General features: G+C 44.3%; 1 protein-coding gene across 3 annotated transcripts; it reads left to right on the top strand.

Moving 5' to 3' along the window:
- The first annotated feature begins 8,204 nt into the window (after positions 1 to 8,204).
- ANKEF1 (ankyrin repeat and EF-hand domain containing 1) lies at positions 8,205 to 30,932 on the top strand. Of its 3 annotated transcripts, none has more exons than XM_082215517.1 (10): positions 8,205 to 8,408; positions 12,688 to 13,073; positions 15,209 to 15,408; positions 16,539 to 16,688; positions 19,305 to 19,428; positions 20,193 to 21,018; positions 25,064 to 25,290; positions 26,898 to 27,151; positions 28,504 to 28,647; positions 30,365 to 30,932. In XM_082215517.1, the coding sequence occupies exons 2-10, from the start codon at positions 12,731 to 12,733 to the stop codon at positions 30,524 to 30,526; spliced, it is 2,430 nt and encodes an 809-aa protein (XP_082071643.1). In that variant the 5' UTR covers positions 8,205 to 8,408; positions 12,688 to 12,730; the 3' UTR covers positions 30,527 to 30,932. The 3 variants fall into 3 exon arrangements, with proteins under 3 accessions (XP_082071643.1, XP_082071644.1, XP_082071645.1); XM_082215518.1 differs by lacking the exon at positions 8,205 to 8,408 and adding an exon at positions 11,322 to 11,507; XM_082215519.1 differs by lacking the exons at positions 8,205 to 8,408; positions 15,209 to 15,408 and having other exon boundaries at positions 12,927 to 13,073.
- Positions 30,933 to 60,948: the final 30,016 nt, after the last annotated feature.

The following is a 60,948-nucleotide window of genomic DNA, read 5'->3' as shown; positions in this document are numbered from 1 at the left end:
TTCTGGTGCAACAAAACACCATGACGGAAACCAGAACGCACAGACACCCCATTTACCTTCCTGCTGCAGCAGTACCTATTGATCTACTTGCATTGGCGTGCTTTTGAACTGCTACGTTGTCAGGATTTGGGACACAGCAACAGGAGCTCACTCCGTCATGGGGATTCGAACCACCGACCTTCCGATCAGCAAGCCTAAGAGGCTCAGTGGTTTAGACCACAGTGCCACCAGCGCATCACCAGTATTAATGTACAAGGCACTAATATTAGCCTTTTCTTTCAAGGTAGGAAAGACATCTATTCTTCCTGCCTACACCATGAAGAGAAAAGTATACCCAGTATATCAGGGAAGTCAATACACTTTATGCAGCTTGTTTGCCAGTTGGCCTAATTTCCTAAGCCACTAATGACACCTTACCCAATTTCAAATATTGTAACAATTGGCTTAACATTCATATAACACCAGAGAAGGGTAATTTAGTCATTTGGAGTTATTCTAGATTAAGGGCCTGCTGTTAGGATTTGGTATAGAAGGGGGAACCTTTTTTTTATAATAAGATTTCCCACCACTCCAGCTCACAAAGGATTTGATTGACAAAGCAAAGGGTTCTGAGGATTCTCAAAATAGCTACAATGCTTTCATTGTGCATAAAATGTTCAATGTCTTCATTCAGTGGGAACACTTAATTTCAGTAGGTGTTAAGGGTAACAAAAAACATTGCAACTATATGAATGATATGACTGCTGGTGTGGATATGAACTAATAGGGATACATGTATGTATGCATGTACCAGGGACTGCCACCCCTGCTTGACTTGCTTGCCAAGCCTGCCCACCTACCAGTCCCTTTGCCAAACCACTCTCTGAAGCTCCCTCTCCTTAAAACACTGCCCCAGTGAAGTTTAATGGAGGAGGGGAGTGCTTCAGAGAGGTCTTTGGAGCACCTTCCATCCACTCTCCTTGAAACAGCTCACCTACTGCTTGCTTGCCTGCCTGCCTGCTGGACTGTTCTCATGGCCCTCTGCTGGCAGCTGCATGAATTGCAGTGTGATGACGGTCTTATAATTTTATTATATAGGTAAGATATGTGTATGTGTGTACACATACTCCTTTGAATCACTTCCCGTTTCACTATAAACCAGAGCTTGCCATGTGAGAGCAAAGCTGCCTCTCCTCCAGTCCTGTTTCTAAGTCACACTCTCAGTGGAATCTTTGAAAACAATGGGCACGGCTAGCTTCAGTTTCGTTGATTTTAATAAGTCTGCTCTGAATAGGATGTAGTTGAATACAAGCCACAACAACCTGGCCTTGAGACTGGATGTCACAGTCTTGAGATCACTAACCCAATCTGTGACACAGTGGCAGCAACCTTAACAAACAGTTAACTATACAGGTGGTTTTTGTTACGGAAAAGGAGCAATGCAGCAGCAAGCTGCAGCTGGCTGGAAAGCAAAACAGGATGTGAATGTTTGGGACTGTACCGTGGGAACAAAGGGGCAGTCTATTCACTGTGCTGAGCACCGGATGTTAGCTCAGAGTGTCATTTGACCTGTACTGGAAGTACAGGAGGTGGAGTTTGTCTCTCTGCTATTGGAGTTTGAACAGTGCAGACGTGTTTCTCTGTACTGCTGCAAAGACAGAAATACAGCCATGTAAATACATTTCTGTCTATCTCTTTCCCCTCCCTGGGGGAGTAGGGAAGAGTGGTGTGTTCTTCTCACGCTTGAGGAGGATCGCCGATCGTGACCTCGCCTGTATCCTGCCGGGAATGCAGACAGGGAGGTCAACCAGGAGATCAAGCCGGGTGCCTGGAGCATGGCCAGTTCCTCTGATAAGGCTTGATATCCGAAAGTTTTCACTAGGCAATAGGACAGGGTTGGGACAATGCCATTACACTTTTCTGGGGGCTGAAAGGAGAAGGCCATTGATCAGGAATTTCAGTCTATCCTGGGATACTCAGTAAATAACAAATTTTGGTTCCTGAAAATCCACTGCCAGTCAAGGTAGGCACTATTGAGCTAGATAGACCATTAGTCTTCGCTGGATAAAATATGATGGCTTGATGACTATGCCAGGCATTAGTTTTGCATGGTATTTTAATCAACACACACGTTTGCATAGATCAAATGCCACAATCTTAATGGAGACTTGATTCATGATCCTTTTGCTTCGGCAGCCGGATGAAGGAAGCCCTCTCCCAAGCCCATCAAAAAACAAATGGTCCGCAAATGACTAAACCGGTAATAGCAGGAAAATAAGAGGCAATCGCTGCAGGTTGCCTGAATCGAAAGAGTTGCTTCAGCTACCGACAAGCTCCCAAAGGCGCCAAAACAAAGCAGGGCACGTGATCCAAAATCTATGCAGGAAACAAAAATGCAAGGTTGTCATAGCAACTGCAACACATCACCTGAAATTTAAAGATAGGAGTTTAAAGAAAAACCCAAAACAAGCCCTGTGAGCAGAATATTTCAGTGCTGCAAAAGAAGCAACTTCCTCTCCCCTCCAGTGTTACTATGGCATCTAGCCATGACACAAAATTTGGGTGTGGGTGGCATTTTCCTCTATTTACCCCCCCCTTTTTTTTGCTAATGCAGCTGTTCTTACCCTAGCCCCCAGAATAGATGGAGTCTTGAAATTAACTAGATGAGTCAAGAAATAGTTTTCAATCTAGTAAATGCTATGTGTGTGCTTGAGTGGCAGGGAGAGGAAGACTGGGCTTATATACACTGTTTTAAATTAACTATGTACTGATGTTGCAGGTGTTATGTACTGAAGTTCTCACCCTGGTCCAGCAGGGGGGGATACTGTAGATAGTTTTCACTCAGGTCCACATATGCAAATAAGGAATTGAAAGTGACATTCAGTGATTGGATAGTTACAGAAAGTTATTACTGTTGCCTTCTAGTTGAGATCTATATAAGCAGGTTGACTGAACCCTTCAGCCCAGTTCTGTTCTGGCCTGTGAATAAACAAGAGCTGTTTGAAGAGTCACTGTATCGTCTGATATGTTCACCCACAACTTAACAGCAGGTGTAAAAGTAAGCCCTTGTTTTCACATCCAACTTATGCCGGAAATGTGGAAAAGTGGAAGGAACACTGTTCCATACCTGGTGGAGCTGCCAAAAATCCAAGGCCTACTGGGGTATGATTCACAAAGAACTCAAAAAAATGTTTAAAACATCTATACAAAAGAAACCAGAGGCATATTTATTAGGCTTATTGGGGAAAGATATACCACAGAAAAAGAAAGGAATTTTCTTATATGCCACAGCAGCTGCCAGGATACCTTTTGCCAGCAAATGGAAGAGTGGGGCAATACCTTTAAAAGACAATTGGCTGTGTAAACTAAGCAAGTCCATAGAAATCACAAACCTGACTGCCTATATCAGAATGCAGACAAGCCAAAAACGTAGACTAGAATGGCAATGCTTTGAAGAATATATGGACAAATATTGTTCCAAAGTGGGACACGGGTGGTGCTGTGGGTTAAACCACAGAGGCTAGGACTTGCCAATCAGAAGGTTGGCGGTTCGAATCCCCACGACGGGGTGGGCTCCCATTGCTCAGTCCTTGCTCCTGCCAAGCTAGCAGTTCGAAAGCACGTCAAAGCGCAAGTAGATAAATAGATACCACTCCAGCAGGAAGGTGAATGGCGTTTCCGTGCGCTGCTCTGGTTCGCCAGAAGTGGCTTAGTCATGCTGGCCATATGACCCGGAAGCTGTACGCCGGCTCCCTCAGTCAGTAAAGCGAGATGAGCGCTGCAACCCCAGAGTTGTCAGTGACTGGACCTAATGGTCAGGGGTCCCTTTATTTTTACCTTTATTGTTCCAAAAGAATACGTATGTTGATATGTTTAGATTAAAAGAGTAAAGCGGAAAGAACAACATTATCTAGGAATGTTATAAAGAGATAAAAATTCAAAATCTAAAGAGTGCAAGGGTCATATAGAATTTTAAAAATAAGGAAGTCGTGGTGCGGTGGAGGGAAGTCGAGGGGTGTGGTGGTGGGAGGGAAATGGGGGGAAGGATTTACATTTGTGTAAATAATAGTGTATTTTTATGTGCTTTTGTTTTGGTAGAATGTACTTTTTCCTTTTCTCTTTTTGTATTAATAAAACTCAATAAAAAAATAAGAAAAAAGGGAAAAAAAAGAAGGATACTGGACAATTCCAGCAGAAACAAGCGTGGAAAATTCTGATGTTTGCTTATTCGTCCCATGTCTGGACTGAAAATCAATGCAGCGAAAGCAATAAGTATACACTGCTGTTGTTGCTTTCAGTCCACAAGTAAATCATAATTGATTATTTTACACACACCCCACCACACACAACTGCTACCATTTTGTATGGTGTTTCTTTTCCACTGAAATGAATGGGGTAGAAAGACGTAAGGCAAAAGGTATAGGGCCCTTGTACAAAGCCACTTTCTATAAACAAACATTTCCTGAGCGTTTTCCACCCAAAGATTCCAGGGTGTTGCATGAGATTAAGAACATAATTTGGCACTCCTGCCAGGGTGTTTGCACTGCACCATCCTCCCTGCTGCCTCACCCCTTCCGCTAAGCAACAGTTGTAATGCAATCAGGAACAAAAGTGATATAGAAATGGTTACGCAGGTGGAATCAGTTCCGCGTGACACTTGCGGGGAAAGGAAGCCAAGAAGTGCTTACTGGTTTCCGTTTTGTATATAGCTTGGCAGCAGCACACCACTAAATAAAGTTGGTTCCTTGCGGATCATTTGCAAACACTACAACAGTGACTTAGGTCAGGGGCTCTGACATACTCAGCAAGTTGCTTTTGCTTTTAGCCCTTTTAAAAAAAAAACCTTTCATACGCACACATGAAGAAAAACCAAATTTGAGCAGGGATTCCCGTCTCCAACAGCAAATTTTTGTTTTCCCCATGCCCTTTTCTATGGACTCAGGTACCACAGGCAAACCAGGGGTCCTCTGGTCTGTGACACTGAAGCTCAGGACAGATAAAATCCAAATATTAACCTGGCGACAGAGGTGGGGGGGGGAGAGAACTAAAATACAGTAATACCAAACTATCCCTATCTCGCTTAACTAAAGCTCTTTAACAAGCCATTAACTTTATTGTTTTCTTAAATCATTCATGAATAATATGATCAGATTAGAGGCTAGGGTTGAGTTCTTGCTGCCAATTCTCTCTTTCCAGGTACTGCTATTGATATGAAAGGTCTGCTAGGCACCTGTGAGCAATTTAATTAAGCTTTCATGAGCAAGACAAAGCACTAAAAACTATCCTTTAATGCTTAACTGCTGCAAGTACATTGAGAGAGGTCCTTCAGTAGCTGGCCAGTAATTAAGAATCATAGTGATGCCTATTTTTTTCCCCTTTCCTTTTCCCATGGCTGATGCTGTATGTATTTTCAGGGAAATGCCCTCTGGAGATTCTCTGGGACTTGCAGTTCCAATCACTAGTGAGAAAACATGCTTCCCTCGGCCCTTGGATGCTTTCGCAGCCTTCCTCTGCTCTCCATACAAGGCGCATTTTTGGACCTTGAGGCAGGGAAATGAACACATAGTTTCAGGCTCAGAAGGCACTGAGCATGACTAAACTGCTTCTGGTGCAACAAAACACCATGATGGAAACCAGAACACACGGAAACACCATTTACCTTCCCGCCGGAGCGGTACCTATTTATCTACTTGCACTGGTGTGCTTTCGAACTGCTAGGTTGGCAGGAGCTGGGACACAGCAACGGAAGCTCACCCTGCCGTGCGGATTCAAACTGCCGACTTTCTGATCGGCAAGCCCAAGAGGCTCAGTGGTTTAGATCACAGTGCCAACAGCATCCCCAACAAGACTTGTAGCAGACATGCCGTTTCTCCTATTTCTTTGCATGTTTCTTTGCATTTCCTGATCTATTCCTTGATAGTTTCACAAGATGCACAACAAGAACTCAAGAATGGCAGGAATACAGTTGTGCCAGACTCAATTTTCATTCCCAGTTGTCTTCCTATTTAGTACAGTGGTATCTCGCGTTACATACGCTTCAGGTTACATACGCTTCAGGTTACATATGCTTCAGGTTACAGACTCCACTAACCCAGAAATAGTACCTTGGGTTAAGAACTTTGCTTCAGGATGAGAACAGAAATTGTGCTCCGTCAGCGCAGCAGCAGCAGGAGACCCCATTAGCTAAAGCGGTGCTTCAGGTTAAGAACAGTTTCAGGTTAAGAACGGACCTCCGGAACGAATTAAGTACTTAACCAGAGGTACCACTGTACACATCATTTTTAACCAGCGAGGTGGAGGGCAGAGAGCACTCCTTTTGGTTTGCTGCTTATGCACGATGGTGTATGGATGAATAATTCACTAGCCTTGAACATAAGAAAGACGAGCTGGACTACTCACATGAGAGGCTATTGTTTCGCATCTGTCCTAAAAGCTTAAGTAAGGGCCTGCAATGCATTATTGGCACACGAGGAAGACAAACATGTCACAGCAGCAAGTGAGTTGTACTGAAGTCTGGTGCCTTTCCACCACTGTTGAACTGGTCAGCCAATACAGAATTGATACCAACGGTCCACATTAACTAACATTGCTCTGTTTTCGTCATTCTTAAAATATTGAACCTGAACATTCCCAACACACATCTTGGGGGGCGAGGGAGAAGAAATACCATGGTAGGGTTGCCATATTTTGAAGAGCAAAAAAAGAGGACCCCTCTGACAACCATTCAAAGCAAATAAATGCAGTTTGTCTCACATTTTACCCCTGAAAAAGAGGATGTTGTCCTGGAGAAACAGGACACATGACAACTCTAATATGGGCCATCAGGTAATATTGATGACAGTGTGCAATAGTCTGTTGATATCACAAGATGCCTACATTGGTTTATTTAATTTATTTAGGTAATTTGCATGTGCTGCCAGTCAGTTTTCAACTAGATCAAAGAGGTAAATTAACACAATCTGTAAAGAACACACACATCAACAAATCACTACACTGAGATGATTAATAGGAGGAGGAGCAGAAGCGAAGGTCTCCCTCCAAACACTTGGAGTTACATACACTTCAGGTAACAGACTCCGCTAACCCAGAAATATTACCTCAGGTTAAGAACTTTGCTTCACGATGAGAACAGAAATCGTGCAGTAGCGGCGCAGCAGCAGCAGGAGGAGGCCCCATTAGCTAAAGTGGTGCTTCAGGTTAAGAACAGTTTCAGGTTAAGAACGGACCTCCAGAACGAATTAAGTTCTTAACCCGAGGTACCACTGTACAAGAAAGTAGATTCTGACTCAACATGGGGTGGGGAGATCTGATGGTAAGAGCTGTTTGACAGTGGAACCGACTCCCTTGGAAGGTAGTGGGCTTGCCTGTCTTGGAGGTTTTTAAGCAGATGGCCATCTGTCAGGGTTGTTCTAGCTGAGATTGCTAAGGGACACCGGTGGCACTGTGGTCCAAACCACTGAGCCTCTTGGGCTTGCCGATCGGAAGGTTGGCAGTTCAAATCCCCATGACAGGGTGAGCTCCAGCTGCTCTGTCCCAGCTCCTGCCAACCTAGCAGTTCAAAAGCATGCCAGTGCAAGTAGATAAATAGGTACCGCGGGAAGGTAAACGGCGTTTCCGTGTTCCGTTGTTCCATTGCGCCAGAAGCGGCTTAGTCATGCTGGCCACATGACCCAAAAAGCTTTGTGGAGAAACGCCTGCTCCCTTGGCCTGAAAGTGAGATGAGCACCATAACCTCATAGTTAACGTTAACTGTCCAGAGGTCTTTTACCTTTTTATTTTTTTATTTTTAGTTGAGATTCCTGCATTGCAGGCGGTCGGACTTGACGGCTCGCGGGGTCCCTTGCAAGCAGTGGCATAGCGTGGGGGGTGCAGGGGGGCCCGGCCGCACCGGGTGCAACATCTGGGGGGGGGCGCGGAAGAGACTCGAGTGCTAAAATCCACGGGTTAGGGGGCGCAAATTACTTGCCTTGCCCCCGGTGCTGACAACCCACGCTACGCCACTGCTTGCAAGGCTCTGATTCTAGACGTGTTTGCAAACTGGTGGCCTTGGCTCTGCTCTTCGGGCTCCTCTCCGTTGCATCTCCCCTTCCACGTGATTTGGGGAGTGGGATGTGCTTGGCTCCTGCGCTCCGCTTTGCGCAGCGAGGCTGGGAGCCGGCTTGCCATTGTTACGCGCGCGCCGGCGCGCTTCCTCTCCCTGGTTCCGTTGCTATAGGAGCTACCGTCTAACAATCCCCTCCTCCCGCTGGGTGCTCCGGGGACACGCTCGTTCTCGCGGAGGCTGCCACCCGCCCAAGGAACCATTCCTGGTCTCTTGCCATCAGCCCGCGGAGGAAGCGGGGAAGAGTCATGCCCATCTACCAGGCGTCTGGGCGGCTGCTTTCGTCTGGTCTCCTCCAGCTCTCCTGGAGCGTCAGCAAAGCTTGCAGGTAAGCTGCTGGAGTCGCGGCAGGTTAAAAGGAGGAGAGGGCGAAATCCAGGCAGATCTGGCCAGTAGTGGTCATTGTTTCTGGGGAGTGATGTAATCCCTTAGTGCTTCTGTCTAGAAAAAGGAATCTCGGAGAGCCCTGCGTTGGGAATGGTGTTGCAGCCCAAAGAGCCCAGCGCCTTTAAAAGGACCGAACAGATTGATTGACAAGCAAAGGCTATTGCGGACTTCATCACATGCGCGTAGAACTCTGCATGCGCTCGGTGGAAGGCTGTTCTCTTTCAGGCTCTGTTGTTTGTCTTTCAAGGGACCACTGAGTTGACTCGGAGTTGCTTTGCTGCTGAACTGCAACTGCTTATAAGTCATACGTGCAGATAGAACTGCAGCTGGTGAACTTTATTGCCAGCTATCCTCAAGACATAAAGGAGCTCTTGGGGAAAATTTATAATTTACCTTAAAAACCATTGTAAACAGTTAAAGTCGTCGGTAGGATCTGAATAACACTTGTAGTTTAATGGTGAATTTTGGATATAATGGAGATGTACAAGATTTGGATTAGTATAAAAGATGCAGGAGGAAATGGTTAATAATAGGACCCACAAAGGGGAGGAGGGGAGCCCAGGAGATTCTTTGGAATCTTGTTTTTAAGTTGTATGTTTGTGATTGTAAAATTTTAATTTGAAAAACCAAATAAATAGTTTTATATAAAAATAAATAAATAAAGGAGCTCTTGGGGAAATAATAATAATAATTCCAACTTTATAATTCTATGACTATTATTGATGAGGGCAGATTAATATATTCTTGTATACAGATCTGAGTCTTGTGACTTGACTATATGTTGGTGAGCATGAAAATGAATGCTGAGCTAGAAACATATTGGGTTTTAAAAAATAAACAAAAAAACCGTTCTCCATCAATTAATAAGAAAAGGAACTATGAAAATTGGCAAAGGGGAGAGAAAATGCAGCTGAAATTATCATGAAGCAGCACTGGATTTGGTGTGGTGAAGTTTGTTCCCCTGCACAGGGCACCAAGCCAAGGGAGCACAAAATATTATTATTATTATTATTATTATTATTATTATTATTGAGAAGATCCATGCAAAAGCAACAGTATCAAAAGGAATTATTGTGAAAATAAGAAATTTTGAGGGCATGGGGCACCAAATTATGACCTAGCTCAGGGCTTCATATCACCAAAGCCTGGCCCAGGTGCGTGGGAGAAGTTTGGTCACTCCCACCTTACATTCAGAGTGGCTGAGGGTGTTTGTAAGTGTCCGTTCTTCAAACCATCTGCTGGCAGCCTTCCCAGGTGCTCTGCCCTTCCTGAAAACTCAACGACGTCTCTGACCAGGCTTTCCTGTAAATCACAAAAAGCTGGGTTGTGTTTGTGTGTAAAGGAACTAATATGTACCTGACAGCTGTTTGTTGCTATTATATATATTTTTTGAAACTGAGGCCTTTTACTTTTAAATACATGTAAAGGCAAACATATAGACTTCCTTTAAAAGCAAAAGTGGGCACACCAGTTTCAGATGCTTGGTAGGCAGTCCCTCCAGATGCACTTCACTTAAAGTTATGGGGGGAATTCCATGAGGTTGTTCCTTTCCCATGGGGCTTATTTGGAGGGATTAGGAAATGTGGGCAGCTAGATAAGCTGCAGAATGCTGGGGAAATGTTTAATGGAAATTGGGGACAATAGGCACATAATAATCACTGCACCATGATAGGTAATCTCAACTCCACACCCACCCAAATTTAGGGGAATTCTGAAGCACCTTGTGATTGAGACAGCAAAATGGAAGGGGAAGGAAACTTTTGAGAAATTGAAGGCATGTTTCCAGCACAGAGCCCCCAGGTCTGAACAGAAGGTAATACAGTGGTACCTTGGGTTACATATGCTTCAGGTTACAGGCGCTTCAGATTACAGACTCCGCTAATCTAGAAATAGGACCTCGGGTTAAGAACTTTGCTTCAGGATGAGAACAGAAATCATGCTCCGGTGGCACAGCAGCAGCTGGAGGTCCCATTAGCTAAAGTGGTGCTTCAGGTTAAGAACAGTTTCAGGTTAAGAAGGGATCTCCGGAAAAAAATAAGTACTTAACGCGAGGTACCACTGTACCTGGTGTGTCACAAAAGCTCTGCCTGTAGGTTTGGCATCCAGGCATTCAACCCTTAGTGCTTCCATGCCATCCTAGATAACATAAGAAGAGCCTACTGAATCAGACGAAAGACCCATCTAGTCCTGCATCCTGTTGTAACAGTGGCCAATCAGATGCCTCTGAGATGCCTACAAGAAGGACCCAACTTTAGTCTGCCATTAACCAGCCCCCATCCACCCACCTTCTTACTTACAGGGGTTATTCATGGCTGTTGGCTTCCTCCGCCTTAGGCTCAGCTTTGTCCTTGTAGAAGTCAGCAGAGAGGAGGATGGGGCCAAACCTAGCATTTGTTGACCTGGTCTGCTGTTGGCTCTGGTTCTCCTTATAACTTGCCTCCTTTCCTACCACCCTCAATGGGCAACAGCCATCAATAGCCTTGTCCTCCATGCCTAATCCTCTTTTAAATCCATCCAGGTTGGATGTCCCATGCATGTGTGAACTTGCTTTGTTTGTCGTTCTTTGGGTTTGTTGTCGTGCACCTCTGACCCTCAGGTTTCACAAGGAGGCTTCTGGCAATGTGTGCAAACATCACAGCACCCGTATTTGCCAAGAGGTTGAGGGTTTATTCTTGAGGCTCAGTTGACGCACTCCTAGAAACTAGAATTTTAAAACAGATTCAAGTGAAGGCTAATGTGCCATTCCATCTTTGACTTATGGCATTGTTGCTATGATGCACTGTTGCATCATCAGGAATATTAATGAGTTGCAAACAGCAATGGCAAACAGCAGTAGCAAAGGACAACTCACTGCAAACTTAAGTGTGGTGGCCAGTGGTGACTGGTGCCCTTTGGGTTGAGTGGAAGGCAGGGACATCAACAGTCCACAGAGCCACAGCCAATGACAGACAGAGCCAACTAATTCTACTTTTGTCTCCATCCTCCTGCCTGTTTGGAGTTCTACAAGGGCAACATTAAGACTAAGGAGAAGGTTATTTATGTAAGCCACTCCTGCGGCCTGTCTTTTGTTAGCCCAAAGATGGAAAACGAGCAAGGTCCCAACCAAAGAAGAATGGCAACTTAAGCTGACAGAATATGCACGGCTTGCAGACTTAACATATAGAATAAGAGAACAAGAAGGACATACGTTTAGAGAAGTCTGGAAAACATTTATTGAACACATGGGATATTGAGTGCACTTGAAAATGTTGGCAGCATTAAGATGGAATCAGTAGTGTAAACAAGATTCGATGGATGTAATAATGGAATACTGAATGGCAGTGGCAGAGCTTCAAGCTCCAGCACTGGGGGAGCGGAGAGCAGGTGGGGGCATGGGCTGGTGCACGTCCCGGGGGCTTGGTGTGCATCCCAGGGGTGTGGCATGCTGCCCACAGGGGCGTAGTGTGCATCCCAGGGGCGTGGCACCCAGCGCAGGCGGGGGGCAGCCCTGATGGCACCCCACCAGGATCGCGCTGCCGGGGGTGGTGCACTCCCCCCGCCCCCCTCTTCCTCCACCAGTGCTGAATGGTATAGTTTTTGTAAACTATGCAGGGATTTATGATATGCAAAATGAACCATGGAAAGAGAAGAAGGGAAGCCATTGATATTTTAAGGATGTTTAAATGAGTTTTTTAAATTGTAAAACAGAAAAATTGTGTGTGTGTGTGTAGACTAAGGAGGAGGAAGCTGACAAGCTATGCCACCAGCTGTAAGAAGATAGGCTGGTGGGAATCGGCTGAAGGGAAACTGAAGTTGGTGGGGCAATATCCCATTCATTTTAATGGACCAGCTTCCACTGGCTACAGTAGTGTGGCATGCTTTTCTGTGTCATGCGCCACAGGCAAAGGGCCTTCTTGGTGGTTATTATTATTATTATTATTATTATTATTATTATTATTATGCACAGTCACATTTGTGGAATTTGCTGCCAAGGAGTGTGGTGGAGTCTCCTTCTTTGGAGGTCTTTAAGCAGAGGCTTGACAACCATATGTCAGGAGTGCTCTGATGGTGTTTCCTGCTTGGCAGGGGGTTAGACTCGATGGCCCTTGTGGTCTCTTCCAACTCTATGATTCTATGATTCTACATCCTTTAACAGATATTCTTAACCACCACAGCACAAATGGGGTACATTTCCATTACAAAGGAGACTCATTTTTCTCCCATTTCTTCCTCCTGTCCAGAGAACCACCTCTATGAGAATATCCTTCCTTTGGTTGACTGAGAATGTTGGCTGACAAAAGGCTCGAAAACCTACAGATCTACAAAGTTCTCCAGTGTGTTCGCCAGAAGGACAAGAAACAGATTGAGAAGCTCACCAAACTCGGCTACCCGGAACTCATCAATTTCACCGAGCCAGTCGATGGGGAGGCTGCTCTTCACTTGGCCTGTGTTGCCAACGACATTGACATGTGCAACTTTCTCTTGGAGCTCGGAGCTCATCCGGATGTCCAGGATCGGATGGGCCGCACCCCCGTGATGAAAGCCGCTGAGCTGGGACATGACTTGGCCTTGGATGTATTAGTCCAGGCCGAGGCAGACATGACCATCGTTGATGTTGAAGGAAAAGGTAATGAGAAACAGGTGTTGGCAAGGGAGGTGGGGATTTCTCTTGTAGCTCAAGAAGTTCAATCCACATTGGGGCACATTTCAAAGTGCTGGCTTTCACCTTTAAAGCTCTAAACCATGATTATTTAGTTAAATTTGTTAAGTTAAACTAACTGAAAATAGCTTGCAGATACTTAATGGGCTTAGGATTTTATTTATGTTAAGTGATGAATTAATATGTTCACCATACGGTGAAGATCTAAGGATGTTAATGTTTAAGTTAAATTTCATAAAAATTGGGATTTGGAAAACCGTTAAAAGGAAATGCAATGAAATTCAATCAAGGGGAAGCGAGGAAGTCACTTAACAAAGTTAATAACTGTAATTTTTAATAAGGCTATGGTTTATGTTTGTTTGTCTTGTGTGTGTGTTTGTTTGTTTGTTTGTTTGTTTATAATATTGTGAAAACTAATAAAATTTTTGGAAAAATAAATAAATTAAAGCTCTAATCCATGGGTAGGCAAACTAAGGCCCGGGGGCCGGATCTGGCCCAATCACCTTCTAAATCCAGCCTGCAGATGGTCTGGGAAACTGTGTGTTTTTCCATGAGTAGAATGTGTCCTTTTATTTAAAATGCATCTCTGGGTTATTTGTGGGACATAGGAATTCGTTCATTATTATTTTTCCAAAATATAGTCCGGCCCCCCACAAAGTCTGAGGGACAGTGGACCGGCACCTGCTGAAAAATTTTGCTGACCCCTGTTCTGCACAGCTTGGGGCCAGGTTACTTGAAGGATGATCTCTTCCCATGCATACTTGCCCAGGCCCTGAAATCTTCATCTGAGTTCCTTTCCCAGGTTCCCTTAGCTAATGAAGTGAGTCAGGTGTCTGCTAGGAAAAGAAACTTGCATTACTTTCTAAAAAGAACCAGAGTCCTTTCTGCTGGGGATAATTCAGACTGAAATCCCCAGGTGTCAGAAAAAGTTATTTATGTATGCAACAACTGCGGCTTGTGTTTTGTTAGCCCCAAAATGGAAAATGAGTAAGGTCCCAACCAAAGAAGATTGACAACATAGGTTGACAGAATATGCACAACTTGCAGACTTAACATATAGAATAAGAGAAGAAGAAGCACATACGTTTAGAGAAGATTGGAAAATGTTTATTGAATATATGGGAAATAACTGTATAGCTAAAAATGCTGGCAGCATTAAGATAAATTCAAAAGTGTCAGTAACTTTTGATGGATGTAATAATGGAAAACTGATTGGTATAGTTTTTTCTAAAACATGCAAGGATATAAAATATGTAAAATGAACCATGGATAGAAAGGAAGGGGAGTCATTGATAGCTGAAGGATGTAATGTGTTTATTTGAAACTGTAAAACAGAAAATTTAATAAAAATATTTAAAAAAAAAAAAGGAAAAGAGCCTTATCAGTAATGACACCCATCCACCACCGGTTGATAGAATTAGGTTGTGAACCATCCTGATATCTACAGACAAAGGGCAGTCTATAAATTCAATCAATAAATAATAAAATAACTAGAATGTCATTCCCAAAGATGTTCACCTGACACCCACTTTATGGTCTTTAGATACCTGCTGAAGATCGTTTTGATTTCCCTAGCCTTCATAGTAATTACCATGGGTACAAATATCCAGTGTTTGTTTTTCTTAAAAAAAATGTTTAGGGATACTCTCATTTTCCTACTCATATTGAAATACTGCCCCTCAATGAGGCCAAACTTAGGTTCACAAAATGTTTCGGGGTATGCGTACCTCTGCGTCCCGTCCCGTCCCCCCAGAAACAAAGCACCGCAAATATCTGGTGCGTTAGTTCTTTGCTCAACCCCCCCCCCTTTGCTAGTTTCGTATTGGTTTCCTCATTGTTTCAACTGATGTGATTATGCTGGTTTTAGGAATGTATATTTTGGTGGTGTGATTTTAACTAATCGGTTTGAGTGTGTGTTTTGGTTTGGATTGGATTGCTATATTTTAATGCCTCTGCAACCCTCCCCCAGCACTTAGTTATATGGGCATTATGCAAAGGCAATAAACAGATTATTTTACTACTTGGCAATTAGTGGTTGGTCTCTCTTTTCAGGATCACGGCTGTTTCCCTGTTAAGCCACTCTGCAACTATTCTTCACACAGGTGTTCTGTTTTACTGCATTCTGCCCACCAAACGCCACTTCCGCTGTGTTCAGATGGTCCTGGAATATGGGGCGGATGTTAACAACTGCACTTTTGAGGGGAAGCCAGTTTTCGTACAAGCCTGTGAGCAGGCGCATGAGATCAGAGATATGTGCATGACATTTTTGGAGAGAGGAGCAGATCCTAACGCAACAAACCCAGTAAGAATGTTCTTAGCCATTCTAAGAGTGGGGAGTGGAATGCCGACAGGCATAAGCATATTAATAATTAGGGCTGCAGTGGCTAGTTGGTTAAATTAATCAACCATAAAAATGTTTTAAGAATATTTATTATCCTGAGCAACCAAGCAGGAGATCACACACACACACACACACACACACACACACACAGTGGTACCTCGGTTCTCGAATGTCTCTGTTGTCGAACATTTCAGAACCCGGACACGGAAAATCTGGAAATAAATGCTTCCATTTTCAAACGTACCTTGGAAGTCGTTCGACTTTTTCAATTTTTTGATTGAAAAATTGTCGTTCGATTTTTTTCCAATATTCTCAATTGCATTTGCAGCCAGCCCTTTGTGCCTCGGTTTCCGAACGTTTCGGAACTCGGGACAGTCTTCTGGAATGGATTACGTTCAAGAACCGAGGTACCGCTGTAATTTGAAAAACTGCAGATGGCTTTATTTATTTATTTATTTATACATACCCCGCCCATCTGGCTGAGTTTCCCCAGCTTGGGGAAAGTTTCCCCGGCCTGGGTGGCTTCCAATCGAGTGTTAAAAACAATATAGCATGGTAAGGAAGCACATAAAAATAAATTCACACTAAAATACTGGTGAATTTCCAGGAAGCCTTTCTATGTATGGATATTAAGAAATTGCAAACTGATGTGGACATTTGGAGATGATTAGGGAAATGAGAAAAGTGGAGAAATGTCAGATTCATCTATTGCTCCTCCTGGCGTTATCAAGACACACTAATACACGTGTAAATTCAAGATTGGGAGCAGGCCACAGAAATATCTCTTTTCTTCTGCTAGGATCGTGATCTTTTTCAGAGAGGCCTGCTTTGTACCTGAAGAACAATGGCTCTCACTGTACGCACAGTCCCCTTTTTTCTCAGGTAGAGGAGAGGGCAGCAAGGAACTACTTAGCAGCCCTAACCCCTGTTCATGGCTTCCATTCTTTATAGAATAAGACATTTCCTCTGTGTCCCCCCCCCCCCACTTTTTGCAATACAGTAAATGAGCAAATATGTGTTAATTTTTTTTCCTCTCTCTCTCTCTCTCTCTCTCCCCTGTCCCTCTCTTCCTCCCTTTGTCTGATCTGCAGGCGACCGGCCGCACAGCCCTGATGGAAGCAGCCAGAGAAGGGGTTTTGGATGTGGTCCGCGGTATTCTTGAGAGAGGTGGAAATGTTAATGTTTTTGACAATGAAAGACACCATGCCGCACATTTTGCTGCCAAAGGAGGGTTTTTTGAGGTATTCTTTGTTGGTGGTGTCAGAAACAAAGGTACCCAGCCCAAGGAACTCTCTCAGTTAATTACTAATAATCAGATTTGGCTAACAGAGGGGATCCCAGAAAATCCAATTTCGCTTTTTCTCAAAGCACACTTTTCAGAATGTTTAGCTTGACCTGAATAGAAAGAAACATGGAGTTACTATAGTCGTGTGCTATGGCGAGAGGGATGCGGGTGGCGCTGTGGTCTAAACCGCTGAGCCTCTTGGGCTTGCTGGTCAGAAGGTCGGCGGTTCGAATCCCCATGGTGGGGTGAGCTCCAGTTGCTCTGTCCCAAATCCTGCCAACCTAGCAGTTCGAAAGCACGCCAGTGCAAGTAGATAAATAGGTACCGCTGCGGCGGGAAGGTAAAAGGTGTTTCCGTGCACTCTGGTTTCTGTCATGGTGTTCCGTTGTGCCAGAAGCGGTTTAGACATGACCCAGAAAGCTATCTGCGGACAAACGCCAGCTTCCTCGGCCTGAAAGTGATATGAGCGCCACAATCCCAGAGTCACCTTTGACTGGACTTAACCGTCCAGGGGTCCTTTACCTTTATGTTTTTTTGTATGCTGTGATAACTTGGGGTTTTCCCTACTCCCCTGCACAGTCTGAGGGTCATGGTCCTGAAGGCAGAGCCAGTGCTGTCCAGCACCACTCAGCCTCTGCCTCCTTCAGGGAGGGAGAAACTTGAAGATCTGGAGAGCAGTGAGGAGGCATGAGGATGGTTTTAAAAGTGGCAGATAGCTAGTTAAAGAGTCAGAACGATGATCCCTTTGGGTAATAAAGGTAAAGGGACCCATGACCATTAGGTCCAGTCGTGACCGACTCTGGGGTTGCGGTGCTCATCTCGCTTTATTGGCCAAGGGAGCCAGCATACAGCTTCCGGGTCATGTGGCCAGCACGACTAAGCCACTTTCTGGCAAACCAGAGCAGCGCACGGAAACGCCATTTACCTTCCCACCAGAGTGGTACCTATTTATCTACTTGCACTTTGACGTGCTTTCGAACTGCTACTTTGGCAGGAGCAGGGACCAAGCAACGGGAGCTCACCCCATCGCAGGGATTTGAACCGCCAACCTTCTGATCGGCAAGTCCTAGACTCTGTGGTTTAACCCACAGCGCCACCCGCGTCCCTTTGGGTAATACTACATTTTATATTCAATATGTCTTTGTGTGGTTTTTAAAAAATGGCAGCTGCAAAGAGCCCAATCTAGATTGGGAGTGGGTTTGTGCCATACCATAAAAAAATGGAGCCCACCCTCAAATTTACTATTTGCCCAAGAGGTGAAGCTGCACAATAGCAACTTCTGTCTCAAGGCAATTGCCAATTTCATCTGGGAGAAGGGATTTATGTTGGAAGTCACTGCAGCAATGATGGGAGGAGGATTAAACTCCCCTCTGCCTGTGCCTCAATTCTGTTGTGGATCACGGCTCCCCATGCAGGGCTCGTATGGGATAGCGGTGGGCTTTGGCCATCTTTGGTAGCACAGTGCTCTGAGCGAGGCCAGAATTTAGCACCCCCAAAGGAATCTTCTCAGTGATGGATCTTCTCAATTTGGAACCCCCTTGGCTTGGCGCCCTGTGCGGGGAAGCCAACTTCACTGCTCTAAACTGGGCACTGTTTTGAAACACCCACACAAATGCAAATTTCACATGATTTGGCCCTTGTCATAAGAAGAAAAAACAGGCCACAGAAATATCTCATTTCTTCTGCTAGGATCGTGATCTTTTTCAGAGAGGCCTGCTTTGTACCTGAAGAACAATGGCTCCCACTGTACACACAGTCCCCTTTTTTCTCAGGTAGAGGAGAAGGCAGCAAGGAACTACTTAGCAGTCCTAACCCCTGTTCATGGCTTCCATTCTTTATAGAATAAGACATTTCCTCTGTGTCCCCCCCCCCCAGGTGGGCGACCTTCAGCTCTCCAGGCCATAGTCGTCAACTTTTCCCTTTTCTTGCGAGGAATCCTATTTGGAATAAGGGAATTTCCCTTTTAAAAAAGGGAAACATTGACAGCTATGCTCCAGATGTTGCTGGGCTCCAACTCCCATCAGCCCCAGTGAGCATGGTGAAGTAGTCAGGAAATATGGGTTTTGTAGTCTCACAAATTTTGAAAGGCTGCAGGTCTTCCAGCCCTTGCCTTATTTCTGTGCAGGAATTTTGCCCTCTCGCCATTACAAATATTAATTAGGCCATGGGTAGGCAATCTAAGGCCCGGGGGCCAGATCCGGCCCAATCTCCTTTAAATCCGGCCCATGGATGGTCCGGGAATCAGTGTGTTTTTACATGAGTAGAATGTGTGCTTCTATTTAAAATGCATCTCTGGGTTATTTGTGGGGCATAGGAATTCGTTCATTTCCCCCAAAAAAATATTGTCCGGCCCCCCACAAGGTCTGAGGGACAGTGGACCGGCCCCCTGCTGAAAACGTTTGCTGACCCCTGAATTAGGCCTTTCTCTGGTGCCCCAGCTTATATAGTTACAGCTTTTCAGACTCTTTAAGTGGCATCCATTTGCTGCAATTTTGCTGAGAAGAAAACAGGTACAGTACATTTGGTTAAAGTACATCTGTCTTGGTTTAATGGTGTTGACTTTGCTTCCCAGATCCTGAAGCTTATTTCCGCCTACAATGGAGATGTGGGTTTGATAGCCATGAATGGAAACACGCCATTACATTATGCTGCTGCTGGGGGTTATGCAGAGTGCTGCAGATTTATAGGTCAAAGAGGTAAAGGAATGTCTGAGAATGAAGTGCTCCCCCCAACCCCAGGATAAACTCAGGGGTTCAGTCACCTGATTCAGTGAATGAGAATCCACTGCACTCAAGCAGGAACGAAGCAATCTCGTTTCGGTGCCTGTAATATACTGCATCAGGGTGGTCCAACCCACAGCTGTGGCCCTCAATGCCTTGTTTGGCGGCCTTCAGCAACATTCAGGAAAATGACATCTTAAAGCCTTAAGAAATCTTTGTGTGAAATCTTGTTGTTAGAAAAAGCGCCCACATCTGTTTGCGTGTGAAATTGGTTTACTGGTTGCATGTATTAAATCTGTTAAATACACAATATATTTAATCAAAAATATTAACTGTATATTAAATAATATCAAATATATTGTGAATGCTTTGTTGTATGGACATTTAATTTGTGGGGTTGTCTGTGGATTGTTCACACATCTGCAGAGGTGAGCAGGTTGTGTGCTGGTGTGTGGTGCTTGTGTCCAAGCAAGGGAGTGTGTGAAAGAATGTGGGGTGGCCACACCCACCTTTGGCCATACCCTCCAACTGCATGTGGCCCCCCCAAGGGTTGATCAAGGATGGATGTGGCCCTCAGGCCAGAAAGGGTTAGCCACCTCTATTCTGTAAGAATCTTGAGAGCCATGAAATGAATGAGTCAGCCACGGTTTTGATGATCCCCAGGTGTTGAGACTTTCTTTTGACTCATTTTCTAAGATTTTGGAGCTGTCTTCATTGGAACTTACACTTTTGCCTTTTAGGCACTGACCCTACATGGAGGAACCTAGAGAAAAAGACACCGAGGCAGGTGGCTAAAGACGGTGGATTCAAAGCAGCAAGTAAGGAGATTCGTAAGATTGAGCGGCGCTATGCCAAATATTCCAAGCCCAAACCTGGGGTGAAGAACCCCAACCCGCCCTGGGCTGTTAGGCTACATGACTGGACTGTAGAACACCAGGCAAGTCTTCGCGAAGCATTTGAGATCGCAGATCGAGGGGACGGGGCCGTGAACAAGGAAGATTTTGTGTCCATCATTGAAGAGAGGTGTCCGTTTGTGGAGGCTGAACAATTAATGACAATTGCTCAGGCTCATGAGAAAACACGAGCAGGAGGAATTAAGTTCGAGGAGTTTCTTAAGGGCAACCGGTTCTTGCAGAAAGCCTTCCTCCTTACATCTTATGGTCCCAAGAAAAAGAAGCCCAAGAAAGCGAGAGGCAGGAAAGCCAAGTTTGTCGCCCCTATGCCAATCTGCGTCATTCCGGAGAGTGCGTACCCGCGGCGGGAAAATGGCGGGCCGCCTGAGTACATGATCGAAACTTATAAGAACGTGACGGACTGCAACCGGTTCAATCGGGACCACCCTCCTGAGCACCCCATCCAAGATGATTCCTGGTGGTACATTGACGACCCGTTGAAGACTTTCGCCCACATCAACTACCTCGCTAAAGACGGAGACCTTTCGTCCATGAAGAAAGCCTTTGAGGCAGGGGTATCAGTGGACATACGAGACCATTTCTACAAAACTCCTTTGATGGCTGCTTGCGCAAGTGGGAACATCGAAGTGGTGAAGTTTCTCCTAGAAAGGGGGTGGGTTTACTTCCTCTGGTGGCTTACTGGGCTGGTGGGCATAGGAGGCAACCCTGTAGACACAAGTAATGTGGGATTTATGTGGGAATGTTGAGGAAGGTAGGAGAGGATGTATTGATGAAACATTATCCTTCCTCACTCACACCAGTGAGCAAGAAGGAGAGCACATTCCCTTGCAGATAGTTGGAAGCAAGTTGATGGATTTGTTAGAATCATTTAACTTAAGCAATCCAGTCTGGATTGTTCCTAGTAAGTTCCCCCTTTTCCCCCCTCTTAAAATAATAATAACACAAGACAGTCTTCTTTAAAAGTAAGAGTAAAGTTTTACTTACATTCAGTTCACAACAGTAATCTGAAGGCAGGCTTGATCTTGGGGTAACAGTTACATTTGGACAGAAAAGAAGTCTGAGCTACACCTCAGACTTTCTGCCTTGTGGCTTCCATCCTCTTGTAAGGATGACCCATGTGTTGGCTAAGAGCCAGAAGAGGAGGTCCAAGAGAGAAGTCTGAAAAGAGAAAAAGGAAATATGGGTGTGTGGCTAGCCCTTTTACAGGGTCTGCTAGGCTCATGCACATCTACCTGGTCATACACAAGGGCAGGAGGCTCCAGAGCAGGTATGACAGGAAGTCCTCCCTGTCTGGAGCCACATTCCCCTGGGTGTCCACTCTAGGTAACAGGAAAATGTTGTACTTGACTGCTTCAGTGATGATGCATCCCCCAATTTATGAGGGGTGTATCCATGCTCTGTGCAGGGCATTCAGAATTTTGAGGTTGACAGAGTGCAGATGGGAACACAAAGATCAGTGGGCATCAGGAACTGGGCAGATGAGGATTGGTGGAGACCGCCTCCGCATCCTGACCCCTCCAGAGAGGAGGAAGAGGAAGACAGTACAGATTTACAACAGGGGTTAGAGGTCACAGCTCAGAGGCAGATGAGGGGGAAAGTTGGGAAATAATGGGAGAGGAGGAGGCAGGAGCGAAACGGCAGCTGGCCGACATGGTGTCATTAGAAAGCATTCCAGACCATCTCCCAGAATCTGACGGGCCTTAAAAGTAGGAGAGTGAAGAGCTCAAAGACAGAGGGCACGTAGCAGCACCCGTAGAAGTGACAAATGAGGAAGTGGGAGAAACGGAGGGTGGAGATTCACTTGGGACAATGCCTTTATCCAACAGGCTGGGCGCTATAGCCTCTCTTTGTAATATTGAAATGAAAAGGGAGGGTATGAAACTTTTCCTTGTCTTGATACTTTCCTGGGCAACCAGCCAGGAGCCGCTGACAGCATCCTGACAGTGGGTAGCTTTGGACAGGCCACCAAGTCTTGCCCTATGCGACTTCACAAGATGGTTGTGAAGGAAACAACAGCCCAAAGGGACGGGCTAGATCAGTAGTCAACTTTTTCATATCCTTCTTTTAACCCAAAGATCCACTTGGAGACCCATTTCTTTGTGTGTTCTTTGTGGTAGAGGTGCTGTTGTCTCCCACCTTAGTTCAGGCTGCAGGCCAGTAGTAGTATGTCCTCACCCCCTAGTTGAAGACAAATGGCTATGTGACAGTCATCATTGTGATGTGACAGCCTAGGCAAGTTGTCGTGGAAGATTGCATGTTTGATTGGAGGAGCTAATTTTCCAACCATGGTGGGAGCAATGGACCAGGACTGAGGAGATCCACAGCCAGATCCTTCTTCAGCCATGGAACTCATCTGGTGACCTTAGGTCAGTCACCATCTCTAAGCCTAACTGACCTAATTCTCAGATTTGTTGCAAGAGTGAAATGGGGTGGGGGAGAATGCAATGCTTGATAGCCTTAGCCCCTTGGAGGAAAGGCAGTATATGACTGTGTACATATACCTTGAGGGACGCGGGTACAGAGCCTAGGGGTTGCTGATCAGAAGGTCGGTGGTTAGAATCCCCGCGACGGGGTGAGCTCCCGTTGCTCAGTCCCTGCTCCTGCCAGCCTAGCAGTTTGAAAGCACATCAAAGGGCAAGTAGATAAATAGGTACCGCTCCAGCGGGAAGGTAAACGGTGCTTCCATGTGCTGCTCTGGTTCGCCAGAAGCGGCTTAGTCATGCTGGCCACATGACCCGGAAGCTGTACGCCAGCTCCCTCGGCCAATAGAGCGAGATGAGCGCCGCAACCCCAGAGTCGGCCACTACTGGACCTAATGGTCAGGGGCCCCTTTACCTTTACATATACTTTGAAGCACATTTAAAGCACGTGACTTCTCCAAAGAATCCTGGGAAAGGTAGTTTGTTATGGGGTGCTTGGAATTGTAGCTCTGGGGGGAGTAAATTACAATTTCCAAGGTTCTTCCAGGGAACTCATGTACTTTAAATGTACCGTCTGTATGTGGATGCTTTGACATTGTTGGCAAACCGCTTAGAGATTGGCTTAAAGAAAGGTGTTGCATCAACTGTTGTCAGGCAGCAGAGGAACCAACCCCCATGGCTGGTTGCCAGGAATGGACAAGACAAGGGAAAATCCTTATCATCTGCTTTTATTCAATATTCACAGAGAGAGGCTTAGAAATGTGGCCTCTCGGAATAATGGTGTTGCTCCGAGTAAATCTCCGCTTCTCTCCCACTTCCTCAATCATCATCCCTTCTACGGTTGGCGCTGAGGGCCCTTTGCTCTCCTATTTTTAAGACTCGCTGGGTTCTGGGAGATGGTGGGTCTGGAATGCTTTCTAGTGATAATGTATCAGCCAACTGTCAGCTGTGACCTCCCTCAAACCCCTGTTGTAATTCTGAATGGTCTTCTTCTTTGAAGGGTCAGGCTGGGGAGGTGGGCTTCACCATTCCTCCTCTACCCAGTCCCAGACAATTGTGTACCATCATTGTGGTGATGAATAATGGCAGTTGGTCAGGGCCCCATTTAGGTTTGATGAGCCCCTAAGCTACTGAAGGTAATGGGGCCCTTTATATGTCCTGCTGTTCTTTGACAGGAACAAACTGTCTCTGTTTTTTTGTGTTGAATATACCATATTCTTCGCTCTATAAGACACACTAGACCACAAGACGCACCTAGTTTTTGGAGGAGGAAAACAAGAAGAAAAAAAATCTGAATCTCAGAAGCCAGAACAGCAAGAGGGATCGCTGCGCAGTGAAAGCAGCAATCCCTCTTGCTGTTCTGGCTTCTGGGATAGCTGTGCAGCCTGCATTCACTCCATAAGATGCACACACATTTCCCCTTACTTTTTAGGAGGGAAAAAGTGAGTCTTATAGAGCAAAAAAACTGGTATGCTATATGGTAATTTATGTACTCATTACTTACATCATAGGAGCCTACAGACCACAAAACACTTTTGCTGTATATAGGTTTTGTTTTATTTGGTTTTTATCCTATATTTTGGAAATGTACATCCAGGTATGGTTTTTTTCCTTTAATTTTTTTTTGGGGGGGCCAAGAGAGTGGGGCCCTAAGCTATAGCTTGTTAGCTTACATGTCAATCAGGCACTGCAGTAGTTGTAACAGAAACTGGCATTGGTGTGTGCAAATTATTGGAGATCCATTCTCCTTGTCTGCCATCATGGGATTGTTGTCTATCACATGGCGGTGTATGTTTTCATTCCACAGAATGGAAAGTGACGGAGACAGGATGTTTGTGTTACTGTGTTCCGTGAAGTGGGACGATTGTCCTTTGTTCTGTTTCTCTTTGCGGTCTGATGCTAGAGAGAGGGAGCCATGTTGCAGTGCTCTGTGTGTGTTTATATATAAATAAAGTAGATTAGCCAGAATGCTGAGTTGCTGAGGTCTGTTACGCAACTGCGCAAACTCTGTGGATCCCTAAGTGTGCTGATGTCTGTTGGCATCGGTCTCTATGATGTTCGGGAAGAAGAAAGCTTTTGAAGCTCCCGAACGATCGACCAGGAGGGAGAGAACATGTCAGTCGGGCATGTGTCTCTGCCAGGGTCCTACACGAGAGTAGGATGGATACAAATCAGGTCCCTTCTCATTGGAATTCACTGAAATGAAATTCCTCAAATGTCCCTATGTGACAAAACAGCATATTTCTAATATAGAGAACAATTGTTCTTTGCCTGCAGGGCTAATGTGAACGCAACAGACAATTTCATGTGGACTGCTCTCCACCATGCATGCCATGCAGGCCAGCAGGATATTGCTGAACTGCTCATCAATTCTGGAGCAACAGTAGATGCTATTTCAATCAACTATGGAACCCCATTGATGAGAGGCCTTGAGAGCTGCCGACTGGACACGGTTCATCATTTGGTCAACGCCGGTGCTAAGCCTCAGCTGACAAACAGAAAAGGTAAAACCTTTGTGTTACTGCTAATTGACAGCCAATGCAACCTTTAAATTAGCTATGGTGTTTCATCAGTAACTTCTGACCTAGACAGGAATTTGAATCACTGCCCCTTTACATTTTCTTTTTCTTTTTTAAAAAAATAACTCTTTCCAGCTTATGTTGTTGTTTTTGTTTAGTCATTTAGTCGTGTCCAACTCTTCATGACCCCATGGACCAGAACACGCCAGGCACTCCTGTCTTCCACTGCCTCTCGCAGTTTGGTCAAACTCATGTTCGTAGCTTCGAGAACACTGTCTAACCATCTCATCCTCTGTCGTCCCCTTCTCCTTGTGCCCTCCATCTTTCCCAACATCAGGGTCTTTTCCAGGGAGTCTTCTCTTCTCATGAGGTGGCCAAAGTATTGGAGCCTCAGCTTCAAGTTCTGTCCTTCCAGTGAGAATTCATGGCTGTTTTCCTTCATAATGGATAGGTTTGATCTTCTTGCAGTCCATGGGGCTCCCTGTCTGTGGAATGTTCTCCCTAGGGAAGTTCGTCTGGCACCCTCATTATGCACCTTTAGACACCAGGCAAAAACATTTCTTTTTAACCTGGCCTTTGGTTGATCTGATTATATCCTACGCCCTTGTGTGGGGGGTTTTTTGGGAGGAGGGGGCTATTGGGTTGTTGTTTTTATTTCTATTATGTATTTTGTGGTTTTATGTCTTGATTTTATTCTGTAAACTCAGGCCTCCTCGACCTCAGCCCTCCAGATGTTTTTGGCCTACAACTCCCATGATCCCTAGTTAGCAGGACCCGTGGTCAGGGATGATGGGAATTGTAGTCTCAAAACATCTGAAGGGCCGAGGTTGAGGAAGCCTGTGTAAACTGCTCTGAGACCCCTGGGTATAGAGTGGTATATAATGTCAATAAATAAATAAATAAGAAAGAGGTAGGCGCCAATGGATTCAAAATCCATTCATTTTACAGTGCTTCACCACTGAACTTTATGCACCCAGGTTAGTTGTACAGTGGTGCCCCGCAAGACGAATGCCTCGCAAGATGGAAAACCCGCTAGACGAAAGGGTTTTCTGTTTTGGAGGTGCTTTGCAAAGTGAATTTCCTATGCGCTTGCTTCGCAAGATGAAAATGTCTTGTGAGTTCCTGCAGGGTTTTTTTTCCCCTCTCCCCCCCCCTTTTCCCCAAGCTGCTAAGCCGCTTATCAGCTGATCCTAAGCCGCTTAACAGCTGATCCGCTAAGCCGCTTATCAGCTGATCCGCTAAGCTGCTTAACAGCTGATCCGCTAAGCCGCTAAGCCGCTTATCAGCTGATCCGCTAAACCGCTTATCAGCTGATCCGCTAAGCCCGCTAAGCTGCTAATAGCGCTAAGCCGCTAAGCCGCTAATGGGCTTGCTTCACAAGATGAAAAAACCGCAAGACGAAGAGACTCGCGGAACGGATTCTTTTCGTCTTGCGAGGCACCACTGTATCTCAATAGCATCTTTACCACCCAAATACTCTGGGCTCCCATCCCACTCTGTCCCTGTATTCTTGGTGACATGGAATCACTCTGGCATCAGGCAGAAGAACGCCACTGCCCTCACATACTGAGCCACCTTCTTTTTTCAAACAGGACAAAACGCTCTGGAAGTTGCAAAGGCTTATGCTGACACCCGGCTGGTCCACTACATTCAAGACACGCTGGACCGCATGCCGAAGCCACCGGACGGCAAAGGGGACAAGCAGAAAGGGAAAAAGGGGGCCAAGCCAAAGGCACCAGCCAAAGCAGCCTCAGCAGCCTCAGGAGCCCCAACCACTCCAGCAACGCCTGCCACTCCCAAGGCAAAGATGCCAGAACCTGCGTCGAAAGAGTCTGTGAAAGAGGAGGTAAGGCGAAGCCATGGTTCTGCACAGGAGATTTCTTCAATGGTGGGATCCCCAGATGTTGCTGGACTCAACTCTTGTCATCCCCAGGCAGCTTGGCCAGGGGGTAATGGGAGCAGAAGACCTCAACAGCTTGCACGGTAGCCAGAAGCATCATAGCCAGACACTGGAGAGACTTGTCTGGAGTAAGCATGGATGGACCAATGGTATCAAATAGTGTGGGAAACAGCCTTATTAGAAAAACTAACCCATAAACTGAAGCTGACACAGGGACAAATAGAAGAAGATGCCTTCGGCCTGGTATAGCTCCCCTTTATCACATACACAGCCCAACAAGACAACGACACGAATCCGCCAACAACATACAAATCAATCTGGCTAACCTGATCAAAAAATGCACACACACACACACCCCACTCACACACAAAAACAAATCTCACTACAGCCAATCAAAGACAACCACCCACACCCTAGTCCACCCCCAAGCTTTCTCACCACCAAGGAAACACAACTAGCGAATAGTAAGAGAACCCACACAAGTGACGCTGACACAAAACCCCACACGTACACTAAGTAGAAGAATAGAAACATTGCCACCTGACCCCACCCCACGCCTCCCCCTCATCCCCCCTTTTCTTCCTAACCTAACATTGTATGTAACACTAATGTCTCACAACAAATGAAACTGATCTGTAGAAAGCACAACTTGAAAAAAGAGACAATGCACATAGTTTTGTAAACTAAGAAATCTTTACTACAGGGGTAGGCAACTTAAGGCCCAGGGGCCGGATCCGGCCCAATTGCCTTCTCAATCCAGCCCACAGACGGTCTGGGAATCAGCGTGTTTTTACATGAGTAGAATGTGTGCTTTTATTTAAAATGCATCTCTGGGTTATTTGCGGGGCCTGCCTGGTGTTTTTACATGTCAAAGAGATGTCAAAGAGAACAACAACAACCAGATTTTTAGAAGACATCTGAAGGCAACCCTGTTTAGGGAAGCTTTTAATGTTTAATGTATTACGGTATTTTAATATTCTTTTGGAAGCCGCCCAGAGTGGCTTGGGAAGCCCAGCCAGATGGGTGGAGTATAAATAAATTATTATTATTATTATTATTATTATTATTATTATTATTATTAGTATTAGTATTAGTATTAGTATTAGTATTATCAGTGCTCACATTGCAATGGGGGAGCAGCCTCCATGACCCCCATACCTACTGCGACAGCCCCCTGCTTTTGGATTTTGACACATAACGAGAAACTTGGGTTGCAAAAAGGCCTCTTCCGGCTAATTGCGTGAGACATTTACGACACACACAAACACTTGTGCAGCTGATGATGTTCTGTGTTTAAGGTTCTAAAGTCGTCGGAAACTGTCGCTGAGAAATCTCTCTTCGAGGAGAAGAAGGAATCCCTCAAGGATAATGTCGTCCATCTGAATTCACTGATAACCAGAGGAGCCACAAGGAAAGTTAATATCACTTTCACACCACAGAGGGTAAGTACCGTACTTTTCGTCACATAGGACGCTCCGTCCCATAGGACGCACCTAGTGTTTTTTTGGGGGGGGAAATAAAGGGGAAAAAATTCCTTTATTTCCCCCCAAAAGCAGGTCGGGGAAACCGAACCAGGTCGAGGAACAGCGGGATGGCGGCGCTGCGCCTCCCTGCTGTCCCCCGAGCTTGTGGGGCTGGCCCATATCTGCCCAGCGCGAGGGGCGCTCTGCATTGGGTGCCCCGCCAGCCAGGCGGCAGGCTGCTATCCGCAGCGTGGGGAGCCCTGCGGGGAACTCCTGCAGGGCTCCAACACGCTGCGGATGTCTGCCCGGCGCGGGGGGCGCTCTGCTTCAGGGCACCCCTCGCGCTGGGCAGCAGGCTGCTATCCGCAGTGTGGGGAGCCTTGTGGGGAACTCCTGCAAGGCTCCCCACGCTGCGGATGTCTGCCGGGTGCGGGGGGCGCTCTGCTTCAGGACGCCCCTCATGCTGGGCAGCAGGCTGCTATCCGCAGCGTGGGGAGCCTTGCGGGGAACTCCTGCAAGGCTCCCCACGCTGCGGATGTCTGCCGGGCGTGGGGGGACGCTCTGCTTCAGGGCACCCGTCGCGCTGGGCGGCAGGCTGCTATCCGCAGCCTAGACATCCCTGCGGGACCTCCCGCAGGGCTGCCTAAGCTGCGGATGTGTTCCCGAAGCGCCGGGCACTCTGCTTTCAGGACGCCCGACGCTCCAGGAAGCAGGCTGCTATCCGCAGCCTAGACAGCCCTGCGGGACCTCCCACAGGGCTGCCTAGGCTGCGGATGTCTTCCTGAAGCCTGGAGAGCGAGAGGGGTCGGTGCGCACCGACCCCTCTCGCTCTCCAAGCTTCAGCAAAAGCCTGCATTCGCCCCATAGGACGCACCCAGATTTCCCCTTCATTTTTGGAGGGGAAAAAGTGCGTCCTATAGGGCGAAAAATACGGTATGTCTGCAAAATAAGACCAGCTCCCTCTGCTGATCTTAACACCCGAGTGGGTCTCTGGGGAAGAATGTGGTAGAATGGCTTATTTCTTAGTGTTCCACTCATCTGAGGGGAAGGAAATGATCACAAAGAGATTCTGTTCTTGAATATTTCCCCTATTGGGAGTTGTAGGGGACAGGATTGTATGTGATGCTTCAGCTATGCTGGAGTACTTCCGCTCCATAATTCTGAATCCTTTACAATTAGATGTTGCTAACTTTATTCCAGAGCCCAGCATTACTGGGGAGGGGCTCAGTTTGCGAAACAAAATATCCAATGCTTTTTTTCTGGGGGGACGCAGGGATACGCATACCCCTAAACATTTTGTGAATCTAAGTTTGGCCTCATTGAGCGGCAGTATTTCAATATGAGTAGGAAAATGAGAGTACCCATAAACATTTTATGGGGGGGGGGGACCACTGAAAATATCCTTCTGGAGAAGAAAGCTGCCTGGAAAATATAAAATTTGGGAATAAGCGAGATAGTAACTGGAGGTTGCCAAACTTTCTGGGTACCATAAACACACTATGATCAAGAACACACCAGAAACCTATTCCATAGGCTACAAAAGAAGACTTCTTTCAATCCTAAATTCAGCATGGCGGGGGCATGGGAGGGGTGATTATAAAATATATCAACCATGCTTTTTTCCTTCCGTTAAGAAATGTACATAAGGATAGCCCATTTGCTGAATCTTAATTATGAGATCCTTTTCTCTTTCAAGACTTGGAGTCCAGAAGCGACGACCCAAGACCTTCTAAGGAAGAGAGAAATGCGTCGGCAGCGTTTTAGTTATGAGGTGGACTTTGATGACTTCATGATGCCCTTTAAGAGGAACTTTATGGAGAAAGCCCGTTTGTTACAACAGGGTGCTATCTTGCATTAACCACTGTGCAATTCCTGCAAGGATGTCTAGGACGGAAAGAATCCAGTACCGAAAAGGGCAAGAATCATGTTATCCTGAACTGCAATGGAAATTTTGCTTTGTTCTTTGCTTATGTAATTTAGGTACAGGGCATGCTTGAAGTATTCAACCAGGAGGACCACTCTGTCTTGCATTTGGGAATGGATTTGTTTTCATATATTTATTTTTTAGCAACAAGTTCGAAGATTAATGTACATTTCAGGAAAGTGGGAGTCCAGCTACCCTACTGCATTGCAGTTGACTTTTTATTACCCTCTCCCAGTCATCCAGATCTGAAACCATCTCCTTCCTTAAAAAATAGACTCTATCCTGCTACAGAAACTTGAAACCAATTATTTCCAGGTGCTATAAATATCCATTGTACTGAGCAGTGTTGGTGATACTTCTTAAATCTAGGGCAGCTGTAGAATTTGTGCAAATCCGCAGAATTTTCCCATGAGAAGAATGTCCTGGTGCTAACAGGGGCGTGTAGGTTTTCCCTTATTTTTTTGTGGGCATGTCGTGGGTGGGACAACATAAAAGCAATACAGATATAATTCAGAAAAGTGATCTGGGCGATGCCTAGGTGGAATCTACAGACATAGAAAAACCGTTCTGAAAATGCTTTTTTTAAAAAAAGGTTTAAAAAATACATGGAATTTTCCATAAAGCTCACCATCACCACCTAGTGTCACATTGTATATTGCACTTAAAACACACACAAAACGTTTTATTTGCAGCTGTATAGCTGAGTCCCTAGTTTTGATCCATGTCCACTCAACTCTAAAAAATGAAGGTGGGAAAAGTTCCCGTTTATCAAGGAAAGGAAAGAACAAATAGTTAGGAAAAAACAAACCATGATTTACCCCAGTATGTATGTATGTATGTATGTATGTATATGCACCCAATGTTCTATGGAAGAGCCTTAATATGTTTGTATTATTTAGCTAGTTGTCCAATAGTCTGCAGTGAATAACCACTATTTTTTGTTGCTAGTCCCTCTTCCAAAACCAGGAATGCAAAGACAGCAGCCACAGCGCTCCGATGTTTCTTCAGCCAGGACAATCAATACAGGGACAACAACAAACTGGGGTTGTTTCACTGGCCAGTGTGGTATAGTGGTTAAGAGTGATGGACTCGTAATCTGGTGAACCGGGTTCGCGTCTCCGCTCCTCCACATGCAGCTGCTGGGTGACCTTGGGCCAGTCACACTTCTTTGAAGTCTCTCAGCCCCACTCACCTCACGGAGAGTTTGTTGTGGGGGAGGAAGGGAAAGGAGAATGTTAGCCGCTTTGAGACTCCTTCAGGTAGTGATAAAGCGGGATATCAAATCCAAACTACTACTACTACTACTACTATTCTTCTTCTTCTTCTTCTTCTTCTTCTTCTTCTTCTTCTTCTGCTTCTGCTTCTGCTTCTTCTGCTTCTGCTTCTCTTTCTTTCTTTCTTTCTTTCTTTCTTTCTTTTCTTTTCTTTTCTTTCTGGTGGCCTGTTCTACACAGTGTTGGAATTAGCCCTTTGGTGTTGTGGCACATGCCTTTTGGAATACACTCTCCTCGAATATTGAACAGGCTCCATCTGTCGTTTTTTTCTGATGCCTGCTGAAGACTTTCCTCCTTCACCAAGCTTTCTAAGCTGAACGCTTTCTCAGTCTGCATCTGTACTGGAATTGTTTTAAATCTATTCTTATTGTTTTATCACTTGTTTGCCACCCTCAGCTCCTTTGAGAGGAAGGGCTTGATAGGAATTTAATGCGCAAATAAAGCCATGAGGGAAATAACACAACGAAAGCTATGTGCTTTCCAGGGAATTCACATTCCAAAATAATATCGTTCATCTGGGGAAACAAAAAACGAATCCATGAGAATCATTGAAGAAACAAAAATGGTGACGGATTACAGTGCTTATTATGCAGCTTCAAGAATGCTGTGGGAAAATCTATTTCATTTGTGATAAATTATAAGAAATGTTGCCTGTGCAGTGGAAGAAGCAAGATCACATTTTGATTGATTAGCCAAAAAAGATTTTCTAATTGGGAAAGAAGCTGGATGATGGAACAGGTTGTCCAGGAAAATGATTTTCTCTACTACACTGCTTCTGTGAGGAATGGGATTAATCCAGGCATCCCCAAGCTGCGACCCTCCAGATGTTTTGGGTTACAACTCCCATGATCCCTAGCTAACAGGACCAGTGGTCAGGGATGGTGGGAATTGTAGTCCAAAATATCTGGAGGGCCGAAGGTTGGGGATATCTGGATTAATCTAAGAATTCCCAGCATTCTCGGAGACTAAGTTGAATTGGACAATCCTTGAAACCCCTGCCAAATATTTGAGTGCAAAGTGTTAACAAAGTCTTTTAAATAATGCCATCTGAGTCCAGAGAAAAGAATCCTAATATAAATTAACTGAAGCAACTGAACATAAACAGTATAATTTGAGGTGGAAGGAAGAGCGAGGTTTCTGTCTTTCTTATTTCAGTCTTTGTACAACAAACAAGGGAAACATCCAACCAAACATGCAGAGGAAAAACTCACTCCGAGCTCCTCAACCAATCAGAGCATGTTCTACCATCCACTCCAACTGGTTGCTAAGCAGCAGCACCACACATACACCCTTGGGTAGTTGACTAAGACTGGGGACAAAGTTAACCCTTTGGTTACAAACTGAATCATCTCTGCTGTAGCACTTGCAATACAGATGAAGAACGCAGCACAGAAATTAGAAATGTGTGCTTGACACACAACCAGTTTTGCTTTAGTTGAAGGTTTCAATCACCCTGGCCTTTGGGATATGTTGAAACCAAAACCAGAAATGAACTTCCTGAACCAAAAGAGCATTTTTTTAAAAAATTGCTGTGGTTCTCCAAAGCTGAGTGGTAATTCCTTATTTTCACGTGAACTTTTCTGTCTTGGAAACAAGAAATTCATTGTCATCCGTATCAAGCTGTGAATTTAAATCCTGCCCTCTCTGGGATGGGAGAAGGAGCTGTTGCAAAGGGAGTGGGAGGAAAAAAAACAAGCATATACAGATTGCCTGTCTTCAGTTTCTTTGGCACTCAGCCACTATGATGGCTGAAGCCTTGGGCAGACGAGAACATTCATTTGATAGATACAGCACAGTGGGTCTGTAGATGATGTCAGCCATAGCAGTTGCTGGAAGCAGCTTGCAAAATTGTCAGCCTTCAGTGTGGAAGTGGTTGTGAAGGTAGTAAAAAATACAAGTGGATCAGGCCATCCAATTCCATGTCTTACCCTGACCAGGCCAATGGCACAAATCGGTTAAGAAGCTTTCCTTCTGGCTGCTACCATTGACATGTTACACAGTTTGAGCCCCATTGTGTTCTTTCAAATGCCCAAATGATTTCAGTTCCAGGGGAAGCTTCAGAATGACAGAAGTACAGAAAATAATCATGCTTCTCGTTTGCATAATGCTGATTCCAAAATATGATAAATGATAGCACTTCATCAGAAAACCAGTCTGCCTGTCTGCTGCTCTGGTGAGCCATATCCAACAATCTGCCTGCACTTGCAAATTACAGCGCTTTTAATAACAGTGCTCAATATTATACATGTGTAATCTGAGCTTCACCAGTGAGGCTCCTAGGTAATAACTTAAAATTCCTCAGAGAATGCCCCGCACATTAAAAACATTCCCGCCATGTGGCAGAAGATCTGAATTGTCTATAACCAAAACCCTCAGCATAAAACTTCAGGCGAGGCTTCCAAATGTGAGAATAGTTTGTGTGGTTAACATTGCATTTCAAAAAAAATGAAGTACACTCAAGCGCCTTGGTACTCAAACAACTTGGAACCCAAACACTGCAAACCCGGAAGTAAGTGTTCCAGTTTGTGAACTTTTTTTTGGAAGTCGAACGTGCTCCATTTTGAATGTTATGCTTCCGATTTGAAGAATAATCTTATTCCGGAAGATAAGAAATCAATATAACAAACTTTTTGTAAAAGAATGGAAATGGTTTGTTGAATATTTACAGATAAATTGTAAACAGATTAAAAACATTGGCAATATTATTGTAATAACCTGCAGTTTCATAACAGTATATATTTAAAGAAGATGAATAAATGAGCAAATTGGGGTAATTTGGATATGCAGAAGATATTAAAAATAAATTAAAGCAGCTGCAGAAAGTTGGGAAAGGAAGTCAAGTTCTGAAATGTCAAAACGATTGTGAAATGAATGAAAAAAATAGTGAAATCTATAAATTTGAAAAGTATAAATAAATTTTAAAATTACAACTGTTTAAAAAAACCTAATCCAGAATAAACACTGCTTTTTCACCATGGTGATTTCTAATTAAATTCCCAATCCTATGCAGATCTACTCAGAATTAAGCTTTGCTAAATTTGATGGGTTGTTGTTGTTGTTGTATTCCACACACATCTGACTGGACTACCCAAGCAGTTCCCAACAAAAATACTGTACAGGCAACAACCACCACTACCATCACTAAAGCTTCAGGGAAGTTTTTAATGTGTGACATTTTAATGTATTTTTAATCTTTGTTGGAAGCTGCCCAGAGTGGCTGGGGGAACCCAGCCAGATGGGCAGGGTACAAATAAATTATTATTATTATTATTATTATTATTATTATTATTATTATTCCCGAAACTTACTCTCAAATAAATCGCCTTGCTGCTAACAGACACCTTTTTTTTTCCTAGAAGAAAGGCAAGGTTTATCTTCCACCTGAAAGTAGAATTAGAAGCACCGACTTAGCTGCTCACTTTCTTATTTGCCAAGCAGTTTGCAATTTCAGGAATTGAAATCTGGTTCATTTTGCACCCAATATTTTGGTGGTTTTTGCCTTTGCTTAAAAAGAAAAAGTTCATCTTTGGATGTTTATCCTCAAAGGTGAAAAGTGTTATGTAAATGCTTGCTGTTATTCCAAAGGTTTCTTCAATACTCTCTGGTGGCCTTAATTATCTGCTTTTCCAGAGCTGGGCTGGCAGCATGCAAGTTACTCAAGCCCATTATGTAAGCATTGATTGAACCGTTCCCTCCCCTGTGATCTTCTCTCTTTTACTTACAGCTCTCTTCCTGTGGTCTGTTAACTCTAGTGGTGTTTTTTTCCAAGGAGCTGAATATTCCAGCAGCATAGTTCATAAAGGATGGCGGGGGAAGGCGAGTTACCCCCGTTCCCTGGCAGACAAATCCCTTACCCCCTTGAAGGAACAACAACAAAAAAAAAATCCTTCCAGTAGTACCTTAGAGACTAACTAAGTTTGTTATTGGTATGAGCTTTCGTGTGCATGCACACTTTTTCAGATACACTGAAACAGAAGTCACCAGACCCTTATATATAGTGAGAGGGTGAAGAGGGGGTGATTGGCTGATAGGTGTGGTAAACCTGTTGACGACTGCAATTGGTCTTACAGGAAAAAGCAGTGGGTGAGATGGCTAAAAAAAGCTTTATCGTGCATAATGAGATAAGAATCCAATGTCTCTATTCAGACCAGGTCTCTCCATGGTTTTAAGTTTGGTAAAGGTAAAGGGACCCCTGACCATTAGGTCCAGTCGTGACCGACTCGGGAGTTGCAGCGCTCATCTTGCTTTATTGGCCGAGGGAGCCAGCGTACAGCTTCTGGGTCATGTGGCCAGCATGCCTAAGCCGCTTCTGGCAAACCAAAGCAGTGCACGGAAATGCTGTTTACCTTCCCACCGGAGTGGTACCTATTTATCTACTTGCACTTTGACATGCTTTTGAACTGCTAGGTTGGCAGGAGCAGGGACCGAGTAACGGGAGCTCTCCCTGTTGCGGGGATTTGAACCGCTGACCTTCTGATCGGCAAGTCCTAGGCTCTGTGGTTTAAGTAGCACCTTAGAGACCAACTAAGTTTGTTATTGGTATGAGCTTCTGTGTGCATGCACACTTCTTCAGATACACTGAAACAGAAGTCACCAGACCCTTCTGAGTAATCCCCCTCACTATATATTAGTGAGGGGGGGTACTCAGAAGGGTGGTGGGAATGGGTGATATGTAGATAAATAGATATGTAAGTTACATAACTTGCATTGCATAGTGGGCAGTGAGAGAAACAGCATCATGTTGGGTGGAAACTGAACTGTAGGGAAACAGAAACAGTGCTGATTGTGACAAATAAAGGTCAGAATGGTTGCCTCCTTACTTCTTGCTGAAATGCCACCTCATCATTGATCTGAAACTGTGAGGGCATTTAATAACAGCAAGACTTAACAGTGTCTAATTGACATACATAATTTTAAATATCTGAGCCATTCTTCTTCCATTATGGGCATTCCAAGGTCTCTTTCCCACAGCCCCTTAAATTTAAATCTATTTATTATTGTTACAGATCAAGTTGCAAACCAGAGGGTGGGGGTGATAGTCTGCTTATTAAGACAACTTTTTAGGCTGCAATCCTAGACACACAAAACTGCGAGTAAGCCCCTTTGAATTCAGTAGGACCTAAGTCTGAGCAGACACCCAAAAGATTGCTCACCTCGAGTCAGAAACCCATTATTCTCACATAAGAATAACCTAATACTAAATTCCATCTTTTCCATCTCCGCACACATTAATAAATTAATCAGGATGAATTATTTATTGACATGAAATTAAAATTGAGTTTAATTTTTTTTTAAAGTGGAGGGGAGAGAAAATGAGATTTTAATCAGGCCTGTCATTGGGTTGAGGCTGGAAATATGTCTTGCTTTAAACATGCTCCAAATGAAGCAGAGGTTGATCCTCATTCATACCCCAATCCTCTAACAATTACCCAGTACGAGGAATGTGTAAATGGGCATCTGAAACTCAAAGTCTGATAGCATCTCTGAGCTCAAATCTTGATTTTGACAATTCATAGGACTGAGTTGTGAGCAGCCGCCAAGCCAGGACCAGCCTTCCCCAACCCGGTGCCCTCTTGATGTTGTTGAACTTCCATCATCCCTGACCACTGGCCAAGCTGTTTGGGGCTGGATGGGATTTGGAGTAGAGGGCAGCATGTTCATGGAGGACCTGCTGCTTAGGCAAAGGCCCAGCTCAAACAAAAAATTATTCCAGGCAAGGCAACACAACTGCTAACTCTGTCAGTCCAGAGCCTAAGAACTAGGAATCAGGCCTTTCTGGTTTCCTTAAGTTTCTCATTTTTCCAATCATAGAATTGTAGAGTTGGAAGGGACCCTGAGGCTCATCTAAATGCAATTTTTTCAAATAAATTTGTCATTTTAAAAAAATGCCCTCATATAATTCTATTAGCAGGATTTTCCAGCAGCCTTAAGGGTTTTCAACGTAAAGCCCGTTTCCCAACTCCTGTATGCAGCAAATGTCTGGCATAATGGGGACCTGCCAAAGCTAGATGGCTTTCAGGCAAAATTTCTACGATCTCTGCTGCAGGTACCTAACTGTGTCCCCAACTCTGTACTTCTGTTAGAAGCTGGTGAATGCCCAATTTCAACTAAAGAATGGTGGGTTGTCCTAAAACATTGGCTCAGGATTTCAGTGTTTAATCTAGGGAAGGGTTTGTACCAACACCTGACCAATGAGGAATTTGTCAGCAAATGGCAGAAAACCATGGCTAAAAAAGCCACCTCTGTTGGTCTGTCTCCCCCCCAACTGTATTACCTGGGTTATGAAGGTACCCAAAAGATTCTAAAGCAAAGATTATGGGATAATGCACACAGTGACTTGCGATCTCGATCACACGCAGTCTGTAGTCCGCTTGCAGTAGGAGTTCAATATGGGCATGTCTTTAAGTTAACATCTTACATTAAAAACCTGACAGTACCAAACTACTGAAGGCTTTTCACCAAAGCCAGACTAAATGTCTTTCCCTCTGCAGTGTTGGATGGCAGGTTGAGAGGAGTTCCCTACCAGGACAGACTTTGCTTGTGTGCTCAAGACATTGATTCCATAAAACATATTTTGTTGCATTGTGCAAAAGATGAGCAGTCCAGGGCTGAACTGATACTACCCTTGCTGGTACCTTTCCCGGGAAAATCAGAGGCTCACTATGTCAGGTTCCTACTGGAAGACCGGACAAATGCTAGAACGTTAGCAGTGGCAAAGTTTCTATTGGTGGTTGCAAGAACAAATGAGCCCTATATTCTAAACAAAATGCTTGATTAACCTGGAGGTAGGCTGTATGAATTGTGTATTGCTTTGTAATGATTTGTTGGGTCTCTGGACCGTAATAAAGATTGAATGAATTAGCAGGATCAGTCCCTGTATGGGACAGCTGCATATTTCTGCATTACAGGGGGTTGGAAGAGTCCCTTCCAAGTCTACAATTCCACAATTCTATTTTTACTAATATATGCATTTTTTGTACAAATTACATGGCTAAAGAATAGCATCACAGAATTCGGAGAAATGCAAATTTTGAAGAATCCCCATGCTCCAGTTCCTGTATTCCAGGTATAGGCAGCCTTGGCCCTCCAGATGTTTTGGGACTACAATTCCCATCATCCCTGACCACTGGTCCTGTTAGCTAGGGATCATGGGAGTTGTAGTCCCAAAACATCTGGAGGGCCGAGGTTGCTTATGCCTGTTGTATTCTTTCAGAAGGTGCAAATTAGGTAGGTTCGCCTTTAGAGGGGAAGGAAGTCTAAATCCCCCTCACCACCCTCAGCAACAAGAAGTTCCAGGCTGCAGTTTTCATCACTCACCACATGGGGAAGCTGCATGCAGAACTGAAGCATTATTTCCTCGGCAGCTCCTATTCACAACCCCTTCCTCATTTTGTTTCCGAAAATAAGCTTGGAGGTATATATTACTCCTACTATGACTACTTAAAGAAGACTGCATTGTTAAGTCTTTTTGAAGTTTGCAGCTGAGGCAATATTTGACCCTTAGGGTCAGCTGAGTTGAGTGATTCCTATGCTATTTCAGTGTTTTGTTTGAATTTCTTTATATATATATAAATTACTTGGTTTTTCAAATTACAGTTTTAAAATATACAACATACAACATAAAAACAAGATTCCAAAGAATCTCCTGGACTTCCCTCCTCCTCTTTGTGGGTCCTACTTTTAGTCCTTTCCTCCTGTATCTTTTATAATAATCCAAATCCATTACAGTGGTACCTTGGGTTACATACGCTTCAGGTTACAGACTCCGCTAACCCAGAAATAGTGCTTCAGGTTAAGAACTTTGCTATAGGATGAGAACAGAAATCGTGCTCCGGCGGCGCGGCAGCAGCAGGACTCCCCATGAGCTAAAGTGGTGCTTCAGGTTAAGAACAGTTTCAGGTTAAGAACGGACCTCCAGAACGAATTAAGTACTTAACCCGAGGTACCACTGTATATCCAAAATTCACCATTAAACTACAACGTGTTACTCCAATCCTACTAACGATTTTAACAGTTTACCATGGTTTTTATGATAAATTATAAATTTTTCCCATTCTTTATTATCATTTTGGTCTTCCTGATTTCTGGTTCTTCCAGTCATTTTTGCCATTTCGGCATAATCCATCAACTTAATCTGCCATTCTTCTCTGGTTGGGACTTTATTTTCTTTCCATCTCTGGGCTATTAACATCTGGGCAGCTGTGGTCGTGTACATAAATAGTCTTTTCTGCTCCATTGGGATTTCAGCACCTAAAAGAATTAGAAAAGAATTAGCCTGGTCTTTGGGGGGTCGACCTGAGAATGGGTATATGGAAATAAACCCCAAGCTGTTTGCCTATGCTCCTGTTTCAAATGGGTGCTGTGGGTGACACTCTAGTCTACATCAGAATACACGGGTTCATCATACAGGAATGTCACCAGTCTGTAAGACATCAGTCTGTGCATTCCCAGCTTCTATTGTAAAGGCATAGAACCAGTTTCTCTTGAGCTCAGTTTAATATAAAAGATTGTATGTCTAAACAAACTATAGAGAGTTCACGTCTGCAGCACCACTCAAGTTGTGCATGTCTGTGTATATGCCCATGATCTTTATCAATAACAGCAAAAAGAAGGAGGGGAAAACCCAGGGCAATTAATTACCTCGGCCCAGTATACCTGAAGGAGCATCTCCACCCCCATCATTCTGTCCAGACACTGAGGTCCAACTCCAAGGGCCTTCTGGCGGTTCCCTCACTGTGAGAAGCAAATCTACAGGGAACCAGGCAGAGGGCCTTCTCAGTAGTGGCGCCCACCCTGTGGAACGCCCTCCCAACAGATGTCAAAGAGAAGAACAACTACCTGACGTTTAGAAGACATCTGAAGGCAGCCCTGTTTAGGGAAGTTTTAAATGTGTGACATTTTAATGTATTTTTGATCTTTGTTGGAAGCCGCCCAGAGTGGTTGGGGAAACCCAGCCAGATGGGCAGAGTACAAATAATAAATTATTATTATTATTACTCCATAATGTAATTATGGCAATTAAATGAAGCTAGGGACACGGGTAGTGCTGTGGTCTAAACCACTGAGCCTAGGGCTTGCTGATCAGAAGGTCAGGGATTCGAATCCCCACGACGGGGTGAGCTCCCTTTGCTCGGTCCCTGCTCCTGACAACCTAGCACTTCGAAAGCACGTCAAAATGCAAGTAGATAAATAGGTACCGCTCTGGCGGAAAGGTAAACAGTGCGCTGCTCTGGTTTCGCCAGAAGCGGCTTAGTCATGGCCACACGACCCAGAAAAACTGTCTGCGTACAAACGTCAGCTCCTTCGGCCAATAAAGCGAGATGAGCGTCGCAACCCCAGAGTCGTTCGCGACTGGACTTAACTGTCAGGGGTCCCTTACCTTTACCTAGGGCTTTAACAGAGCCACATGCTAGAGTAGATAAAGCAGTCCTTAAATGTACTGCTCATTTTCCCAAGCAATATGCAAGCTAATGTGTTTGCATTGCCACACTTCAAACAGATGTCATTATGAAGACTCGTATGTGCATCTCTCTATGCAGGAATAAATAAAAACCCTTGCCTCCGGCTCTCTATTATACTTTGCCGCAACCAGGCCATAAAGCAAAGAGAAGGAGAAATGTAACAATCCCTTGCTTAATGTAGCAGCGGGAAGACTGCTGTGCCAGCTTTAGAAATGTCTCTGTGTTAAATAGATGGAGGATGCTTCTATTGCCATTCATAAAAACAAAACAAAAAACACATCCATTTTGGTTGAAATGCAGGCTTTTACTGGCCTCCAATTCCCATAAAATATGATAGATTCCCCAATCCTTATGTCTCTCTGGAACCCCACAACCCAGTGACCACAGCTGCTCTCTCTCAGAGCTTCATTTCTGTTTGCAACTCTCTCCCCATTTTGAAACACGATTCTCAGGCAGGCACCGTATTTTTCTCTCTATAAGACACACCTAATTTTTGGAGGAGGAAAACAAGAAAAAAAATATTCTGAATCTCAGAAGGCAGAACAACAAGAGGGATCACTGCGCAGCGAAAGCAGTGATCCCTCTTGCTGTTCTGGCTTCTGGGATAGCTGTGCAGCCTGCATTCACTCCATAAGATGCACACACATTTCCCTTTACTTTTTAGGAGGGAAAAACTGAGTCTTATAGAGCAAAAAATGCGGTAATATGCAACTACATAATGAGGCTGACTTTTTATTTTTATTTGCAAAGTCAATGGGTGGGTGTGACGGTTCCCTTCACTCCTCCTTGCTACAACTCCGCTTTTCAAATAAAAATATGGGGTATTTAAGATGGAGTCAAACCCACCGTTCGCGTGTTGCTAGATAGGCACATGATAGGAGCTGAGGTTTTGAAATGTTAAGATTATTGTGAAACTATTGACATGTATAAAATAGAAAACCATAAATAAAATATTTTTTAAAAAAAGAAATGTGAAGAACATCTGCTAGACTTAAGCAGGTCTTTGTAACTGAATTACCATTTTAAGCCTGCCTGAGCGAAACCAACTGTATGTGTTACTCTTCAACAAGTATTCTGATTAAGTGTTTTTTTAATATATATTTTACAAGACTGTTTGTGTGATTGTTATTTTAAGGGGGGAGGGGGAAATCCAAGGGAATCCAGTCTGCCTTAAAGCATCCTGGGTTACTTAAACTAAAATGCTAAAACTAGACAATCTAAGCTTCCATTTTATGCTGCACTCTGCTGAACTTGCAAGGACGGATCATATCTAATAAATATATACTCTCCTAGCACCTAATCACATCCCAGCAAAACTGTCCCTGTAAAATAGGTGGAAGTTTGGTCCAGATCATGTGCTTTTACAGCTTAAGCAGAACATACATACTTTAAATCGAGTCCAAAATAGTTTCCAAGTCCAAAGTTTCCAAGTCCAAAATACTGTGTGCGAGAGACTGTCCCTAAGGTCCATGCCTCAGCTAATAAATTGTTATCTGTACAGAGAAGTCAAATATATCTTGCCTTTTTCTTTAACTGATTCAGAAGACATCTGAAGGCAGCCCTGTTTAGGGAAGTTTTTAATGTTTAATGTTTTAATGTTTAATGTTTTATCGTGTTTTTAATATTCCATTGGGAGCCACCCAGAGTGGCTGAGGAAACCCAGCCAGATGGGCGGGGTATAAATTATTATTATTATTATTTTATTATTATATTTTGGTGGGAGGTGTTGAATGCTGTTTTCTGGCATGCTGACCAGGTGTGGTGTCTGATATGGCCCCCCCCCCAATAAAAAACCACACAGTACTCCTGGTTTCAGCCCACAGTGCTAATTAAACACTTTTCACTTCAAATGAGAATTTGTTTACCTATGGAACAGGTGAAGCTGAATCCCACATTATCACTTCAGAGAGGGTGTTTTTTGTTCAACTTGTGCAACCAGCCACGGGGGCATGGAACAGCCATGCTCAATTATCAAGGACGGCAGGGATGTTACTATTTCGGATCAAATGCCGTGCTTGATGCTGTGTTAAAAAAAGCTAAATATGACAAGGTTCACAGATGAGTAGAATGATCAAAGGAATCAAAAGAAATCAGTCCCGTCTGCCAGGGAAAACAATGAAACCCCATTGAATGAACTACAAGATCCATGAATTGGGCAAATCATAGACTTGTAGAACTGGAATGGATCCCCAAATGTCATCTAGTCCAACCCCGTGCAACACGGGGATCTTTTGCCCAACATGGGGCTTGAACCCTCAACCCTGAGATTAAGAGTCTCATGCTCTACCAACTGAGCCATCCCAGCAGGATAATGTCAAGCGGGCTTGGACTTCTCCACCCTAGAATTATATACCTCCTGTTTGAGCTGAGATATAAAACATCTAGCTGAGGTTTCTATGCACAGCAGCAGAAGTATACAAGCCAAGCCTGCAGGATCACGCCAGTGGCCCACCTTTATTTTATTTTTATTTATTTATACTTTTCAGATATATACATTTCACTGATTTTACAATCATTTCAATATTTTAAATCAATCTTTCCCAACATCAGGGTCTTTTCTAGGGAGTCTTCTCTTCTCATAAGGTGGCCAGAGTATTGGCGCCTCAGCTTCAGGATCTGTCCTTCCAGTGAGCACTCAGGGCTGATTCCCTTCAGAATGGATATGTTTGATCTTCTTGCAGTCCATGGGACTCTCAAGAGTCTCCTCCAGCACCATAATTCAAAAGCATCAATTCTTCGGCGATCAGCCTTCTTTATGGTCCAGCTCTCACTTCCATACATCACTACTGGGAAAACCATAGCTTTAACTATACGGACCTTTGTCGGCAAGGTGATGTCTCTACTTTTTAAGATGCTGTCTAAGCTTGTCATTGCTTTCCTCCCAAGAAGCAGGCGTCTTTTAATTTCGTGACTGCTGTCACCATCTGCAGTGATCATGGAGCCCAAGAAAGTAAAATCCCTCACTGCCTCCATTTCTTCCCCTTCTATTTGCCAGGAGGTGATGGGACCAGTGGCCATGATCTTCCTTTTTTTGATGTTGAGCTTCAGACCATATTTTCTGCTCTCCTCTTTCACCCTCAATAAAAGGTTCTTTAATTCCTCCTCACTTTCTGCCATCAAGGTTGTGTCATCTGCATATCTTAGGTTGTTGATATTTCTTCCGGCAATCTTAATTCCGGCTAGGGATTCATCCAGCCCAGCCTTTCGCATGGTGAATTCTGCATATAAGTTAAATAAGCAGGGAGACAATATACAGCCTTGTCATGCTCCTTTCCCAATATTGAACCAATTAGTTGGTCCATATCCAGTTCTAACTGTAGCTTCTACAGAAATAGAGATTTCTCAGGAGACAGATGAGGTGATCAGGCACTCCCATTTCCTTAAGAACTTGCCATAGTTTGCTGTGGTCGACACAGTCAAAGGCTTTTGCATAGTCAATGAAGAAGAAGTAGATGTCTTTCTGGAACTCTCTAGCTTTCTCCGTAATTCAGCGCATGTTTGCAATTTGGTCTCTGGTGCTCTGCCCCTTCGAAATCCAGCTTGCACTTCTGGGAGTTCTCGGTCTACATACTGCTTAAGCCTGCCTTGTAGAATTTTAGACTCCAATTCCCATCAGCCCCAGCTAGCATGGCCAATGATCAGGGATTATGGGAACTGTAGTCCAACATCTTCTGCAGGACACCATGGTGTCTATTCTTGCCCTATGCCTTAGCTCAATCCAGGTGAGGAGGTTGTCTCAACTTGGTCAGAAAAACGATGGACTTTCACTGTTCTGAAGCCTGCCCAGTCTTGTGCTTTAAAAATCAGCCCGCAGGGCCTTTTCTGCAAGTCTCTCTGTGCTGTACATAGTTAATGGCTAGGACTTGGACAAAGGTCAAGGAAACGTTTCTAATCCCCATGTGATTTGGCAAAAGGCTTCCTCCTCATTAAACAGGCACATTTCAGCTCAGCACTCATGAAAATTCAGTGTGGCTCTCTTCATTCGTGATGGTACATTCACACATTTGTACATAAGCTGACCTCAGTTCGTCCCATAGTAATAATGTGGCTTTTAGTTGCTGAGCTTGTGAACAGTGAGCCAAGAAATGATAAACTGCAGGGAGAGAGGCACAATTGAAAGTCAGATGCCAAAAGCAGGCTGTGAGTCACAATGACAAAGGAGTCAGCGGCAGCAGCCTGGCTGATATTTTACATTGTTTACACGGTCCCTTCAAAAATATGCTGGGTCATTTCCATCTTCTGCAACACAAGCACTAGCTGGAGATGCGGAGAGCGATTAATGCTGAAACACATTTTCTAGAAGAGAGAAACGACGCTGCTTTTAATGCAGCCAAGATATTACCCAGGGAAGAGGCAGGTTGGGCAAAGATATTGCGTTTCTGAGCTAGTCCAGTTTTTATTTTTCCCCAGGTTAATCTCAGGACTTATTGGGTTTAGGACTCAGCCCAGTGTTCTCCTGGTTCTGCTTTTCAGTTTGGAAGTAGGGACAGAACAACCCCCTGAAAAACAAAGCGAGGATCTCCGTCACAGAATTGTTTAGTTGGGACGGAGCCTGAGAATCATCTGGTTCAACCCCCTGCAATGCAGAAATACTACGTGCAACTGTCCCATGCAGGGATCAAACCCGCAACCTTGCCATTATCAGCACTGTGCTCTAACCAACTGAGCTATCCCTGGTGCTTCGGTAACACTCATTTTATCTCAGCTGTAATTGTGGTTAGAATCCACATGCTCAAATGTGGGTTCCCCCCCCCTGTGTGTAGAGAGGTTATTATTTTTGCTTGTAACTATGGTATGTATTTTTGTATTTTTATATTGTAAACTGCCCCATGATCCTTGGATGAAGGGAGGTATAGAAATGTAATTAAAGAAGAAGAAGAAGTTGTGAGTCAATATTGACACATTTATTTGGAAATGGGCATTACAAGTTCAACAATAACAATAATTCAATCATTGAACTGAATCATCAATTTTCTCTGTATTCCTCTAGCCAAAATACTCTAGTCAGAGAATGCAAGTGATTTATTGAAGGATATTTTTTAAAAAGTAAAAGCAAACCACTAACATGCATTACCTAAATGAGATATTGCCTCGTCCAGGTCATCCTTATTCAACCCCTGTAGAAGGGGAGTTGCTATAATGGCAGTTTTATAGCCTGGGGAGCTAAAGCTGAAGGATTCTGGATCATTTGTTTTTCCCCCAGCATCGTGGTTTCCCTGTGATTAACCTGTGGAATTCTCTGCCACAAGATGTGATGGTTCCACCAATGTGAATGGCATTAAGAGAGAACAATTATTGGAGGACACAGCTTACCAATGGTTGCTAAGGATCAGAAGCAGAATGTCTCTGGATACCAGTTCATGGGAAGAGGCACGCAGCTCAGTGGTACAGCATCTGCTTTGAATGCAGAGAATTCCAGGTTCACTCCCTGTCCTCTCTGGCGAGAGCCGCTGCCAGCCAGAGTTACCAATACTGAGTGAGATGGCACAATGGTCTGGGCTTGAAATCAGGCATCTTCTGATGCTCCCAGTTTCTTATGCATGTTATTCATTCATTCATTCATTCTATTCAGGTTTATACATTTCACTAGTTGTTGTTGTTGTTATTATTATTATTATTATTATTATTATTATTATTAATAATACCCCACCCATCTGGCTGGGTTTCCCCAGCCACTCTGGGCAGCTTCCAACAAAACACTAAAATATAATAACCTATTAAACATTAAAAGCTTCCCTAAACAGGGCTGCCTTCAGATGTCTTCTAAAAGTTTGGTAGTTATTTTTCTCTTTGACATCTGGTGGGAGGGCGTTCCACAGGGTGGGTGCCACTACTGAGAAGGCTCTCTGCTTGTTTCCCTGTAACTTGGCTTCTCGCAGTGAGGGAACCGCCAGAAGGCCCTCGGCACTGGACCTCAGTGTCTGGGCAGAAGGATGGGGGTGGAGACGCTCCTTCAGGTATACTGGACCGAGGCCGTTTAGGGCTTTAAAGGTCAGCACCAACACTTTGAATTGTGCTCGGAAACGTACTGGGAGCCAATGTAGGTCTGTTACGTGGTCTCGGCGGCCACCCCCAGTCACCAGTCTAGCTGCCGCATTCTGGATTAGTTGTAGTTTCCAGGTCACCTTCAAAGGTAGCCCCACATAGAGCACATTGCAATAGTCCAAGCGAGAGATAACCAGAGCATGTACCACTCTGGCGAGACAGTTTTATACACTTCACTAATTTTACAAACATTCTGACATTTCAAAACTTGACTTCCATCCCCCTCTTTCTGTGGTTCCTTAAATTTGTTTCTAATACCTTCTGCATAACCAAATTAACTTAATATGCTCATCTGTTCATCTACTTTAAATATATACTCTTATGAAACTGCAGATTGTTACAATAATCCTGCCAATGTTTTTATCTCTTTGCAATTTATCTGTAAATGTTCCATTAACCATTTCCATTCTTTTATATATATATATATATAATTGTGATCTTGATTTCTTATTCTTCTGGTAAGTTTCGCCATTTCTGCATATTCCGTAAGTTTTTGTATCCATTCTTCCTTTGCTGGGACTTCTGCTTCTTTCCATTTGCGGGCAAGTAGTATTCTTGCCACTTTAGTAGCATACATGAATAAATTTCTATACATTGTAGGTAGTTCTGTCCCTATAATTCCCCAAAGAAAAGCTTCTGGGTTTTGTTTTGTGTGCTTTTACAAAGGTTATTTTAAACATCCTTTTCATTTCATTATATATCATTTCCCAGTAAGCTTTGACCTTACTACAAGACCACCACATATGAGAGAAAGAACCTTCTTTCTCATTACATTTGATTTAATTTATACATTTTTGCCAACTTACTCGGTGTTAGATACCATCGATATATCATTGTCATACAATTTTCTCCTAGACCATAACATGCTGCAAATTTTATATCCATATTCCACAATCGTTCCCATGCTTCCATGTCTATATTAGGACCAATATCTTTTGCCCAATGTTTAATTGAAGATTTTATTTCTTCCATTTCTTATGCAATTGGGTTCCCTAGTTTATGGGGGGCAGAAGGGAAGCCCCTATTTTATTTTATTTAAGTGTTCCTTTCCTCTGAGACCTTAAAATTTGTAGTGGCAGTAGAGATGCGTTCTACGGCACTCTCTGCCAATCTGCTTACCACCAGCCTTGACAGTTCCAACAAAAGTTCCCTGAGATTCCCCTTAATTACTCTCAGAGAAGTTCCATTAATTTCCATATGCTTAGAATTCCCTACACACACCCAATTTCTGCAGATTTTAAGAACCCACAGTGAAAGCAGTCCCTGTTCTCTGGGAAAACTAAACCAACAAAGAAAACAGTTTGAAGCCTCCAATATTTCAGGGGCTACCCCTTCTTGCTCACCCCTATAATACTGCAAAGGGTTATGGCTGTTTCAGGGTTATTGCTGCAGGAAAGACAGCTATCTCTTTAGCTATGTCTGGAAGGCATTGGTGCTGATTTAAGGGCGTAGATGTGTTGCATAATGAATAAACACAGGTCACATTCACACCATACATTGAAAGCTCCATGACGACAGTTTACCAGGGGTCAGCAGACCTTTTTCAGCAAGGGGCCGGTCCACTGTCCCTCAGACCTTGTGGGGAGCCAAACTATATTTTTTTTGGGGGGGGGGAATGAATGAATTCCTATGCCCCCAAAATAACCCAGAGATGCATTTTAAATAAAAGCACGCATTCTACGCATGTAAAAACACACAGTAGCAGACCTAAGGAGAAGGCAGTTGGATAGGCTCAAGGTAGAGACCTCAAGTCCTTTCCCAGGGCAGCATAAAACAAACTAGGCTTGGGCAAGGAGGTACAAGGCCTGACAAGATCCTGGAGTCCCTCTTCCTCCTTCCCTAAGCTTCAGGAAGGAGGTGTGAGTCCCATGTCCCAATTTTTATCGTATGAATGTTGGAAGGTATGTTGTGAAAGTTTCTTTACTAGCCCGCTGAACTACGTTTTCCTGCAGTCATTCTTCAGCGCAGCCTTCTCCCCCATCATCCACCCCACCAACCTTCAATCAGATGCCAAGAGATGGGGCTCGTATATGTGGGCCGGTCCACCGTCCCTCAGACCATGTGGTGGGCCGGGCTATATTTTGAAGGAAAAAAAAAATGAACGAATTCCTATGCCCCACAAATAACCCAGAGATGCATTTTAAATCAAAGCACACATTCTACTCAGGTAAAAACACGCTGATTCCCGGACTGTCTGCAGGCTGGATTTAGAAAGCAATTTGCCGGATCTGGCCTTAGTTTAAACAGTCACAGCTTCCCTCAAAGAATCCCACAAACTGCAGTTTGCTAAGGGTGCTGAGCGTTGCTAAGAGATCCTTATTCCCCTCACTAAGCTACAATTCTCTCCTTTTTATAATTTTTATTATATTTTCTGTTTTACAATTTCAAATACTCATTTTACATCCTTATGATTTCAATGACTTCCCTTTTTTTCTTTTTCTCTTTCCATGATTCCTTTTACATATCTTAAAAAGGTAAAGGGACCCCTGACCATTAAGTCCAGTCGTGGCCGACTCTGCAGTTGCGACGCTCATCTCGATTTATTGGTACAGCTTTCGGGTCATGTGGCCAGCATGACTAAGCCGCTTCTGGCGAACCAGAGGAGCGCACGGAAACGCCATTTACCTTCCCGCAGGAGCGGTATCTATTGATCTACTTGCACTTTGACATGCTTTTGAACTGCTAGGTTGGCAGGAGCAGGGACCGGACAACGGGAGCTCACCCCGTCGTGGGGATTCGAACCGCCGACCTTCTGATTGGCAAGCCCTAGGCTCTGTGGTTTAACCCACAGCGCCACCCGCGTCCCTTACATATCTTAAATCCTTGCATATTTTACAAAAACTATACCAATCAATTTTCCATTATTGCATCCATCAAAACTGATTTGCACTGTTAAATTTATCTTAATGCTGCCAGCGTTTTCAGCTGTACACAATTATTTCCCATATATTCAATAAAAGTTTTCCAGTCTTCTTTAAACGTATGTTCTTCTTGTTCTCTTATTCTGTATGATAAGTCTGCAAGCTGTGCATATTCCATCAGTTTAAGTTGCCAATCTTCTTTAGTCGGGGCCTCGCTCGTTTTCCATTTGGGGGCTAACAAAATACAGGTCGCAGTAGTGCCATACATAAATAACCTTTTCTGACACCTGGGGATTTCAGTCTGAATTATCCCCAACAGAAAGGACTTGGAGTTTTGGGGAGGAAAGTACTTTTAAACTTTCCCCCCCAATTCATTATAGATAATTTCCTAACACTCTTTTACCCTTTTACATGTGCACCACATATGAAAGAACATTCCCTCTACCTCTTTACATCTCCAGCACTTATCTGATTCAGTCATGTACATCTTAGCAAGCCTACTTGGAGTTAAATACCATTTGTGAATCATTTTCAGGTAATTCTCTTTCAAAGAATAACATGCTGACTAAGCCACAGTTCTCAGAGCGGTTTAACAAACCATCCTCTTCATAGGGAATTCCTCTGGGAATTGCAGATCTGTGAGGGGCCACCTAAGAATTCCGGTCTAGTCGCCGGCGGAGGTGGGCAGGCTGGGTCTTGGCGGTCTTCCTCAGAGATCGTGGGGCTTCCCAGTTTACCCACCGGAGAAAATGTTAACATTTTAACAGAAATGTTAAGAAAATGTTATACATTTGTTAAAAAAACCAGAAGCCTCTTTGTTAGGTATAACTGGTGAAGAGTTACCAAGAGAAGATAAAAGACTTTTTATGTGCGCAACAATGGCAGCCAGAGTGCTGCTAGCCCAGAGATGGAAGGCAGGAGAAGAATGGTAGATGAAACTGATGGAGTATGAGGAGATGGTGAAACTGATGGGGAAGATCCGAAACCAGGAAGATCAAGTATTTACTAAAGATTGGAGTAAATTTGTAATTTACTTAAAAGACCACTGTAAACAGTTAAAATCTTTGGCAGGAATGTAAGGACACTTGTAATGTGAAATTATTTACAATAATTATGGCTAATTAATAGATAATAGTAAAAGATGAGGCAAACTTAAAATTAAATATGGAATCCATGGAGGGAGGGGGAAAGGTCAGAAGGTTCAAAAGACCCTTGTTTGAAAAGGTTATGTTTTATATGTATAAAATTATTAAAAACCTAATAAAATAATATATATATTTTAAAAAAGAAATTCTCTTCCCCACCCCCACGCCCCCAGCCCTCGCTTTCCCCAGCCACTCTATAAAAAACCCTCTCCTGTTTCACAGAATTCAATCAGCAAAAACATAGATATTGAGCAAAAACTGCCCGGTGCTGCTTTCTTAATTTCTCAGCCTTACAACTGCTTAATTTTCCATGTAGGGTAGCAGCTTGGTTAGGCGGCCTCTGAGATCAGACAGCAGGAATCATCGGAAACAGCTTTAATGGAAGCTCCCATTTCCCTCCCTCCACCCTCCCATTTCTGGATTAATGCTAGAGGGTGCGTCAGCAAGCTACTGCTGCCTCTCCTTCAAGTGGAACGCAAATAAAAAGCCACTTCAGATACATGCTGTGAATAAAAATGAAGCCTGGAGAACAGAGTTCCCTCTTTGAGCCATGGAGAACAGTGTGTGTGTGTGTGTGTGTGTGTGTGTGTGTGTGTGTGTGTGTCTGCATCTCTTGCTTCAGTCAGAAGAAGAAGAAGAAGAAGAAGAAGAAGAAGAAGAAGAAGAAGAAGAAATTATACCCCGCCCATCGGGCTAGGTTTCCCCAGCCACTCTGGGCGGTTCCCAACAGAATATTAAAAGGTAAAGGTAAAGGGACCCCTAACCATTAGGTCCAGTTGCGAACATCTCTGGGGTTGCGGCATTCATCTCGCTTTACTGGCTGAGGGAGCTGGCGTGCAACTTCCGAGTCATGTGGCCAGCATGATTAAGCCGCTTCCGGGGAACCAGAGCAGTGCACAGAAACGCCGTTTACCTTCCCGCCGGAGCCGTACCTATTTATCTACTTGCACTTTGTACTTTTGAACTGCTAGGTTGGCAGGAGCAGGGACCGAGCAATGAGAGCTCACCCCGTCGTGGGGATTCGAACTGCCGACCTTCTGATCGGCAAGTCCTAGACTCTGTGGTTTAATCCATAGCGCCACCCACGTCCCAACAGAATATTAAAAACACGATAAAACATCAAACATTAAAAACTTCCCTAAACAGAGCTGCCTTCAGATCTCATAAGAGATGCTTCAAGCAACCATATATTCAATCAGGAGCGTCTTGCCATAGAAGCAAGTGGCGCAGGGCGCCAGGGCGCCAAGATCTGAAGGGTGCCAGGGAAGAGGCAGAGGCTGGGTGCGGCACCTCCTGGCATCAGCTCGCCGCCCTTGCCCACCTCGCTGAAACAGTGCTGCACCTGGAGCTTCCGTCTCTTCCCCACTGTAGGAGCCGCCCTCCAGCCACTGCCCGCCTCCTCCAGCCCCATAAAGCTGCCGGCATTGCCGTAAAAAGGCAACTCTGGGAAACGGGGGGGGAGGGGCACGCCAGAGGGATCTTTGCACCACGGCGCCGGATATACTTAAGACGGCCCTGTTTTCAATCCTTCTTCTCCATCCCATTCTTGGGGAACAACTTTTTAGACAAAAGTGTGGGAGATTTTAATTCCCCCCCCCAAGCAAAACAGAACCCAGCAGATTTACTGTAAGCCATCCAGGAAGGTTGGCATTGGAACGTCTTCCATATATAGAATCGTAAAAGCAAAGCAAAACATTTGGAAGCGCAACATTATTCCTCCTGTATTAGGTAAATGTCACCACTCCCCCCCCCAATAACCCCCGGGTACCAAACGGCTGTAAATATTTGAACCACCGCTGCCCTCTGGTGGCAATTTTGAAAGGATATTTTATATAGTTGGAGGATAAGCCTATCAATAGCCGGTAGCCACAATGGCTATGTTCCATCTCCTCTGTCAGAGGCATACCTTACTATATGCTTGTGAATCATGGACCACTTGTAAACCATCTCCAACTCCTCAAAATATTCCATCAATGGGATCTCTGAAAAAAATTACACATCACTTGGGAAGACAGGCGAACAAATGTCAGTGTACTAGAGGAAGCGAAGATCACCAGTGTTGAAGAAATGATTCTTCAACATCAACTTTGTTGGAGTGGTCATGTTGTGTGGAAGCCTGATGATCGTCTTCCAAAGCAACTACTCTATTCCGAACTTAAAAATGGAAAGCGTAATGCTGGTGGTCAACAAAAGAGGTTTAAAGACTCTCACAAGGCAAATCTTAAAAAAATGTAGTATAAACACTGACAACTGGGAAACACTGGCCTGTGAGCGCTCCAATGGAGAACAGCCTTTACCAAAGATGTCATGGACTCTAAAGATGCTCAAACTCAGGATGAGAGGGAGAAACGTGCTAAGAGGAAGGCATGCTTGGCAAATTCTCACCTTGAGATGAGACATAAGGTGGGACCTTGGGCAGCTCTGACAGCAACCTTTTTACCTTAGGTAAACTTCCCATTGCAGCATTTTAAATACAATGCATTCAATCACAGCATTTTATGTACTTTAAACTTATTTTAACAGTTTATATTTGGCAAAATTGCCTAGGAACTTCTTTGGGGCAAGTCCCAATGAAAACGAGGAGAATAATTTGCTACTTCCATTCATTTTTGCTGGGAGAATGTCTCTTATGCATTGTGCCCATGTTGCTTCTAGTCTTGTATTTATATTTAACATGGTAAGAAGTGATTAATTTGTTGTATAGAATGATTTTTATTTTTTTTAATGTTATGACCTAGTTCTGGAAAATTTGTATCTGAGCTGTATCACTTTTGGTTCGCAGATGAAGGAATAACATGTTTAAATGCTCTTCCAAACAAAAGCTGCACAGAGAAAAATAGGGTGTCAGGGAAAGGGATGTTAAACTAGCCTTCTTCCTACTATGCTACTTAGCATCCCTACCTGCAAGACCAGAGAGAAGTTTTGTAGGAATTAGGCCCATAGGATACTGTTGTTTTTGTTGGCATCTTTCTGCTAACAATGAAGTACAGCTCCAGAGGTGAAGTCCAGTAACTTGTAACTGCTGCTTCCTGTATTGTTTTCATTGCATTAGCAGCACCAAAGTGACCTCTCTGGCCCGCAAGCCTGGGCAGTGTGTATGGAGTTCCTGGGCTGCCCAGACGACAAGACCCCCATCTTGGTCTTGCTGATGTAGAATCATAGAATCATAGAATCATAGAGTTGGAAGAGACCATAAGGGCCATCGAGTCCAACCCCCTGCCAAGCAGGAAACACCATCAGAGCACTCCTGACATATGGTTGTCAAGCCTCTGCTTAAAGACCTCCAAAAAAGGAGACTCCACCACACTCCTTGGCAGCAAATTCCACTGTCGAACAGCTCTTACTGTCAGGAAGTTCTTCCTATGTTTAGGTGGAATCTTCTTTCTTGTAGTTTGGATCCATTGCTCCGTGTCCGCTTCTCTGGAGCAGCAGAAAACAACCTTTCTCCCTCCTCTATGTGACATCCTTTTATATATTTGAACATGGCTATCATATCACCCCTTAACCTCCTCTTCTCCAGGCTAAACATGCCCAGCTCCCTTAGCCGTTCCTCATAAGGCATTGTTTCCAGGCCTTTGACCATTTTGGTTGCCCTACTCTGGACACGTTCCAGTTTGTCAGTGTCCTTCTTGAATTGTGTGGTCCAAAAGAAAGTAGAGCAATACATATGGTACCAGCTTGGCTGCAGGAGTTGCTGGAAAGAGGCATACACGATGCCATCCAACCATCTTAAGGGTTCTGTCTGAATGCTGTCAGAGGCTGCCGGCTGGTTGCCCAGGAAAGTATAAAGACAAGGAAAAGCTTCTTACAATTCTTTTTTATTTCAATATTACAGAGAGAGGCTATAGAACCCAGCCTCTTGGATAATAATAATAATAATAATAATAATAATAATAATAATAATAATTCATTTATACCCCGCCCTCCCCAGCCAAGACCGGGCTCAGGGTGGCTAACAACCAATAATAAAAACAAGTTGATTAAAATACAATTTAAAAAAGATTAGAATACAACATTAAAACATTAGGATGCAGCCTCTTCACAGGAGGAGAAAGGAAAAAGAAAGAGGGGGAGGGAATCAAACTGATTCTAAGCCAAAGGCCAGGTGGAACAACTCTGTCTTACAGGCCCTGCGGAAAGAAATCAGATCCCGCAGGGCCCTGGTCTCATGAGACAGAGCGTTCCACCAGGCCGGGGCCAGTGTTGAGAAGGCCCTGGCTCTGGTTGAGGCTAATCTAATTTCCTTAGGGCCCGGGACCTCTAGGCTGTTGCTATTTATGGACCTTAAGGTCCTCTGTGGGACATACCAGGAGAGGCGGTCCTGTAGGTATGAGGGTCCTAGGCCATGAAGGGTGAATCTTTTCTGTTGTTTTCCCATTGTTCTGAGTGAATCTCCACCCCTCGTCTCGCCCACGTCCTCATTCGTCACTTCTACAGGTGCTGCTACCTGCCCTCTGTCTTTGAGCTCTTTGTTCTCCTACTTTTAAGGCTCGCCGGTTTCTGGGAGATGGTGGGTCTGGAATGCTTTCTAATGACAATGTGTCAGCCAGGTGTTGTTCCGGTTCTCCCATTATTTCCCAACTTTTCCCCTCATCTGCCTCTGAGCTGTGACCTCCCTCAAACTCCCGTTGTAAATCTATTCTGTCTTCCTCTTCCTTCTCCCTGGAGGGGTCAGGATGTGGAGGCGGTCTCCACCATTCCTCCTCTTCCAAGTCCCTGACAGTTTCCAGGTTTGGCTATTTCTTGTTAGCCATCCTTTGCAACATAATTCTATACATATCTGTTCAGAAGTAAATCCCAATAGTTGGGTACTCCTAGGACTGTAAAGCCAAATAATGCTTACCATATTTACTCAGAAGTAAATTCTATTGCATTTAGCAGGGATTACTCCCAGGTAAGGGGGATGGTAGCCTTGATTTAATAGGACATAAAGCATTCCACAGACTTATGCTCATTGCAAACTGACTGCAAGTTGGAAAATTATCACTTTAAAAAAAAAAGTAGGTTTTCACATTTAAGTAGTAAGGATTAAATAGCATTTCACCCAATACAGCAGAGAAAAAGCATCCGTTTGCCAGTATCAGTAAAGACCTAGAATATTAATAGAGTTATATATAACTTCATTTGCCAACTGTATATATTTGTCATTACTGTGCTAGTTGTTTAGAAGGGGAGAGGAAGAGAATGGGTTCCCCAAGGCTATTAAGATTCAGAGAAATCCTGAATAAGAGAGGTGGCAGGCTGTTATTGCTTGCAATATAACTAATTGATATTACTGATTGCTATGTATTTACTGGACTAAGTACTGCAGTCAGATATATCTTGGCTCAGTTGCTGTTCCAATTCTGTTGACGAGTGAATAAAGGCACAGAACTTGATTCACTGCAGATGATTCTGAAATGAGAAACTCGAAAAGCAGCCCTCCTCTCTTTCCGGTATATTTATTTTCCTTTGGCATGTCTGATGTGGTTTGCATCCCAGAGCTGCAGATTTTGTGCCAGCTGGTCTTGACCTGGCTCTTCAGACCACGGGGTTTCAGATGGGCTTTGATATAATTTTTTTGAGACCTTTTTGCTCTCCATCCTTTGTGCTGTGGCCTGTTTCAGGCTCCTGTTCCTAAACGCAGGGTTGGTAATTCTCCTGAATAGCAGTAGCAAGTGAACAGGAGTTGTGACCTATATTAATATGGGCACACGAGACAGATGCTTCTAATAGGTGCTGTTGTTAAGGCCTAGAACTTAGGTTCAAACTACACTGCGTTTTGGTTCTCTTTTCTCCAGTGATGCAGATTTTAATCAGCTTAGGCAGGCTGTCAATTGGAATCCTAGAAGGGTAGGAGGGGAGAGGCTGCTTCATCCTTTCCCCTCAAGTCATTTCTACCACAAGTGAGAAGATACCAGCATTATTGAGTATTAAAGTTAAAAGTGTAATGTGCATAAAATGTAATGTTTGTATGCACTGAAGTTAAAACTTATGTAAAGGCTTGCATTTCCAAAGCAGAGATGTTTGCATTAAGCAAGAGGTTTCACTCTAGGTGAAAGCGGAAGGCTAGTGCATTTCCATTTCAGAAAGTTTAGGCTACCTGATGACTCATCCCTTGAAACCTGAGCAGGTCCCTCCCTGAGAAGCTCCATGTCTCTGTGTTGTGTGAAGCCAGCAGAGAGTTTGCCAGCTCAGTGTGTTGGGAGAAGGAATTTCCAGCAAACTGGAGGCTCTCTCTGGGATCAGAGAAAGAAATTACTGGACTGCATTAAAGAACTTAAAAGACTGAACCACATTGCCTGCTACATGAGTGCAGTGTGTTACTTTGTATTTTGTTCTTTGCAACATTTATATGTAACTGGTTTTAAGACTGTTTCACCTTTGGTCTTTTGGCCTGAGGTTCCCCAACCCCATGCTAACCCTTTGTGAGAAGATCTTTCCATCCTTTGTAATATATTAGTAGTAGCATTATATAGAATTTATTATTCTTTATGTGATTTAAATTCCATCCCACACAATCTCAAATGCATGGAGCAGGGCACAACCATGGTAATGATCCAGACATCCTATGCTAAATGTAGGGCTGCAACACGCAACACAGTGCTTCGATTTACAATCACCATCTCTAAAACGAACCAACCCATTCATAAGTTAGAGGCATCTGCTGGAATTCAAACATAACCAGAGGAACACTGAGCTGTAAAACTGCAAATTCTATCATAGCCTACCACAGTTTTAAGGGATTAAAGGCATCCAACAGGGTATTTGGTGTAATGTTGTGGTGGGGACTTGTGGCCCTGCAGATGTTACCAGGTTCCCATCAGCCCTAGCCACAGTGGCTCATGGTCAGATGATGGGAGTTGTGGTCCCACAACATCTGGAGGCCCACAAATTCCCACCACATTCATGGAACAAACTATGTTTTATCAATTCAGAAATCACAAAAAAACCCAGAGTTAAGGTGACTTAGCCATGATTTGGCAAAAATATCAGAATTGAGCCATTGCGTCTTGTGACCTGGTTGAAAACAAGTAGAAATTATTGCTGAATTATCCTGGCTTTGAAAAAGAGTTGAAATAAATGTAGGGATGGAGGAGAATTTCAGTTAGGTGAACATAGCGAATCCACATTTTTTGAAATAATACACTAACCTAGTCCTTTGAAACCCACACTTCTCTGAATTTTGCAATGCAGCTCTCCAACCAAGTAAAAGCGTACCAAAAAAAAAATGCACATTCTAGGATAGAGTGTGCACATAAATGTATATATTAGTGAATATGCTGATAAATTGTCATGAAGACTTTAAAAAGAAGAAATCTGCAAACTATGTTGAAATTTGAAAAACTGAACTTGAGGTTGGAAAAAATGAAATACTGAAATTGGCATATTTCTCTGTCCCAAAATATATAGACACAGAGTCCTCCTTTAATTAAAAAAAAATCCGTTTCTAGGTGTAGCTTCCTCTCTTACAGGTCTGCTCTGCAGTGTACCTGCTGAGTTTCCCCCTGACACTACAAGCATCGGCGTCTGATGCACCAGGAGATGGCAATCCTACCCCTGTTGCACCACTAAAAATTGCTTCTGTGTATTAGTTACCTGGACGCCGTGCTGAGGAATCCACCAGAAGCTGCTGTAGCGAGCACTTCATGATTTAGCATCTGTGTATGAGGAAGGAGGCCAGCACAATACAGCCTGCTGCTGAGCTTTTAAGAAATGTCATCTTGATTTAAACCTCTGTTGATTTAAACCCTCCTCCCATACTGCAGCAAACTTTGCTAATTCTCTCTCTCTCTCTCTCTGCCCCCACAGCCTTGGGCAGCGGGTTGCAGCTTGGATTCCTTTAAGACAGACACCACAATGTTTGCACTTAATCTGTGCTAACCTCAAAACACCCAGAGTGTAGAAATGGCACAAGAGGCAAGAAAAGATCTTAAAGAAAGCTTTGTTGTCGCTTGAGCAGAGAGAGATTGAGAGAGAGAAGCTAGGGACCCGAATCAGCAAGTCGTATGAAGAAAATAGCATCATCTAATAAGCGGCAATTGTTTTCCTGCTGGCTGTACAGATAACATGGCAAAAAGAGAGAGATGCTTTCAAGGCCTTGGTTTCTCCAGACCTAGAGCTGTCCCTGAAAGTTATTCGGAATCAAATCAACACACCTTTTTTCTGTTCACATTCACTTTTCGCTTGAGGCTGCTATATTTCCTCGGCAATCATGTCCTTGCTTTCTTTGCTCTTTCTCGTGACAGTGTTGTCTTGCTCGATTTCTTGCCTCCGTGTATCCTCCACAAAGTTGATACATCGTGGATTCCTTTCCCTCTCGCTGTGCTGCCTGTCTTTTTATATATAAGAAAAGAAAAGAAAAATATCTATTTCAAGAAGTAGAATGAGCATCTGTAATCAAGTCCATGACCCCACCCCAGAATATAAAATGTTTTTTAAAATAATAAAGGGTGGAAGGGTGCTGCAGTGACCTGTGGCAGTCTCACTGGGCTCAAGCATGTTCAGTTGCAGAAGTGAGATCTGCTTGATGCTCTCTTCATCATCTGTCACTTTTCACATGATGTGTATGTGTCCAGGATATGAGACTCTGGACTTCAGCGAGGGGTGGAATATAGTGATCCTTGGTCATATGATGCACTGAATGAGCCCACAATTAGGTGTCCCCAAATGAATCGGATGCGGGTGGCACTGTGGGTCAGTGGCGTAGCGTGGGGGGTGCCAGGGGTGCCAGCCGCACCGGGCGCAACATTTGGGGGGGGGCGTTTGGCCGGCCCTCCTCGAGGAAGCAGGAACCCCACTGTCCTCGGACCTCCTCCGAAGCCTGGCGGTGGGGCGGAGAGACCTTCTCCCCGCGCCAGCCTTCGGATGGCTGTCCTGAAGACTTGTGGTGGGAGCAGTGGCGTAGCGTGGGGGGTGCAGGGGGGGCCTGCCGCACCTGGCGCAACATCTGGGGGCGCGCGGAAGAGACTCGAGTGCTAAAATCCACGGATTAGGGGGCGCAAATTACTTGCCTTGCCCCGGGTGCTGAGAACCCACGCTACGCCACTGCTGTGGGTTAAACCACAGAGCCTAGGACTTGCCGATCAGAAGGTCGGCGGTTCGAATCCCCGTGACGGAATGAGCTCCCGTTGCTCGGTCCCTGCTCCTGCCAACCTAGCAGTTTGAAAGCACGTCAAAAGTAAAAAGTAGATAAATAGGTACCGCTGTGGCAGAAAGGTAAACGGCATTTCCGTTTGCTGCTCTGGTTCGCAAGAAGCGGCTTGGTCATGCTAGCCATGCTGAGACCCTACCTGCTCACAGACTGTCTCACTAGAGTGGTGCATGCTCTGGTTATCTCCTGCTTGGACTACTGCAACGTGCTCTACGTGGGGCTACCTTTGAAGGTGACCCGGAAACTGCAACTAATCCAGAATGTGGCGGCTAGACTGGTGACAGGGAGTGGCCACCAAGACCACATAACACCAGTCTTGAAAGACCTACATTGGCTCCCAGTATGTTTCTGAGCACAATTCAAAGTGTTGGTGCTAACCTTTAAAGCCCTAAATGGCCTCGGTCCTGTATACCTGAAGGAGCATCTCCACCCCCATC

The sequence above is a fragment of the Podarcis vaucheri genome (genome assembly GCF_965113315.1).
Source record: "Podarcis vaucheri genome assembly, chromosome: 3".
Classification (NCBI taxonomy): domain Eukaryota; kingdom Metazoa; phylum Chordata; class Lepidosauria; order Squamata; family Lacertidae; genus Podarcis; species Podarcis vaucheri.
The sequence above is the reverse complement of the archived record's forward strand: the minus strand, read 5'-3'. Positions and strand labels throughout refer to the sequence as shown.

Bases quoted from the DNA above. Each gene is read 5' to 3' on its own strand.
- ANKEF1 (XM_082215517.1), top strand. From the start codon at position 12,731: ATGTTGGCTGACAAAAGGCTCGAAAACCTACAGATCTACAAAGTTCTC. The intron at 25,291-26,897 runs GTAAAACCTTTG...TTTTTCAAACAG, and splicing joins TCAGCTGACAAACAGAAAAG to GACAAAACGCTCTGGAAGTT. The intron at 28,648-30,364 runs GTAAGTACCGTA...TTCTCTTTCAAG, and splicing joins TCACTTTCACACCACAGAGG to ACTTGGAGTCCAGAAGCGAC.